This window comes from Tripterygium wilfordii, chromosome 11, assembly GCF_013401445.1.
Source record: "Tripterygium wilfordii isolate XIE 37 chromosome 11, ASM1340144v1, whole genome shotgun sequence".
NCBI classification, from domain to species: Eukaryota; Viridiplantae; Streptophyta; class Magnoliopsida; order Celastrales; family Celastraceae; genus Tripterygium; species Tripterygium wilfordii.
In genome coordinates this window covers 8,814,601-8,882,223 of record NC_052242.1, presented here as the reverse complement: position 1 = coordinate 8,882,223, position 67,623 = coordinate 8,814,601, and the positions used below count along the sequence as shown (strand labels likewise).

The window sequence follows — 67,623 nt, the reverse complement described above, 5'->3', positions numbered from 1 at the left end:
TTTATTGGCTCTTTCCTGCAAAATACTCAAAGTCTGTGGTTAGAGTATAGAGATAGCTGTTGTTTTAATAACCTGATATTTGAAATAACAGGTTGGCTAATAAATTGAAAATGAAGCATTTTTCCCATAGCCAAAGTATGGATGCCTTCATGAGTGACTTGGAAAGGTTTGATTAGATCAAGAAACGGTGTTCCTAAGATAATATTTTTTGTGATATTCTTGATACCAAGAAAATCAGTGGTAAAACCAATACCAGAATTTTGAATGGTGACTTCAGATAATTTGTATTTTATTTGTAAATCATCATCATTGGCAGTTTTCATGCCTTCCATTGTTTTTTCCCAATAATTTTGAGGAACTAAATCTGCACGAATACAGTTTAATTCTGCTCCGGAATCAACCAGAGCAATTGCATCAATAAAATAAGAATTTTTGATTTTGAGTTTAATTTTAATAAACCATTTTTGACTAATAAAAAGATGAGATAATGAGCCAAGAAATTGTTTTTTCTCTTCCTCATAGGAACTACCAACAATAATTCCTTCAGTCTCAATTTGATTTGTTTTTTCAATTTCTTCTAACTCACTAGGAGTTTCTGACTGAACCAGACTTTTGTGTTTGTCAATAATTTGAATCAATTCATTGATTTGCCAGATCCTTAATTTGTTTATTTTTAAGAATCTTGATTTCATTTTTGATTTTGAAAATTTCAAATTGTAACTCTGAAACACTACCACCACTTTTTATGGGTTTTTTGTCATGTTTAGACAAGATGTCTTTTAAATTATATGTGGCGACAGATGTTTTTATATCGTTGTTTGGCTTATCTAGATTTTGTTTTAATTTTTCTAAATAGGCTAATTGAATCTCAGGGTCCTCAATGTGGTTGACCACATCAAGAAAGAAACCCTGATCTCGAGAAAGCATGTTGCATTCAGGAGAAGAGGAACTTAAATCGTCTATTTGAAGTTCACTATCAGGATCACTACCAACTGACGATATTTCATCATCAGTGTTTAAGAGTAGTAATTCTAATTTTGCTAAGATTGGAGCATCGAGTTCGAGCTCATGAATCCTTTTGTTTAAGTGACAGTATGGTGCCTTGTGTCCTGGTTTGTTACATTTAAAACAAACTACAGACTTTGTATCTAAATTTGGCTTTTCTGTCCTAGATGTTTTATTTTTCTGAAAACTCGGTTTGTTGTAATAATCAGGTTGCTTAAATCTAGAAGACCTAGATTGATAATTTGACCTATAAGTATCATGTTTTTCTTTTTTAATTTTATTTTTTGCACAATTTTCTTCGAAACCGAATTGTTTGCAAAAGGATCCCAATTCATTCTGATATTTGTTTTGTTCAAATTTTAATTGTTTTTGTAATTTGATATCAGAACATAATTGTAATCCTACCTTTTGTATTTGACTAACTAAATCACCATATGTCAATTGATCATACGGTATTTGATCAGCATGATTGGATTTTATTTTGTCTCTAACCTTATCGCCTAAAAGAATAGGAAGTCCTGCTAAGAACTTCTCTTTCCAGAATGGTTGATTGTTGTCAGGACGCATCATGACACGGGTTAGGAAAGTATCTTTGTATTGTCTAAAATCATGGAGTATTTTGCATCTTAGGTTTGCTAAGAGTTCAGAAGACCTATCTCTAATGCTAGAGGGATCTCCTAAGAAATGTTTTGAGATGGAGAAAATTAAGGTTGCAACCGCATCCAGTATATCTTCACCGAATTCACTTTTGATAATAGTACCGTCAGAAGCAGTTTTGACAGCACTAAGGATTTCATTTTGTTGAGAAGAGATTAGATGGTAATCCCACCAACCTTTTAATTGACCAGTGAATCTAGCGACTAACAAATTAGCAATCGCTTGATCAGTGGTATCCATTTTGGTTTTGTAAACATTGCTTACCATGGTCATTTGTTGTAAGAGATTAAGGATATTCTAATCAGGCATGCCATCTATGTTCCATTCATAGATTGTATCGGCATTGTATTTCATCTGATTAGTTTGTTTTTCTTCCAAGAGAAGATCTGGGGTTGTGATTTTTGAATAATAAAGTTTTTGTGGCGACTGCCACGTTATTTTGTTTATCTCGAGATCTGAGCTGTCAATGTGACAATCAGTTTGTTCGAGATTATGCAGCGCTGGTTTGGAAGATGTTTCCGGGGTATCCGGGATTTGGAGGGAAGGGAAGTGAGATATCTCATTCCGCAACCGATTCAATTTGCTATCTAAGGCCTCTATGAAATCATTATTTTTTTCTGTTTTTAAAGTTTTGACAAATTTTTGAGGGATTTCATAGGGTTTAAAGACTGGTTTATCTAAAGTAGGATGAAGAATTGGTTTTTGGACATAGTCTTCGATCCTATTCAATTATTGTCCTATTATGGATAAATGTTGATTTGTGAAATTGTTTTGTTCAACTAAGTTTTTGAATTCCTTATCGGTCTTTGCTATCTTAAAAGGGGTAGCAACGATAGGGGTATTTTTGTATTCTAACTTGAGTTGGGTTAAAGGTGGATGTTCAGACTTAACGATAGTATCGCAAGTCAAGTCATGCCATGTTTGGGTCCTTTCGGTAATATTAACCGAAGGTAAGGATAAAAGGGTATTTTTGTCATCTGGATCACTATCAGTGTCGAGAAGTAGGGAATCCCACCACTCTGTATTTAAAGAAGGATCATCTTCTTCTAAGGGAAGATTTTCTTCGTGTTGTGAGGGAGGATTTGGGGTGTTTGTTAATTCATCTTGTAAAGGAGAAATTGGATTTGTTAAAGGAGTAATGTCATTACTCTCGTGGGTGTCAATATTTTCTGTAGTACTTTCTGAGGGTAAGTTTGGGGTATTACTACTTTTCCCTAGGTTTGAAGTGGTTAGAGTAATTTCATTACTTTTTTGGTTTTGGGTTTTTTCGATGATTTTAACCGAAGGGTCAACCGAAGTGGTTGTGTTTGTTGGAGTAATACTATTACTCACAGGGATTTGGTTTTGTGCGGTGTGTTTTTCCGAAGGTAAGGTTTGGGGATAATCATTACCTCTGTCTGGGAAAGTTATTTCAAATCAGTCAAAAAATAATAATTGAATTGTATCTCTTTTTTTACCTTTGTAATTGGCAAGAAACCAATCACGTTTTAAAGTATTTTCTTTTGAGTAAAACTCTTTTTGGATGTATTTGTTGTCTATGACGAACTCAGTAGAGATGTCTAAGACATTCAACTCAGGAATGGCAGAGTCATCTACCATTTGGGAATAAGTTGGTGACATTGGGAGAGAATCCTTTTGTTCTGATTGAGAACTGGACTCTGTTGTTTGGACTTCGTAGAAGGGTTTTGGTATTGTACTAGAGGTATCCACACCTCTGATATCAGAATGATATGAGGTACTCGGTGGAGGTCTAGTATTGGATTTGACACTTGTCGTGGAAAAAGATTTTCTACTTTGTTGACTAAGAGGTGGTTTAAAGGAACTTGAAGAAGATCCTATGTGAAGATTTTGAAGATCGATTGAATGACGTCGAGAGCCGAAAGTGATTTCGACCTTTCCGTCTGAGGATTCAGTACTGTACTCAATGTTTGTATTTTGTATTTTTGTAGGAAGTACAGCATCCTGTAGTTCCCATGTTTTGGGTAATGTAACCTCATTCCATTTGATGGACTTTGGTATTGTCATATTGGATCTACCAATATCGGTTTGGATTAAGAGAGTCTCACCTCTCGGGGATTGTCGCAACGCTTTTGAACCAAAAGCAGAGGACATTGCTTTGTAATGAATTCGATAAATAAGAGAAAGTGGGAGTGAACCACTTGCCATCTTATAATTGTGAGTTTTGATGTTTAATGTTAAAGTATCTAATAAGTTTTGATCACTTAAGGAGACGGTGAAATTTGGGTAACAATCAAAGTAGATTGGACCACTACAGAGACTTGGCTCTACCGTTGCTAAGAGGGAATCATTAAAGTCTAATAGTCTACAATCACGTAGACATAATAAGATTGAAGTATCTAAACCTTCACGGGTTAAAGGTTTGACACCTATTTGGACTAAGCCAATATGGAGATAATTGTATTTAGATTTATGTTTTAATATTGATTTTGATGTGAACAATTTAATTGTTTCGTGGCTTTTAAAGAGAGGCACATCTCTTTCTTCTGTTTTGATTGTATAATCTATCCTATTTAAAATTGATAACTTAGATTCTTTTTTATATATTTTATTAATTTCTACTCGGGGAATATCTCAAGTATCAATTGATCTATCTAAGTTTTCAAGATTAATCTCCTTAGTGTTGACGATACCATCGCCAGCAACTGAGCTGGAGGTAGACATTGATCTAAATAGTGAGCTCATGTCTGAACTCGGGTACGGTGACCTACGAATTGCTTCCTATAGGGTTTGATACATGGCTACCATGGTGGGAAGAGGCCACTCGGGACTTACTGGCCTGTCCGTCGACCCTTACTGCCTGTCCTCACCCACAAACGCCAGCATGACCGGCCCTATATTTCACAATTACCGGCCAGACACCAACCCAGACCGTAAGCGACACAGACTCACTTGTTTAGATAACATACTTGCCTCTGGCTCCGATACCAAGACGACAGCGACCGAAGGCAAGCGGAGAGGAGACTAAGGGAGAAGACTTAAGACAGGCAATTGAGGCCTGTGATATATCTTAAAGTAGACATACAACAAAAAGTATAAAAGAAAACTAAAATTGAATCAATAATTTAAACAGTTTATCGACAGATTATTTAAACAAATAATTAAACAAATAATTTAATTAAAATGCATTCAAATAAAATGCATAAAATTAATAAAATAAATTGGATAAATAAAAATTGGATAAAACCATCCATTGGTGGTTAAATTATCCGGTGGAGGTGGCAGCAGTTTGATATTGGAAGCATAAATAATTTAAAGATTGAGGCGGTAGAACCAGCCAAGCAATTGGTAATTTAAAGCAATAAATTGCATAAATAAATTTGATAAGAGAAGGCGGTTAAACCAGCCAACTTGTTTGTATTAATAATCAGATATCAATTGATATCTGTATGATTGATAAACAGATATCTGTATGAATATCTATGTATTGAAAACATAAATTAACTTACAGATGTTTTGGGATATCTATGATATCTGTCTGTAAGGATCTATTTGAAGCATATAACTCATGCAAACATATATGTATGCAAGCATATATGAAGCTTATTGGAAAACTAACCTACTGCGGAGAGACTCCGAGAGACTATCAACTTGAGAGTTTTAAGAGAGAGTTTTTGAGGTTCCGGTTTTCTTCCTCCGTTTTTCCTCCCCCTAACTAAGATGTCTTCTCCTTATATAGATGGAGAGATCATCACAATTGAATTGAAAAGTGAAAAACTATTTCAAGACGACAGCGACCGAAGGCAAGCGGAGAGGAGACTAAGGGAGAAGACTAAGACAGGCAATTGAGGCCTGTGATATGTCTTGAAGTAGACATACAACAAAAAGTATATAAAAGAAAACTAAAAATTGAATCAATTTAAACAGTTTGATGACAGATTATTTAAACAAACTAATAATTTAATTAAAATGCATTCAAATAAAATGCATAGAATTAATAAAATAAATTGAATAAATAAAAATTGGATAAAACCATCCATTTGTGGTTAAACCATCCGGTGGAGGTGGCAGCAGTTTGATATTGGAAGCATAAATAGTTTAAATATTGAGGCGGTAGAACCAGCCAAGCAATAGATAATTTAAAACAATAAATTGCATAAATAAATTTGATGAATAAAGAAGGCGGTTAAACCAGCCAACTATTTGTATTGATAATCAGATATCAAATGATATCTGTATGTTTGATAAACAGATATCTGTATGGATATCTGTGTATTGAGGTACAGAATGTAACTTACAGACGTTTTGGGATATCTATGATATCTGTCTGTAAGGATCTATTTGAAGCATATAACTCATGCAAACATATATGTATGCAAGCATATATGAAGCTTATTTGAAAACTAAGCTACTGCGGAGAGACTCCGAGAGACTATCAACTTGAGAGTTTAAGAGAGAGTTTTTGAGGTTCCGGTTTTTTCTCCTCCGTTTTTCCTCCCTCTTCTAACTAAGATGTCTTCCCCTTATATAGATGGAGAGAGCATCACAATTGAATTGAAAAGTGAAAAACTATTTGGAATCTACTTTTGGCATGCTTTTACTTTTGCGCTGAATTCCTGTAGCTTTCACTTTGTACTGTTGCTTTTACTTTGTCCTGTAGCGCTGCCGAGTTCCTGTAGTTTTGACGACTGGAGTGACCTTATTGGATTCGTCGTCCTTTGATTGTGATAGGAACATGCAGACTCTGCAGGTGGATTTGTGCCCATTTGCTGAGAACTTGGTCTGGAGGTTTTACCCAGTGGGGTTTTCGGATTTTTGAGCAAAATCTCCAGCTTTTAACGGATTTGATAATTTCTTTACCACCGACCGTTTGAGGTGGAATAGCCAAATCTTTAACCCAGATTTGAAGAGGCACCATATGGGATTTTTGGACTTTTTAGTAAAGTCTCCAACTATCAACGGATTTGATTGTTCTTTACCACCGACCGTTTTCAGTGGAATAGCCCAACCATAACTGGGTTTGATCAGGTTTTAATCTTCTAACAGATCGTCAGAGGTAAAACTTTGAGAAGATTTTTTAGAAGATCTAAAAGAGGACTGACTGGTTTTGGTTTTTAATTCAGAAAGAGTTTTTTGGAGAAATTCGGTTAATTCACTTTCTGAATTTGCCGAAACCAGTTTTGAACTAATAAATGATTTGATCCCCTGGAAATTCTGATGTTCCTTCACAGGGGTTTTGAGGCCAGTTGTATTTGATGAGAGCCATTCTTTGACATTGTCAGGATGGGCTCTCCAGGGATTAAATTTGTCCCACCATTTGCATTTGAAAACACGAATAAGAAATTTTTGGGAACTGGGTTCAGTATGAAAATCATAATCCCAGTTAGAGATCCATGAGATCCCGAAATTTGAGAAAAAATATAATAATGGTGGTAAGGACGTGTCCTTAGGTTTATGTTTAGTCCGAAAGAGGTCATATCCTTCGAGGACTGTTTTAGGAAGTATTTGTGGAACAGGTCCATGGTACCACCACCATTCTACGAACCAATAAGGAAAATCGTAATTTTGCCCTGTTCTAAAATAGAAAAACCAGGAATGTTTTTGTTCTTTATTTTGAAAAAGAAAAGCATTAATCCATGCTTCTTGATAATCCCAATAATTGTATCCTAAAGGATCAAAATGTTGAGAAAATTTTTTATGTTTGCTTAAATCCTGTCCCCAAGAAGAGGGAGTGATTACTTGAAGGATTTGGACAGTAGAATGAGTGATCATCGTTTGGTCACTATTGTGATATTTTTTAATAGAAATGGAGTCAGAGTCTACCAAGATAAACTCATAAAATTTTTGGGTTTTTCTCAAATCTTGTGGCATGAAATGCCAATTTGGGGGGAAAGTTTTTGAAACCACTTGGTGAGGGTGGTTACAGTGGTATTCTTTTTCCATAAGAATAACTTTTTGAGAGGTAGGTTTTTCAAAATATTGGGATTTTGGTGCAGAGGCAGAAGCCCTATTTTTTGTCAAAGCAGTTTCTGCCGCAGAAACGAGATCTACGGAAGAACCTTTTGAAAATGTTTTTGTATCAGAAATTGTTAAACAAGTTATGGGTATAACTAGTGATTGGATAGTCAGTTGTTTTTGGGCCAGAATGCCTAAAGCCGTTTCTGGTGTTTTTTGTAAAGAGGAAATCCATGAAAGGAGTTCCGGGTTTTCTAAAATTTGTTTTGGGATTTCTTGGGTAGAAGAAGATACTACCTGTTTACCTTTCGCGGCTGTTTTTCATCTTCTTCCTCGGCCATGTCAGCCCATGATTTTTTTGGCAGAATTGTGGCATCCATAGCATATGAAGCTTTGGATTGGATTTGTTCTTGTAGCCTTGTCTGAGGGGTGGAGGTCCTTCCTCGACCACGGCCTCTATCCGAGCGGCCGCTCATGGTATCTGTAACAGAGCTGAGAGTGTTGAGGCTATAACGTTGTATAGCCTGTCTCTTTAATAGATGAATTTGAGAAATAACGGTTTGGTTGATAAACGGAAAATGAATTAATTTTCCCATTACTTTTGTGTGAATACCATCATAATCAACATTAAAAGGTTTGATGAGATCAAAAAATGGTGTTCCTAAAATAACATTTCCTAAAATAACATTTTTAGTAATATTTTTTATTCCAAGGAAATTAGTGGTAAAACTAATTCCAGAGTTTTGGATGGTGACTTCAGATAATTTATATTTTATTTTTAAATTGTCACCATTGGCAGATCTCATACCCTCAATTGTTTTTTCCCAATAGTTTTGAGGGACTAAATCTGCACGAATACAATTTAATTCTGCGCCAGAATCAACCAGAGCAATTGTATCAAAGGAATAAAAGTTTTTGATTTTAATGTTAATTTTGACAAACCATTTTTGACTATTAATTATCCTGGATAAAGAACCAAGAAATGGTTTTTCTTCTTGGAAGGAACTATTTGTTATAATCCCTTCATTCTCAATTTGTTTTGTTCTTTCAATTTCTTCTAACTCACTAGGAGTGTCGGAGTGAAGCAAATTTTTCCCTTTGTCCAAAATCTGTACTAATTCATTAATTTGCCAATGATCCTTAATTTGTTTATTTTTAAGAATCTCCATTTCATTTTTGATTTGGAAGATCTCAAATTGTAACTCTGAAATACTACCACCACATTTTATGGGTTTTTTGTCATGTTTAGACAAGATGTCTTTTAAATTATATGTGGCTACTGGTGTTTTTATATCTTTGTTTGGCTTATCTAGATTTTGTTTTAATTTTTCTAAATAGGCTAATTGAATCTCAGGGTCCTCAATGTGGTTGACCACATCAAGAAAGAAACCCTGATCTCGAGAAAGCATGTTGCATTCAGGAGAAGAGGAACTTAAATTGTCTATTTGAAGTTCACTATCAGGATCACTACTAACTGACGAAGTTTCAGCATCAGTGTTTAAAAGTAGTAATTCTAATTTGGCTAAGATTGGAGCATCGAGATCGAGCTCATGAATTCTTTTGTTTAAATGACAGTATAGTGCCTTGTGTCCTGGTTTGTTACATTTAAAACAAACTACAGACTTTGTATCTAAATTTGGCTTTTTTGTCTTAGATGTTTGATTTTTTCGAAAACGTGATTTATTGTAATAATTAGGTCGCTTAAATCTAGAAGACCTAGATTGATAATTTGACCTATAAGTATCATGTTTTTCTTTAATTTTATTTTTTGGACAATTTTCTTCGAAACCGAATTGTTTGCAAAAGGATCCTAATTCATTCTGATATTTATTTTGTTCAAATTTTAATTGTTTTTGTAATTTGATATCAGAACATAATTGTAATCCTACCTTTTGTATTTGACTAATTAAATCACCATATGTCAATTGATCATACGGTATTTGATCATTGTGATTAGATTTTATTTTGTCTCTAACCTTATCGCCTAAAAGAATAGGAAGTCCTGCTAAGAACTTCTCTTTCCAGAAGGGTTGATTGTTGTCAGGACGCATCATGACACGGGTTAGGAAAGTATCTTTGTATTGTCTAAAATCATGGAGTTTTTTGCATCTTAAGTTTGCTAAGAGCTCAGAAGACCTATCTCTAATGCTAGAGGGATCTCCTAAGAAATGTTTTGAGATTGAGAAGATTAAGGTTGCAACCGCATCCTGTATATCTTCACCGAATTCACTTTTGATAATAGTACCGTCAGAAGCAGTTTTGACAGCACTAAGGATTTCATTTTGTTGAGAAGAGGTTAGATGGTAATCCCACCAACCTTTTAATTGACTAGTGAATCCAGCAATTAACAAATTAGCAATCGCTTGATCAGTGGTATCCATTTTGGTTTTGTAAGCATTACTTATCATGGTCATTTGTTGTAAGAGATTGAGGATATTGTAATCAGACATGCCATCTATGTTCCATTCATAGATTGTATCGGCATTGTATTTCATCTGATTGGTTTGTTTTTCTTCTAAGAGAAGATCTGGGGCTGTGGTTTTTGAATAATAAAGTTTTTGTGGCGACTGCCACGTCATTTTGTTTATCTCGAGGTCTGAACTGTCAACGTGACAATCAGTTTGTTCGAGATTGTGTAGCGCCGGTTTGGAAGATGGTTCCGGGGTATCCGGGATTTGGAGAGAAGGGAAGTGAGATATCTCATTCCGCAACCGATTTAATTTGTTATCTAAGGCCTCTATGAAATCATTATTTTTTTCTGTTTTTAAAGTTTTGACTAATTTTTGAGGGATTTCATAGGGTTTAAAGACTGGTTTATCCAAAGTAGGATGAAGAATTGGTTTTTGGACATAATCTTCGATCCTATTCAATTGTTGTCCTATTGTGGATAAATGTTGATTTGTAAAATTGTTTTGTTCAACTAAGTTTTTGAATTCCTTATCGGTTTTTGCTAACTTAAAAGGGGTAGCAACGATAGGGGTATTCTTGTATTCTAACTTGAGTTGGGTTAATGGCGGATGTTCAGACTCAACGATAGTATCGCAAGTCATGTCATGCCATGTTTGGGTCCTTTCGGTAATATTAACCGAAGGTAAGGATAAAAGGGTATTTTTGTCATTCGGATCACTATCAGTGTCGAGAAGTAGGGAATCCCACCACTCTGTGTTTAAAGAAGGATCATCTTCCTCTAAGGGAAGATTTTCGTCGCGTTTTGAGGGAGGATTCGGAGTGTTTGTTAATTCATCCTGTAAAGGAGAAATTGGATTTGTTAAAGGAGTAATATCATTACTCTCATGGGTGTCAATATTTTCTGTAGTATTGACTGAGGGTAAGTTTGGGGTATTACTACTTTTCCCTAGATTTGAAGTGGTTAGAGTAATTTCATTACTCTTTTGGTTTTGGGATCTTTCGTTGATTTTAACCGAGGGAATAATTGGGTCAACCGAAGTGGTTGTGTTTATTGGAGTAATACTATTACTCACAGGGATTTGGTTTTGTGCGGTGTGTTTTTCCGAAGGTAAGGTTTGGGGATAATCATTACCTCTGTCTGGGAAAGCTATTTCAAACCAGTCAAAAAATAATAATTGAAACCTCATGTCTGTCATGAAGGTATAATATTGGTTTTGAATTGTATCTCTTTTTTTACCTTTGTAATTGGCAAGAAACCAATCACGTTTTAAAGTATTTTTTGTTGAGTAAAAATCTTTTTGAACAAATTTTTTGTCTATGACAAACTCAGTAGAGCTGTCTAAGACATTCAACTCAGGAATGGCAGAGTCATCTACCATTTGGGAATAAGTTGGTGACATTGGGGGAGAATCCTTTTGTACTGATTGAGAACTGGACTCTATTGTTTGGACTTCGTAGAAGGGTTTTGGTATTGTATAATCTGTCCTATTTAAAATTGATAACTTAGATTCTTTTTTATATATTTTGTTAATTTCTACTCGGGGAATATCCCAAGTATCAATTGATCTATCTAAGTTTTCAAGATTAATCTCCTCAGTGTTGACGATACCATCGCCAGCAACTGAGCTGGAGGTAGACATAGATCTAAAGAGGGAACTCATATTCACCCTCGGGTACAGTACCTACAAATTGTAGTCTATCCCGTTTGAAACATTACCGGGAGTGGTGGGCACATTTGGGCACAATGGTCTTACTTCGTCTTGACCGACCTTACTGCCATTCACTCCCACCTCCACACCAACACACCGGTATGAACGGCGGTATAGACTCAATCACGGCCAGTACTAACCCAGACCGATTGAATAGTCATTCACTAATTAGACACTACACTTGCCTCTGGCTCCGATACCAAGACGACAGCGACCGTAGGCAAGCGGAGAGGAGACTAAGGGAGAAGACTAAGACAGGCAATTGAGGCCTGTGATATGTCTTAAAGTAGACATACAACAAAAAGTATATAAAAGAAAACTAAAATTGAATCAATAATTTAAACAGTTTATTGACAGACAAATAATCTAAGTTATTTATGATTTCAATTGATAACTTAGCACAAGGATTCATATGGAATTGTTGTTTTTTAGTAAGCATATTGCATTCAGGAGAATATGATTTTTGTGGTATTTGACTTATGATTTGGTTTACCTTAAGATCTGAGATGTTAAGGTGACAACCAGCTTTTTCAAGATTGTGCAGAACAGGTGTTAAAAGTGTTTCCGTGGTATCCGGAATCTGTAAGGAAGGGAATTTTTCAATTTCCTTTTCCTCAACTGGTTTGATTTTGCTGTGGAAGGCCTCTATGAAATCATTGTTTTCTGGTTTTAAAATTTTGACTAATTTTAGAGGGATTTCATAGGGTTTAAAAACTGATTTTTCTAACTTGTTTTGGTTTAAAGGAGGATGTTCAGACTCAACGATAGTATTGCAAGTCATGTCATGCCATGTTTGGGTTCTTTCGGTAATGTTAACCGAAGGTAAGGGGTGATTTTTGCTATCTAGAACACTACTGGTTATTGTTTCAGTGTCTAGAAGCAGTGAATCCCACCACTCCATGGTTAAAGAGGGATCATCATCTTTTAAAGGAGGATTTTGAGTGTTTTTTGACTCATCCTGTAAAGGAGAGATTGGAATGATTGGATTATTTTCGGTAGTTATTACCTTGGGTAAGTTTTCTTCTTCTTGTAGAAGAGGATTTGGAGTAACGTGTATATTTGGAGATTGTTCTGAAATTTTCGGAATTTGTTTGGAAGATATTGGAGTAATATTATTACTCTCTGGGCTTTGGGATTTTCCAGTGGTTTTCTCAAAGGATAAGGTTTGGGGATAATCATTACCTCTAACTGGGAAAGTTATTTCAAACCAGTCAAAGAATAATATTTGAAACCTCATGTCTGTCATGAAGGTATAATATTGATTTTGGATTGTATCTCGTTTTTGACCTTTGTAATTGGAAAGAAACCAATCACGTTTTAAAGTGTTTTCTTTTGAGTAAAACTCTTTTTGGACGAATTTTTTGTCTATGACGAACTCAATAGAGATGTCTAAGACATTCAACTCAGGAATGGCAGAGTCATCTACCATTTGGGAATAAGTTGGTGACATTGGGGGAGAATCCTTTTGTTCTGATTGAGAACAGGACTCTGTTGTTTGGACTTCGTAGAAGGGTTTTGGTATTGTACTAGAGGTATCCACACCTCTGATATCAGAATGATATGAGGTACTCGGTGGAGGTCTAGTATTGGATTTGACACTTGTTGTGGAAAAAGATTTTCTACTTTGTTGACTAAGAGGTGGTTTAAAGGAACTTGAAGAAGATCCTATGTGAAGATTTTGAAGATCGATTGAATGACGTCGAGAGCCGAAAGTGATTTCGACCTTTCCGTCTGAGGATTGAGTAATGTACTCAATGTTTGTATTTTGTATTTTTATAGGAAGTACAACATCCTGTAGTTCCCATGTTTTGGGTAATGTAACCTCATTCCATTTGATGGACTTTGGTATTGTCATATTGGATCTACCAATATCGGTTTGGATTAAGAGAGTCTCACCTCTCGGGGATTGTCGCAACACTTTTGAACCAAAAGCAGAGGACATTCCTTTGTAATGAATTCGATAAATAAGAGAAAGTGGGAGTGAACCACTTGCCATCTTATAATTGTGAGTTTTGATGTTTAATGTTAAAGTATCTAATAAGTTTTGATCACTTAAGGAGACGGTGAAATTTGGGTAACAATCAAAGTAGATTGGACCACTACAGAGACTTGTCTCTACCGTTCCTAAGAGGGAATCATTAAAGTCTAATAGTCTACAATCACGTAGACATAAAAAGATTGCAGTATCTAAACCTTCACGGGTTAAAGGTTTGACACCTATTTGGACTAAGCCAATATGGAGATAATTGTATTTAGATTTATGTTTTAATATTGATTTTGATGTGAACAATTTAATTATTTCGTGGCTTTTAAAGAGAGGCACATCTCTTTCTTCTGTTTTGATTGTATAATCTGTCCTATTTAAAATTGATAACTTAGATTCTTTTTTATATATTTTGTTAATTTCTACTCGGGGAATATCCCAAGTATCAATTGATCTATCTAAGTGTTCAAGATTAATCTCCTCAGTGTTGACGATACCATCGCCAGCAACTGAGCTGGAGGTAGACATTGATCTAAAGAGTGAGCTCATGTCTGAACTCGGGTACGGTGACCTACGAATTGCTTCCTATAGGGTTTGATACATGCCTACCATGGTGGGAAGAGGCCACTCGGGACTTACTGGCCTGTCCGTCGGCCCTTACTGCCTGTCCTCACCCACAAACGCCTGCATGACCGGCCCTATATTTCACAATTACCGGCCAGACACCAACCCAGACCGTAAGCGACACAGACTCACTTGTTTAGATAACGTACTTGCCTCTGGCTCCGATACCAAGACGACAGCGACCGAAGGCAAGCGGAGAGGAGACTAAGGGAGAAGACTTAAGACAGGCAATTGAGGCCTGTGATATGTCTTAAAGTAGACATACAACAAAAAGTATAAAAGAAAACTAAAATTGAATCAATAATTTAAACAGTTTATCGATAGATTATTTAAACAAATAATTAAACAAATAATTTAATTAAAATGCATTCAAATAAAATGCATAAAATTAATAAAATAAATTGGATAAAACCATCCATTGGTGGTTAAACCATCCGGTGGAGGTGGCAGCAGTTTGATATTGGAAGCATAAATAATTTAAAGATTGAGGCGGTAGAACCAGCCAAGCAATTGGTAATTTAAAGCAATAAATTGCATAGGTAAATTTGATGAATAAAGAAGGCGGTTAAACCAGCCAACTATTTGTATTGATAATCAGATATCAAATGATATCTGTATGTTTGATAAACAAATATCTGTATGGATATCTGTGTATTGAGGTACAGAAAGTAACTTACAGACTTTTGGGATATCTATGATATTTGTATGTAAGGATCTATTTGAAGCATATAACTCATGCAAACATATATGTATGCAAGCATATATGAAGCTTATTTGAAAACTAACCTACTGCGGAGAGACTCCGAGAGACTATCAACTTGAGAGTTTAAGAGAGAGTTTTTGAGGTTCCGGTTTTCTTCCTCCGTTTTTTTCCTCCCTTTTTTCCTCCCCCTTAACTAAGATGTCTTCTCCTTATATAGATGGAGAGAGCATCACAATTGAATTGAAAAGTGAAAAACTATTTGGACTATTGTGGTCTACTTTAACTTTTGCGCCGAATCCCTGTAGCTTTCACTTTTTGTCACTGTTGATTTTGCTTTGTCCTGTATCGCTGCCCGATTCCTGTAGTTTTGACGACTGGAGTGACTTCAAAAAATTTGTCGTCTTTTGTTTTTGACAGGAACATGCAGACCCTGCAGGTGCTTTGTGCCAGTATGCTGTGCGACTGGTCTTTGAGATTTTTACCCAATGGGATTTTTGGATTTTTGAGCAAAATCTCCAGCTTTAAACGGATTTGATAATTTCTTTACCACCAACCGTTTGAGGTGGAATAGCCAAGTCATTAATTCCCAGACTTGAAATGGGTTTGGGTGGGTTTTAATCCTCATTTCCCCAAAATTGGGGTTCATCTACTATTTCATTTTCTTCTTCCCATTGATCCCAATTAAAATAATCATAATAATCACTGTCATTAGCCTCAGCTTCTAACAGTTCTTCTTCTTCAATTAAATTTAAAAGATGATCATTAATATGATCAGATATTAAATCAAATAATATTTGATCCCGAATTTGGGAAAAAAGTGCTCTTTCGAGAATATCTTTGCGGAGTTCATAAGGAAGATAAAACATTTGAAGGGCCCGTAGGACTTCTTTTTTGACATTGTCAGCATTTAGAATTGGGTATGCCCAAGCATCTTCCCAACCATCACTATAAGATAAGATAACATTGATTTCATGTGATTCTAATTCAAGATAAATTTTGTCACCAAGGTTTAAACTGAATTGGTGGTCAAAAATTGGGGTGCCAAATCTGTTAAGAATATAATGCAAATTTGGATTTGCCATAAAACCTTTTGATAGGACAAAACAAGGTTTACCTGTCTTGGAGAAATTCCCTTGTTAGGAAATCAGGTAGATTGTTTTCTTTTCCTGCAATGTATTCAATGTCAAAATCAAACACACTAAGAAGAGCTTGCCATCTGGCAAAAATTTGTTTTGAAGCAATATTTTGAACATCTTTTTGGAGAACATTTTTTGCAGATTGACAATCAACTCTAATAAGAAATTTTTGGTTGAGTAAATCACTTTGGAATTTTGACACACAAAAAACAATTGATAATATCTCCTTTTTGATAGTAGAATAATTTTGTTGAGTAGGATTCCATTTTTTGGAAGTAAATTGTATTACTTCCTCCCTTTCATTTTTGATTTGCTTGAGGATACCTCCATATCCTAACTCAGAAGCATCTGTTTCAACAATTTTTGGAGTGTCCGGGTTTGCTATACTGAGACATGGCAATGTTGGGAGATGTGTTTTAATTCTTTTTATGACAGCAGTATGGACATTTGTCCAAGGTGGTGGATTTTGCTTTAATCTGTCATATAAAGGTTTACATAATTTTTGTAAATTTGGATAAAAATCAGCCACGTAATTTAGACTCCCAAGAAAACGCTGTAATTGGGTTTTGTCTAAGATTTTGTCGGGAAATTTATTAGCAAACTGGATGGATCTTTCTATTGGTATAATAGTGCCATTATATATATTATGGCCAAGAAATCGAATATGAGTTTGAAACAATTTAATTTTTGCTTTAGAAACAACTAAACCACTATCTTTGACCATATTTAAAAATTTTGATAAATGGGAAAAATGTTGTTTGATGCTTTTGGAGAAGATTAACACATCATCAATATAAACAATCATGAATTGAGAATGGGGATTAAAAATATCATTCATAATTTTTTGGAATTCAGAGGGTGCATTCTTTAAACCAAAAGGCATTACATTCCATTCGTATTGTCGAATGGAACCGTAAAGGCCGTTTTGTATCTATCTTTTTCCGGGATCTGTATCTGCCAGAAGCCTGATTTCATATCAAATTTTGAAAATATTTTTGCTTCATATAATTTGGATAATAAATCTTTTTTGTTTGGAATTGGATATCTAATCCATTGTAGAGCTTTATTTAAGGGTTTATAATTAATAACTAACCGGGGAACTCCTCTTTCTATCTCAGCATTTTTGTTGACATAAAAAGCAGCACAACTCCATGGAGACTGGCTGGGACGAATTAATTTTTTATCTAGAAGTTCTTGTATTTCTTTTTTACAATGTTCTTCTAGATCTTTGTTCATTTGAATACTCCTAGCTTTTGTAGGAATATGAATGTCTTTAAATTCTTTTTCATATGGTAATTGTACTTCATGTTTTCTCCTTTTCCAGAAAGCATTGGGGAGATCGGAACAAACCTCTGTTTCAAAGAGTGTTTGGAGAGACATGATTTTTGTTTGGGTATCTGGTGTTGATAATTGTTTTTCTAGCAAAGTAATGTCAATATTATCTGTAAGGTATTTTATTTGTTTGGGTATCTGGTGACACAGATTATTTAAACAAATAATTAAACAAATAATTTAATTAAAATGCATTCAAATAAAATGCATAGAATTAATAAAATAAATTGAATAAATAAAAATTGGATAAAACCATCCATTGGTGGTTAAACCATCCGGTGGAGGTGGCAGCAGTTTGATATTGGAAGCATAAATAATTTAAAGATTGAGGCGATAGAACCAGCCAAGCAATTGGTAATTTAAAGCAATAAATTGCATAGGTAAATTTGATGAATAAAGAGGCGGTTAAACCAGCCAACTATTTGTATTGATAATCAGATATCAAATGATATCTGTATGTTTGATAAACAGATATCTGTATGGATATCTGTGTATTGAGGTACAGAAAGTAACTTACAGACGTTTTGGGATATCTATGATATCTGTCTGTAAGGATCTATTTGAAGCATATAACTCATGCAAACATAAATGTATGCAAGCATATCTGAAGCTTATTTGAAAACTAACCTACTGCGGAGAGACTCCGAGAGACTATCAACTTGAGAGTTTAAGAGAGAGTTTTTGAGGTTCCGGTTTTCTTCCTCCGTTTTTCCTCCTCCCCCTCTAAACTAAGATGTCTGCTCCTTATATAGATGGAGAGAGCATCACAATTGAATTGAAAAGTGAAAAACTCTTTGGAATCTACTTTTGGCATGCTTTTACTTTTGCGACGAATTCCTGTAGCTTTCACTTTGTACCGTTGCTTTTATTTTGTCCTGTAGCACTGCCGAGTTCCTGTAATTTTGACGACTGGAGAGATTTTATTGGATTCGTCGTCCTTCGTTTGGGATAGGAACATGCAGACTCTGCAGGTGGATTTGTGCCTAGCTTGCTGAGAACCTGGTCTGGAGTTTTTACCCAGTGGGACTTTTAGATTTCTGAGCAAAATCTCCAGCTTTTAACGGATTTGATAATTTCTTTACCACCGACCGTTTGAGGTGGAATAGCCAAATCTTTAACCCAGATTTGAGGAGGCACCGCATGGGATTTTTGGACTTTTTAGTAAAGCCTCCAACTATCAACGGATTTGTTTGTTCTTTACCACCGACCGTTTCCAGTGGAATAGCCAAGTCATTGGTTCCCAGACTTGAAATGGTTTTGGGAGGATTAAGTGTTTTAATCCTCAGTCCCCATGATTTACAATTTATAACCATTCATCCCATAAAAGGTAATCATCAATAAGGTCAGTTATTAAATCAAATAACATTTGGTCCCTTATTTGGGAAAAGAGTGCTCTTTCGAGTATATCTTTTCGTAAATCATAGGGAAGATAAAATTTTTGAAGAGCCCGTAGGACTTCCATTTTGAAATTGTCAGCATTTAAAATTGGATAACCCCATGGATCTTCCCAACCATCAGCGTAGGAAAAGATAACATTTATTTGATTTGTTTGAAGTTCAAACCGAACTTTGTTATGTTTGGATTGAAGGGCAAAAGACCAGTTTGTAAACCCTTTTAAAAGATAATGTATTTGAGTAGCCATGAAAACTTATTTAAAGGGAAAATAAGCTTTACCTGCGTGAATTCTCTGGAGGCAGATTTATTGGCTCTTTCCTGCAAAATACTCAAAGTCTGTGGTTAGAGTATAGAGATAGCCTGCTGTTTTAATAACCTGATATTTGGAATAACAGGTTGGCTAATAAATTGAAAGTGAAACATTTTTCCCATAGCCAAAGTATGGATGCCTTCATGAGTGACTTGGAAAGGTTTGATTAGATCAAGAAACGGTGTTCCTAAGATAATATTTTTTGTGATATTCTTGATACCAAGAAAATCAGTGGTAAAACCAATACCAGAATTTTGAATGGTGACTTCAGATAATTTGTATTTTATTTGTAAATCATCACCATTGGCAGTTTTCATGCCTTCCATTGTTTTTTCCCAATAATTTTGAGGAACTAAATCTGCACGAATACAGTTTAATTCTGCTCCGGAATCAACCAGAGCAATTGCATCAATAAAATAAGAATTTTTGATTTTGAGTTTAATTTTAATAAACCATTCTTGACTAATAAAAAGATGAGATAATGAGCCAAGAAATGGTTTTTTCTCTTCCTCATAGGAACTACCAACAATAATTCCTTCAGTCTCAATTTGATTTGTTTTTTCAATTTCTTCTAACTCACTAGGAGTTTCTGACTGAACCAGACTTTTGTGTTTGTCAATAATTTGAATCAATTCATTGATTTGCCAGCGATCCTTAATTTGTTTATTTTTAAGAATCTTGATTTCATTTTTGATTTCGAAAATTTCAAATTGTAACTTGAAACACTACCACCACTTTTTATGGGTTTTTTGTCATGTTTAGACAAGATGTCTTTTAAATTATATGTGGCGACAGGTGTTTTTATATCTTTGTTTGGCTTATCTAGATTTTGTTTTAATTTTTCTAAATAGGCTAATTGAATCTCAGGGTCCTCAATGTGGTTGACCACATCAAGAAAGAAACCCTGATCTCGAGAAAGCATGTTGCATTCAGGAGAAGAGGAACTTAAATCGTCTATTTGAAGTTCACTATCAGGATCACTACCAACTGACGATGTTTCATCATCAGTGTTTAAGAGTAGTAATTCTAATTTTGCTAAGATTGGAGCATCGAGTTCGAGCTCATGAATCCTTTTGTTTAAGTGACAGTATGGTGCCTTGTGTCCTGGTTTGTTACATTTAAAACAAACTACAGACTTTGTATCTAAATTTGGCTTTTCTGTCCTAGATGTTTTATTTTTCTGAAAACTCGGTTTGTTGTAATAATCAGGTTGCTTAAATCTAGAAGACCTAGATTGATAATTTGACCTATAAGTGTCATGTTTTTCTTTTTTAATTTTATTTTTTGGACAATTTTCTTCGAAACCGAATTGTTTGCAAAAGGATCCCAATTCATTCTGATATTTGTTTTGTTCAAATTTTAATTGTTTTTGTAATTTGATATCAGAACATAATTGTAATCCTACCTTTTGTATTTGACTAACTAAATCACCATATGTCAATTGATCATACGGTATTTGATCATTGTGATTGGATTTTATTTTGTCTCTAACCTTATCGCCTAAAAGAATAGGAAGTCCTGCTAAGAACTTCTCTTTCCAGAAGGGTTGATTGTTGTCAGGACGCATCATGACACGGGTTAGGAAAGTATCTTTGTATTGTCTAAAATCATGGAGTTTTTTGCATCTTAGGTTTGCTAAGAGTTCAGAAGACCTATCTCTAATGCTAGAGGGATCTCCTAAGAAATGTTTTGAGATGGAGAAAATTAAGGTTGCAACCGCATCCTGTATATCTTCACCGAATTCACTTTTGATAATAGTACCGTCAGAAGCAGTTTTGACAGCACTAAGGATTTCATTTTGTTGAGAAGAGGTTAGATGGTAATCCCACCAACCTTTTAATTGACCAGTGAATCCAGCGACAAACAAATTAGCAATCGCTTGATCAGTGGTATCCATTTTGGTTTTGTAAGCATTGCTTACCATGGTCATTTGTTGTAAGAGATTAAGGATATTGTAATCAGACATGCCATCTATGTTCCATTCATAGATTGTATCGGCATTGTATTTCATCTGATTAGTTTGTTTTTCTTCCAAGAGAAGATCTGGGGCTGTGGTTTTTGAATAATAAAGTTTTTGTGGCGACTGCCCCGTCATTTTGTTTATCTCGAGATCTGAGCTGTCAATGTGACAATCAGTTTGTTCGAGATTGTGCAGCGCTGGTTTGGAAGATGTTTTCGGGGTATCCGGGATTTGTAAGGAAGGGAATTTTTCAATTTCCTTTTCCTCAACTGGTTTGATTTTGCTGTGGAAGGCCTCTATGAAATCATTGTTTTCTGGTTTTAAAATTTTGACTAATTTTAGAGGGATTTCATAGGGTTTAAAAATTGATTTTTCTAACTTGTTTTGGTTTAAAGGAGGATGTTCAGACTCAACGATAGTATTGCAAGTCATGTCATGCCATGTTTGGGTTCTTTCGGTAATGTTAACCTCATTCCATTTGATGGACTTTGGTATTGTCATAGTGAACCACTTGCCATCTTATAATTGTGAGTTTTGATGTTTAATGTTAAAGTATCTAATAAGTTTTGATCACTTAAGGAGACGGTGAAATTTGGGTAAAAATCAAAGTAGATTGGACCACTACAGAGACTTGTCTCTACCGTTCCTAAGAGGGAATCATTAAAGTCTAATAGTCTACAATCACGTAGACATAATAAGATTGAAGTATCTAAACCTTCACGGGTTAAAGGTTTGACACTTATTTGGACTAAGCCAATATGGAGATAATTATATTTAGATTTATGTTTTAATATTGATTTTGATGTGAACAATTTAATTGTTTCGTGGCTTTTAAAGAGAGGCACATCTCTTTCTTCTGTTTTGATTGTATAATCTGTCCTATTTAAAATTGATAACTTAGATTCTTTTTTATATATTTTGTTAATTTCTACTCGGGGAATATCCCAAGTATCAATTGATCTATCTAAGTTTTCAAGATTAATCTCCTCAGTGTTGACGATACCATCGCCAGCAACTGAGCTAGAGGTAGACATAGATCTAAAGAGGGAACTCATATTCACCCTCGGGTACAGTACCTACAAATTGTAGTCTATACCGTTTGAAACATTACCGAGAGTGGTGGGCACATTTGGGCACAATGGTCTTACTTCGTCTTCACCGACCTTACTGCCATTCACTCCCACCTCCACACCAAGACACCGGTACGAACGGCGGTATAGACTCAATCACGGCCAGTACTAACCCAGACCGAGTGAATAGTCATTCACTAATTAGACACTACACTTGCCTCTGGCTCCGATACCAAGACGACAGCGACCGTAGGCAAGCGGAGAGGAGACTAAGGGAGAAGACTGAAGACAGGCAATTGAGGCCTGTGATATGTCTCAAAGTAGACATACAACAAAAAGTATAACAAAGAAAACTAAAATTGAATCAATAATTTAAACAGTTTATTGACATTGGGGGATAAGTTGGTGACTTATCACTTAGAATAATCATAATTGTGAATATAAACAATGATGATTACGAGATCAGAAGATATATAAATATGACTGAATGATCTAGGGTGCTACATACAAAATATACTATGAAAATTTGTCCAAGTATTTGAATAACTATATATTCCTAACAGATGTATAGCAATGAGCTTTCAAAGTATGATGGTCGTACGGATTATTTGCAAGTATGAACCTTACAATGAAAGTAGAGACGTTTTGAGCCCATCATGGGCGAGTGGGAGATGTTGGTCTATTATATCTTATTAGAGGGCACCCAAGATGGGTCTAAACCCTTCTAATAAAGTCACAACTGCACATGACAGTTGTAGGGAACTCCCAAGGGGAGTTACAACTTCCAAAGGGGAGTTACAACCCCATAAGGATGCACTTTGTGTGCATACCAACACAAGTAATGAAAATAGATTTTATCTCTTGCAAAAGGCTTTCTCTCACACAAGAAAAATTACACTTAATTTGTGGGTACCATGGTACACTCCATGTGAATGCGATGTATCTTTGATTAGCATGCATTTGATCTTAGAAAGTTATCAAGTTTGGATTTTGTTCATATTTGATGCTTAGATCATCTTACAAAAGGATTTAAGTACAATAAAGATGGTGAAATTGGAACCCTAGTACCTCTACCAATTTGATTTCTCACATCATGGGGATAAAGTATTTGTACATTCTGATTGTGTCCAACCTCGCCCACTGAGTAATCCCTTGTGCATGAAAATTGTTTATTTTTTATTTATCATATTAAGTAATACTCATAGTTCATTAATTTAAATTAATTTGATTAATGCTAACCTATTTGGATTACAAAAATGATATGTGTCCCTAATTCTCCCATCCCTAAACTTCCCTAATCTATGTGGCATGCCAACTTAACCTATTTCTCTCTCATAGGAGTTTCTTTTCTTATTAATCTCTTTTTCTTCTCTCACATGTCTCTCTCCTCTCTCTCGCACTTATCTTTCTCTCTCTTGTTCTTATCTTTCTCTCTCTTTCTTCTCACAACAAGGGTGACGTTTCATGGACGCTTCCAATTCCAAATGACAGATCGTTTGCCATTGATGCTTCTACAAGCTCAATCGCCCAACTCACCAACCATGGCTTCCTCTCTCAGTAGTGCCGTCGCCACTCGCATCCTTCCCGTCGCTTCCAGAGCACGATTTTCTCTCTCCTCCTCCTCTGTCGCTTCTCACTCTTCACTCTCTATTTCCTCACCATCATGTCCTCTCTCCTTTGCCAAATGCTTTCGTTTCTCTCCTTTCATCTCCCATTTAAGTCTCAATAGTCAGGTGTTCTTTGGTTTATTAATTATCAATATGTGTAGTTTGGTTTTGTGTTTATTGTTCTTGAACAATAGTGCATAGACGTGTATGTAAAATAAGGATTGCTATTGATTGAGTTGGTCTCTGAGTTATAGAGATTGAACAGATTGTCGAACGTAATTCTACATGAATCAGTCACAATTACACCTGTACATAAAAGACCACTCCTATCATCACATCAAATAGATACATTTTCTTATTACGCAATGTAACTAATTATATTGACAGTGTAATAAGCCATTGCAAGGTTTGTTTGCGTTGTTCAAAATGGGGAAAGTGTTGTGATCTATTTTGGAAAATGATGATTGGTCACGCTGTTAGTAACTAGACATGTAATAACATAATATCCTATTGGGATGTTTTGGCTCAAATAGATACGGTTCTTTATTACGCTGTCCTAATGGACAGTGTAACTAATTATTTTGACAGTGTAATAAGTCAATGTAAGGTTTGTTTGCGTTGTCCAAAATAAAGAAAGTGCCTTAGTGCGAGATCTCTTCTGGAAAATGATGATTAGTCACGTTATTTGCAACTAGACAATGTAATAAGGCAATATCCTATTTAGATGCTTCGACTCAAATGGATACAGTTTCTTATCACGTTGTCCTATTGGACAGTGTAATTAATTATATTGACAGTGTAATTAATTAAATTCAATGAGCAATAAGAAGTCAAAGTATAAAATCCTATGAAAATTCCATCTACAATAATTTCAATTCATTTTCTATGACAACTAAAACACAAACAAATTGACTCAGTGCCTTTTTTACACTGTCCAATCTGGGCAGTGTACTAAATACTATGCCCCTTCAAAATAATGTAATAAGGCATTGTACACTTCAATCATTAAAATAAGCCCAGATCGACAATATGAATGGGTGAAACAACAAGAAACAGTAAGCGATCTTGTAGATCTTCGATGTTGAAGATGAATATGTTGAACAAGAAACATCAAGTGTCTTTTCTTCTTCTTGTAGGTCTCCAGATCTCCCTAGACAGCATCATTGGAGGCTCAAATTTGCTGGTAGACGCCATTAACGGTAAGGGATGGAGAAAAATAGATGGAAAGCCGAATCGAAAGGAAGAGCTTGAGAAGGAGGTTGTCGATGGAAACCCGAGTCACAATGTTGATGCCATGGATCTTGAGTAGAAGGTCGTTGATGCCATGGATCTTGAGGAGGAGGGGGAGAGGTGGAGAGAGAAGAGAGAAGAGGGGATGAGTGGAGGATGGGGAGAGAGACAAGAGAGAGACACGAAGAGAGAGAAATTATTTAAAAAATTTTCTTTTGCTTTTATTATATTTTTCTTTTACAGGTAAGCTATTCAATTTTTTTTTAAATGGCTTTGTCAACATGTCTAGGTGGCATGCCACCTAGTTATGTAAGTTTAGGGATGTATATTTTAGGGATGTATAGTATTACCGGATTAAATTCAAACTTAGTAGTTGTCATGTCTTGAAATAAATACACTTAGAGCAATATTAACCTCACGGGTCTCATACCTGAACACGGGGTATTGCAAATTGCATCGGGGTTTTCCGTGCATTGTGTGTGCTCCTTGTATTATGCATGCATTACCCTCATGGAAAACGATAGCGTTCTCACTAAAAATAAGAAGCTAGAGTTCTTACTTATTAATCAACTTCTAAAATTATCGAGAATCCTTCTAGGTCAATTATCCAAAAAAGGGAGCTAGTTCTTAGGTCACCAAGTAGTACCAACAATCAGACAGCCAGGCCTTTAAGTTCATTAATTTTGACATTAATCATATTACTATTCTTAATGATATTAATAATAATTATTGTAAGGTGTTTCTATACATAATGATCCATAATCTAGGTGGCATGCCAACTCAACATGCCACTTAGATTAAAAAAGAATAAATAAAAAAGGTAATACACAAAACCCTACCAAGATTTCTACCTCTCTCTCATCTCTCATGTCATTATCTCTTTCATTATCTCTCTCTCACTTCGTCTCTCCCCTCATTTTCTCTTCCCTCTGTCTCTCCCCCACCCCTCTTTCTCTCTTATCTTCTCTCCGTCTCTCCCCATGAGCGGCGTTGGTGATATGCAAATTTGGAGTGGGTTGACTCGCAGTAGCGTGGGTGGTTTACAGGTGGGATTGGTGTTGGAGGCGCCATAGAATTGGACCAATGATGGAGACCGGTCGGGTGGTGATAGCCACGTCGGAGGGAGATGGATCTGAAGACTTTGATGAAGTATGGGGGTTATAACAACGTTGGTGGTGAAGGAAGAGGAAATGGAGTAAGGTTTCATCGTTTTGTAATTGTCACAAAAATCTTTGGTTGTCTTTTTTATTGTTAATGGAAAACAATATTATTTGATTTGGAAAGAATTTGGTTCATTGTTATTGCGCTTGTATTCGTAGATGACTTTGGTGAAGAATTTATGTTTTTTTGGTGCTATACAATCTGGTATTCTTTATCTTCTTAAAAATTTCGGTGGAATTTATAGATGTTGGACAACAAATGCAAAGTTCACTCACCACTGACTTTTTACATTGAGAGTGTAATTAATTACATTCACAGCGTAATAAGCCATTGCCAAGCTTACGAAGCCACCAATGTAACAACCTGCCCCCTCAATACTAGTAACACTTTGTCCGCTTTGGGCCCAACTGGCCTTCACAACTTTGTCTTGCCAGGAGGTCACCCATCCCAATATTTCTCTCACAAAAGCACGTTTAACTGCGTAGTTTTTATGGGATCTGGTGCCACCACTCCAAGAAAAACCGATTGTTACTAGTTTGAGAGTTTGACCTGTTATATTATGCACTTCACCTCAAGCATGGTCCGATGTGGGATAGTGGACATGCCTCCTGTGCCATAGGCTGTACCCCCCTTAGGAGTCGTACACTTGTGCTGACGCACAGAGCCCACATTCCACCCCTCTTAAGAGGCTCACGTCCCCGTGAGCGCACTCACGTAGGACTATGAGTACCACACCGACCCAACCTATTGGCTTCCATACCAACTATAATAGCCCCGTCCCTTAAAACCAGTAACACTTTCTCTGCTTTGGGCCCAACTAGCCCTCACGGCTTTGTCTTCCCAAGAGGTCACCCATCTCAATATTTCTGTCGTAGAAGCACGCTTAACTACGGAGTTTTTATGGGATTTGGTGTCGTCACTCCAAGAAAAACCAGTTGTTACTAATTTGAGAGTTTGACCTATTATATTCTGCACTTACCCTCAAGCATGGTCCAATGTGGGATAGTGGACATGCCTCTTGTGCCACAGGTTGTGTCACACCTTGACCCTCAGAGTATGAGGCAAATGAGAAAATGACACAACAACACCACACACAAGAATAAATCAAGCAGAAAATCAGACAACATCTCCCCATAAATTGGAGAATGCCTCCCTGCAAATGTAAAGAAATTCAAGATAGCATATATCCAACATAATCCTCAGGGCCTATAACCACCTTCTTACTACTCGACATGGAAGTCTCAATAATCTGGAGCACACTCCTGGTCATCTGACATCAATCCAGAGACACAATTTCATAATACATAAATATATATCCAAATCAAATAAAAAAACATCCAAAGTCCAAAAATAAGTTAATCATCAACCCAGGCCACCACGATCACACCCCGTCCTGCTGATCTGGAGGACCTACATCAGAAGCAGAGGACCTACTTCAGAAGCAGACACACCTAAAAGGATAAGAAAGGAGGGTATAAGCCGAATACCCAGTAGGGATAAAAAATAGAGTATAAATAAGGGCTAAAGTTTCAAGAAAGTAAATGCAACAATATGTCAATGATAAAATATGCACTCGAACCATCCAACCGAACCTCCAAACTCACCTCCAATGATCAACCAACAACAGCTCATCATTCTCAAGTATTTACAAGCACCATAATATCTAGAACATCGATAAATACTTGAGAATGTCAAATATTAGGCACAAAAGTCCCGATCACACAAAACACCACCTTGGCCCAAGATCATATATACATATATCCGGCACAAGAGTCCTGATCACACGGAGCACTCTCTTGGCCCAAATATCATAGTAACCCCAAATCCACCAACACCTTACGTGAAACACCCGAGTCCATACCCGATGATCCACCATGCCACTAATAATGCACAAAAGGAATTCAATGTTCACATACATCAACATTTCATGAAGAGCATTTCAAACATGTCAATCAAGCTTGACATTTCCAAGGTTTAAGGTACAATGAATAAACAATTATAGAGATAGCAAAAAATAGGAATAAAATAGGGGTTCGGCCCTCTTTGAAACAAACAAAGAGTAGCACAAATGAACTTACTAAACCAAAGAATTATATGATATCCACAAAGAGGAAATTCAAGGTACTTTTATGGAATTTGAAGAATCCAACAAAGATGGGAAAAATCCCTACCTCAAATAGAATTGTAAGCCCTTACCACAAAAGCAATTTATACTCCATGCAAATTCACTAACCTATTCAATGAAATAAACTCCATCAATATTTCAATGTTCACCAATCACTCAAGTCTTACATTCCATACTCTAAACTCCAACCCATTTCTTAGAAATCCACATTCTATCTTAAATTCAAAGGTTAAACAATTAAAAATCTATCACAATAGTATTTTCCTCCCAACCCAATCTTAATTAGAACAATTTGAGTCAAGAAACCTTACCTTGAAACTTGTTAGTTTTCACCAACTCAAGAATTTGAAGCCCCCTCTTGAATCGGTTCAAGAACCACACTTAAATCTAAATCCACAAAACCCATTACACCCACAAACCCTAGGTTCAAAAATTACCTTAATCCTTCTCTTTTCTTTAAGCAAGTGAAGTGTGGGTGTAATTTCAACTTTTGAAAAACCCTTGGCTGGCCAGAAAACTCGCCGGAATGTCATCGGAAGTGGCTGCCGGAGGTGGTAGAGAGGTGCACAAAAGGGGTCAAGTCCCTTTTGTTTTTGATATGTTCGGGTGAAGGTCGCATACCTTCACTCATTTAAATATATTTTTTTTCATTATTTTTTTTGTTCTATTACTTACTTGACCTTAACTTTAATTCAAATATTATTTAAGCCCTTATGAAATTCTAATTTCATCCCACAACTTTTATTCATTTCATAACTAAGTCTCATTCATTCATTTTATTTTTATTATTCTATATTTTCTTTATTTTTATTTTTGAGACGGGGTATAACAGGTTGTACCTCCCTCAGGAGCCTTACACACATGCCGACACACAAAGCCTACACCCAAAGCAAAGTTTAATCACAAGTGTGACTACGCATTCTCCCATCTTAGATTTACTTTCACTTTTGAAGCCTCGTCTCTTCCTCACACCCCCTCAATCTCCCATGGAATCTCACTAGAGAACTATGTTATATCATATAGGAGGGGTATCTGGGTCTGCCTTTGTTTTCGTTAATTTTCTTCTTCTGTATTGATAGGTGGGGGCATCCACTTTGAGCTAGTGTAGGATAAGCGAGCTTTTCTCGGGTTCTTAGCTCAGACTCCGCACACGAATCACCTGCAATGGAATGCTTTCGATATTGGCCATGAGAGAGGGAGAGATAGGAGAGAGAGAATGTGGCATGAAAGAGATGAGAGGGAGAGAGAGAGACAAGAGAGAGAGAGAGAGAGAGTATCTAAGTCACAAAAGAGAGATAAGAGTGATTTTAGGGTTTTGCTTTTTTGAATTTTGAATTTGTCCAGTTAGACTAGTTTAGGTGGAATGCCACCTAGTTATGGACAATTATGGATGTCTATATTATGGACATGCATTAGTTCCCTCTTTAAAAAAACACAATTGTTCTCTGGGAGAAGACAAAGAGAGCTATACCCCTCTAAACTCTCTGCCCCAGTCTCTGCCTCTCTCAATATTTTCTCACACTTACACATTAACATGGTATCAGAGCAGTGGTGAGTCTAACATTTTTGGCCACCTTAGCTGCCGACATCTCCACCACCTCTAACAACATTTTTTTTTGCAAGCACGGAAGAAAATTACTAACTGCGACTAACCAGAGGTTAGATAGAATAACCAAGGGCACGATCACACTCCCAAGGAGTAGTCGTATCTTTTTACACCAGCCTCATTGCCATCCTCCACCACACACGCGACTACTTACCATCTGCCGTCGACGTGTGAAGCCCACAAGCTTTCCGAAGAAGTAGAATATGCTTCTGATGCTTTCAAAACACTCGTAACATCTCTATCTTTCATTCTTAGCATGTTTTACTTGATTATGTTTTTGGTTTGAAATAAAGTTGGATACCAATTATTCTCTTTGGACTTAGATTGTAGGTCGTGAGCATCTATCCAGACGCCTTGAGCATATGTCCGGACGCTTTGAGCATCTGACTAGCTATCCGGGCACTTGGTGATGATGTCTAGACACTTTTGATTTGAGTTGAGTTTTTGCACTGCAGCTTCAAAATTATTTGACTTTTTTACCCTCAAGTTAACTGTCCGGACATCCAATGAAGGTGTTTGGATAGATATTTATTTTTTTGCATTTCTTCAGCACCAAAAAGTCTCCAACTTAGTCGATTTAATCTTGTTTTTCACAAAAATAATGAGAAACACCCATAAGTGTAAAACTAATTAAAATAATAAGTGCTTGAACATCCTAATTAGAGGATATTGTGACCTCAATTTAGAGGTCTAATCACCGACCCCAAACTTTTGGAATAAAAATTATGATGATGAACACATCTCAAAATACTATGCAACCCGTGTCAAAATCTTATTATTATATGTGTCAAGTTGGATATATTTTTATGGAAGTACTACACATCCATAATATAAACATGCATAAACTTACATAAACATGTGGAATGTCAAGTAGACTTTCTAACATGTCAATTTTAAAAATTCAAAGAAACATAAATTTTAAAATTCAAATTTCAGAGAATCAAAAATAGACCTAGCCTTCTTGTCTCTTGAGATTTCAAATTTCATTCTCTCTCCTTTCCCTCCCCCCTCTCTCTCTCTCCTCTTTTCCCTCCATGCCACTCCCCACTCCACAACTTAACTTTGTCGTCCGGCTACAAAATCAGACTCCGTCACTCCCAAATGAACCGTTGCACCATGTAGATCAAACCCCAAATGCCCTCGACCATCATCGGGCACTAGATATGCTAAAAAAATTCTGGCAAATTTGCCAAAGAAGCTTCTCTCCAATTCCCTTATTTGGATTATGGTTACAAGTTTTAAGGCCATCGCCAAAGAAGTTTCTCTCCAATTTCATGATTTGTGGGTATTGGGTTATTATCATTGCTGACGTGGGTTAGGGATTTTTTTTTGGTAATTTGGGTTTGGGGCTTGTTGGTGCTAATACGAGGGTCGTCAATGGCTATACTGTGGGTATATTATGAGTTTTGGGCTTGTTTCTTCTATGGTTTAGAGGATTGGTGTTAGTTTAGGTCATGGGTATGCACAGAGTTAAATATATTGTCAGTGTGCAATGTAAATAGGGTTTTGGTCTAAAATCATTTTGATACATGATCATTTTGATTTACAATGTAATAAGATTTGCAAAGCAAATTTGTTTGAAGGCATTCGTTCTGGCGTTTTTTGTTATGTAACATTGTAGTACGTTATTATCCTGTTAGGACTAATAATGTAATTATAATTTTGGTGAAATAATAGTAATCCTTTATCAAGCTTCTTTGTAATTGGGTTTTATTTACAAATTGCAAATGAGTTTGTCAAGTTTTTTTAAAGGCAATATAATAAGACACTAATGATTAAACTTGTTATTGCTTAGTTATTTAGCTCTCCTGTGGCTTATTAGAACTTGTTATTCCTTACTTATTTAGCTCGCTAGTGGCTTATTAGACTTGTACATTTGATAGTATATTTAGCTCAGTGGGTTATTAGGCTGTGTAATTATATTGAATAATGTAATTAAATTGTGTGTGGGACAATGTAATTAAGTTCTGTAACTCATTTGCCGAACAACTTATGACCTGAATATCTTGTTGTTAATGTAATGTAAACCAATTTAAATTTGGCATGTGCTTATTAAACTTGTTATCAAACATATAACAGTGGTTTGTTAAACTTGAATGGTTCTTCTTATTACACTGTTAATATAATTAATTACGTGAATGTAATAAGTCATTATAGCCAAACGAGATTGCAATAAAACTTAGTAGTAGCTAATGACATTGTCAATATAATAAGCCACTTGGTAGTGGGAGTAAGTTTATGAATGAAAAAATTATGGACATATATCATTTTAAATATTTTTATCAAAAAAATGAATTTGATTTTATTAGGAAAAATGAACTAATTGTCTTTCCATACAACTTCCATATGAGAAGATTTAGGAAGAAAGAAGTCTATATTCATTCAATTAATTAAGAAGGAAGAAACCAATATGATTCAAACAACCACAACTAGCAATATGCGTTGTATCGCTTCACCACCAGTCCATATCTATTTGTTGACGTTGTTGACTGACATAACACCACGTATGTACGTATTGTGACTTTTTGGAGTTGCATTACCCTTTGCATCGCATAAAGACCACCAAACCTTTTCTCTTTTCGTCTCTTTCTTTTCGTCTGTTATCAAGTTGCGTTGTGAGGTTTCCCACTTTCCATTTGTTTTTGATATCATATTCATTCACAATTCACTGTATATTCGAAAAGAGGAGCGAAACGAGGAGTGGCCCACAGTTGCGATTCTTCATTTCCTTGTACTTTTACCTCTTACTCTATTTCACAATTCTTGACAAGTCTGGCGCAGCCTTCCTGGTCTTGATTTTTCTCTGTTTGGGACTAACAAATTCAAAAAAGACACAATTGCATGTTATGAACGCTTGAGTGATTGGTGGGTAAGGTTGGGTTTTTTGAATTGAGGATTTTCGTCTGAAGTTTCTGAGAATTTGAAGGGTATGTGTCTGTTTACCTATGTCTTTAGGGTTGGTGGAGTACGTTCACTTTTGGATGAGAATTTGAGAGGATAGAGGCTCCAGAGTTGCATGTGACCTTGCAATCTTATCCTTATAATATATTTTGCTGAGTAATCATTCCCTCATAACTGTATTTATGCAGAAAAGGAGGAGCTAAATAGAGTTATTTTCAAGGAGGCAAAGAGCTTCAACTGGTCAGCTGCTGTTTCTTTTTTTTAATTCTAGACCCAAGTTTGTCCTCCCAAGGTTACCCAGTTTTTTATTTTTATTTTTATTTTTAATATTGTCATTACACTCTTCTTTGTTAATTGGGTTTGGATGCGAAAATCATCCCTTCTGTTTTGATTGAAACAACATTTCTTGAGAACAGAGTGACCAGGAAAAGTATCATTCATCCCCAAAACTCTTAAAAAACATGTAACTACTTGTACTAATTATTTGCTGATCACCTCTTAAAAACTAGTCTAGCAATAAAGATTGATTTTCACATCAATTTCTGTTTTTAATTTCTCATGAAAACTGGTGCTTGATAGAATATGCATCACTCATGTGTTTCCCCTCTTTGTTTTATATTAATATTATATCTTCTGTCGGAATAGTTTCAGCTAAAAATGGTGACTAGAGCGGTGGACCTTCGATCGGATACTGTCACAAAACCAACTGATACAATGCGGGCTGCTATGGCAACTGCTGAAGTTGATGACGATGTGTTGTGTTATGACCCGACTGCCTTTTGCTTAGAAATGGAGATGGCAAGGATTACAGGAAAAGAAGCTGGTCTGTTTGTTCCATCAGGTACTATGGGCAACCTCATAAGTGTACTTGTTCATTGTGAAATCAGGGGAAGTGAAGTTATTCTTGGAGACAATTCTCATATCCACATTTATGAGAACGGAGGGATCTCCACCATTGGAGGTGTGCATCCCAAGACTGTGAAGAACAATAAAGATGGAACCATGGATATTGATTTGATTGAAGCTGCAATTAGGGATCCAAGAGGAGAAATTGTTTTCCCAACTACAAGACTTATCTGCTTGGAAAATACACATGCAAAGTAGGTATACCATTTCCATGAAATTGTTTTAGATGGTGGTAGGGTAGCATATTATTTTATGCTTAGATGACTAGATTCCTACTTTGTTTTGAAGAAGTTGGATGACGTTCTTATGCTTATTTTCTTGGTGGAATTTTGGTGGATTTGTAGTTGTGTTTTATTCTAATGTTGCTCGTATCTCTTAATACTTTTCTTAATGGCCGTTCCTTGCATGTGGGGCAGAAAAGTAAGATTAACGAAAATTATTCAATTTGAAAAATATTTCCACTGTCATTTACCTTTTCCCCAATCCATCTCTATTTTTCAGCAGGACCAACTTGTCAAAGCTTTGTCCTTTCCAACTTTGGCTAAGCTACTAGAATGCAGTCAATACACATGGAACTCTCTGTTACTACATTCAAAGATGTATTACAGTGCTCCCATTAACCATTCTGTGTGTTGGCACCTGCAAGTCGTGAATCCTATATATATGTCTCCATAATGATATGGAAAGGGATTGTCAAGTGGAAAAAGAACTTAGCCTTGACTGGATCACATAACGTTAGCAGGGTGGTCAATTTTGGTGCACTTTACATGATACTGAATCTTCTACATTGTTTGAGCCTTTGTGCAATGGCTAACTTATAAAGAATGGACATATAATAACAGGCTACAGTGAAATGGAAAATGAAATTGCTTTCAAATATACATATTCGCTTTGCTTAAATCTCTTACTTTGTTTTATGGAAGTTTAAATGTTTCATTGTTGATATTTAACTAAATTTCTAGTGTGAGTTTTCGTCACTCTTTCCAACATAGCTGTTACTCTATTCTTTTTGCAGTCTTTTTTAATTCATTAGAATTCTTTCTGCAGTCTATAACATCTGATAAACAACTTTTTATTTTTTGCAGCTCTGGTGGTAGATGCTTGTCTGAGGAATACATAGATAGAGTTGGGGAGTTGGCTAAGAGCCATGGTTTGAAGCTTCACATAGATGGAGCTCGCATTTTCAATGCATCAGTTGTGAGTAAAATTTTCAGCATGTTCACTTATATAACATTGCTGCTCTATGACTTGTTTTGCTATCATCCTTATGAAAGTTGTTACAAGGAGAATGATATTGTTTAATTTTAAATCTTAATGAGGCTTATGAACGTCTGATTAGGCATCTAATTTGACAAATACTGTCTGCAGGCACTGGGAGTTCCTGTCCATAGACTTGTACAAGCTGCTGATTCTGTTTCGGTATAATCACTTAATACCTGTGCTATTAGTTGTTTTTCACTTTTTCTTCATCTGAAATACCATAATTCTATTTGTTTTCCTTTCTTTACATAAATCATTTTCATCTCCTAATGCTGATTTATCCTTGGAAAGCAGAACTTGTAAGACAACAGACCTAACTAATAAAGGGGTTTCTTTCAGTGTGTTTCTATGTTTCTTTTATATTCATGCATCAGTTGTTTTGAATCATGGCTTATTCAACTCTTCTAAATTATATCAACAATATACATGAGTTACGATATTATCTAGTGTTCTTCATGTATCGCCTCAACTGGCATCAGGTCTGCCTCTCAAAAGGTCTGGGTGCTCCAGTTGGATCTGTGATTGTTGGCTCAAAAACATTTATTGCCAAGGTAGTAATCTTAATTTTCAAGTTGGAGAAATACTCTCTCTTCTGATCTCGCGGAAATGGTGCCAAACTTTGTTGCTTCTGCTTCTACAGGCTAGAAGGCTTAGGAAAACCCTAGGAGGTGGTATGAGACAGATCGGGATCATCTGCGCGGCTGCGCTGGTCGCTTTACAGGAGAATGTGGGAAAACTTGAAGCTGATCACAAGAATGCTAAGATATTAGCAGGTAATTAACACAACTGAGACTGGTTCAAATATATGAGCTATTTTGGATGGAAACCTACTGCTTGGGCTTTTCTTATAAGCATAACTTTCCATTTTTTGTACATTTTTTCACATTGTATCAGATGGGCTGAATCACATCAAAGGACTAAGAGCTCTTCCAGCGGAGACCAACATTGTGAGTATCTTCTTTTTTTTCTGAAGCTTAAACTATTTGCTGATTCACTGTATAATATTGGAAATCTGCTTCAATTTGCAATATCAAGTACATGTGAAATTAAAAAAAAAAAAAAGAAGATTTAAATAGTTAAGTTTTGATCAAATGACAAAGTTCTGGTAGGTTTTGATTTTGTTTCATATTGAAGTTCTTAGTTTAGCTGTTATTTACCTGTGTGCTGTTAGTTTGTATTTTTTATTTTGTTTTTGCATTTTTTTCCTTTCCTTTTGGGGTTTGAGGGGTTGGGAGTTTGTTACTGGTAGTTTATTTCAAAGACAAAAGTATGTTTTATTTTCTTGGTCTTGCTTTATTATCTCAAAATCTAATCCAGTGGTTGCTGTTACCTATTTGTCTAAACAGGAGTACTCTATTTACCTTTTTCTTGTAATATTTAATATGACCAGATATTTTTTGACATACTGGAGGATTCAAAGCTTACAGCAGAAAAACTTTGCGAGAATTTAAAAGAACATGGTGTGCTTTTGATGCAAGAGGGGCCATCCAGGTCAGTGTAAAATTTTGAATCTCTCTAAAATCTATTATTTTTGCACTGTACTCTGTATAGTGCTATTTTCCATATCTATTGAATATGAACTTCTAGTTCATCAGCAGAGTTCCCGCTGTAACGCCTGATACTCGTTAGTGTTTTAACAAGTATGTGATGTTAACTTTTTGGCTAAAGTTCTGTTGATGAAGTTATGCTTTATTAACAAGATCAATGATTGATTAACCTTACTTCGACTCTGTTAACTTTGTTAAATATATAATCCAATTCCTCATAAGATGATTCTACATTGGCGATATAAAAGCATAACTTACTATATTTATTTTTACTAAAGAATGACAACATTGCTAAAAGAACAGTGAGTCTTCGGAGTGTTAGAGAGATCTAGCAGCTTAAAAACTAAATACTTATTGTTGGTTTCAGAATTAGAGCCGTCCTTCACCACCAAATCTCAGAAGATGATGTGCAGTACACTTTGTCGCGCTTTCAGGTGATAGATATTGCTATGATTTGCCTCTCCATGCATTTTGTATTTTTCCGTTTTGACAACTCTATAACACTTGGTGTTTGTCTGAATATTTCAGCAAGCCTTATCTGGAGCAGAAAATGAAAATTGCAAGTAGTGGACAATAGTGATTCGCTCCGCTCTTTCCTAAGATGCTTTTCCATAGTTTTCTCTAAAAACGTCGGGATGTATTGATCATTCGACTATCTTGGTATCTTTTAATAATTTCAGCAACCATGCGTTTGCTGAAAATGTGATCAATGGCACTAATGCTGCTTTGAAGTAAATTTCCCCTAAATACGAATATGTTTCAAAATCTTTAGGCCAATATTGTTTATATGTAATGGACATTGTTCACCCCCGTGATGACCAACATGCTAAGAAAACTTAAGATGTGGTGCTGAGTCCTTGCTTTGATGCACACTTTACAAACTGCAGCCACATATCAAGAGAAGTCTTCCCCACTGTTCACAAATGGCTGACAGACAATATAGGAAACCCTGAAATAAAAAGATAGAAAAGCAAGAACTTGAGATTATATAGATTCTGTCGGTATCAGTTGTAATATTGGGTGACTGATTCTCTTTTTAAACCATTTGGAACCTCTTCTCCGAGACAAAAATTTGCTAAAAATAATTAATTACAATATTGCTTCTACAGTGAAATTCTAAAATCCAAAGATCATCTGGGCATCCTTTTTCCCTTAGCTTTAGCATCTGAAATCCTAAAATTCCTCCCAATATTGCTTCTTTTTTTTTTTTCCCTACTGGTATTGTAAATTGGAATTTGGATATGGGTAGCCTGTTATAGGTTTGGCCCGGCCAATTGTAATTTATTTATTGATTTAGTTTTGATCTTTATAAATAACAAGCTCTTTAATATGATATTGATCGGTGTCTGCTCGTAATCATGAGACTGCTAATAAGAGAGAATAAAAATTGCTAATAAAAAATCTTTTAATTATCTTGAAGTATCGAAATCCTCAAAATAATCACAAAAAGTAAACGAGGTAATCATAACGGCCCCGCTAGTTGTACATAAAAGTCTTATACATAAGTGTACCTAACACAAGTGGCATGCCACATGTGTTGTTGACTGTATCTTAAAGCTTTTGGCTTTTCAAAGTGTAATTGAAATTCGAAATTGAAACTGATGTAATTGAGCGGCATTTAACCAAAAGAAAAAAGCAAAAACCCTAAAAGCAGACGTGATGTTCGAGAAAGCAGTGGAGAGATGAAGATCAATTCTCACAAATGGAAGTGAGCGGAAAGTCGACAAGATTTGGGCAAAAGAAGATTTACAGGTAAATCCAACAATTTTGACGAGATTTAAAGTAAATTATTTGAACATTTATATTATTCTGTCATTGTTCTTGAACTATGTCGTCGGTGTTCATGAACAATTTCGACAAAGTTCTCACAATTTGCGGGTAATTTTCCAACAGTGTTCTTGAATGTGATATACCAACGCGATTATACAAATTATTTGGAGGTTGATGCCTTGATATTTGTTATATTTACATATTTGATGGGTATTGTGACACTTTCTTGGGTAAAAAATTTGTTTGGGTATGGATATTGTACTTATAATTACATATGGCTTAGTCTGAAAAACATATAACAATACTGAGATCTAAAAGGGTTCGATGAAGTGTTTTTTGGTTTACCATGTATTAATATAGTTATTACACGTTATTACATAGTAGTCATATGTTATTATTTGATAATGACATGGTATAAATTGGGTTTTAGTTGGTGCTGAGTATTTAGTGTTTATCATTGTCATCCTTTATCCATAATCACACATTTTGATATTTATATTACATGTTCATGGTCTTCAGAATGACAAAGATTAGAGCAGTTAAGAAAAGAAAGATTGACAAGAATAGCGATATGGTTGCCTCTTCTTCAAAAGAGAAGGTGGTTCCATCCACGATGAAAGAGAAGAATATTCAAGCCAATCAGTATAGGTCAAACATCCTAGGGATTATATCCCTAGTAAAGAGCCTTAATTTTAAGAGAATACATCGAAGGAGTCGTAAAAAGACTCCATTTTGGTGGATGTACAAAAGGTTTATGAAAGAAGATGAAATTGAAGTGAAGACTAGGAAACAAGATAAAGTGATAAGTGACATAATTTCTACATTTGACGAGAGCAAAGGATGTTTTGTGATGGGCAAGAAGAAGGTTCATTTAAGTGATAATGACATAACTCTGATTTTTGGAGTTGTCTCAGGACCAAAGACAATGAAAATTGGCAGGAACAAGAAGCCAATAAACAATTCATTTGTTGACAGAAGGTTTGCAGAAATAAAACACATGAAGGCAAGTAATATAAAGAATGCATTGACAGAAGCATTATATGGGGGAGGAGATAATGATGCTGATGATGTTGCGCGGTTGATGATGTTATACACATGTATAAAGTTGTTCTTCTCAACGAGATCTGATAGTATCCCATGGGCATTCATCAAATATGTTGTTGACTTGGAAAATGTAAAAAGGTACAATTGGTCGAAGGCAATATCTGATAATTTGATGGAATCCATCAGAAAATACAGTAGAAGTCCTCACAAAGTTACCGGATGCGTGACTGTGATGTCGGTAAGCAAATTAATATGTACTTAGTTGTTGGAAATATGTAAACTTGAATTGACAGAGTGTTATTATCTTATTATGCAGTATTGGTTTTGTGAGCACACAAATGTATTTACCCCAGTTCATTCAACCATGTTTCCAAGGTTGTTGAAATGGGACTTAAAAGGGTGGTCAAAAGATTTTAAGGCAAAACACATAAAGAATTTAACTGCTGATCAGGTATGTCATAAATACACATTTAATATAGATTATAACATGTTATGTGTGTGTTATGATTCTTCTCTGTTAAATAAGATTGATATTTTAGTGTTTGATGATTGTCAAGTAAAAAAGCATATATTTATTTTTATTACACATTATTATAACCTAAATAAACATTTTAATGTTTCTCAGGTTATTGATGGTATGTTAATTATGTCCGAAAAAGAAAAAACAGCACTAGAGAATGAACGTGCACTTTCTGATTCTGACACAGATGATGATAGTACAAGCTTGAGTTCGTCCTCCAGTTCATCTAGCAGTGAATCATCAGAAAATGATTTAAATGACAATGACAGTGTCAAAGAGCATGGAGGTGAAGGATCAGTTGACACAAGCGGAAAGCTAAATGAAGCCATGTTAAGAATTAGCGTACTTGAAAAGGAGATTTATGATGCAAAGAAAGAGACCGAAGATTTGAAGCAAGAAAATTATGAAAAAGGCAAACAAATAGATGGTCTGCTTGCAGAGGTTGAATCATTACGGAGCTCTTTATTTAATGATAACATAGATGAGGGTAAACTTGTTGAAAATGACGAGGGCGTTCAAAGGGAAAATGAACCTAATGAGCAGACGACTAAGATCGAATCTATGTGTTTACTGGTAGATAAAGATCCAAATGCAATGGGTTTAGTGGTAGACGAACATGTTAATGTCAATGTAGTTGGTGGCAATGTTGGTTTGGCGGATGGTGGATATGATAATAAAGTTGAAGACAAGCAACATAAATGTGATACAAGCAATGTCATCAAAACTCCCTCGTCAATGGTCCGGGGTATAAAAGGGAAGACGCGTACCCAAATAGAAGACTCGGAGTTTGAGTATGCACATTATGAAAGGAGAAATCAAAAAAAAAAGGCTAAGATTGGTGAGGTAATAGAAATTTGCAATGTGGATCTGCAAAAGTCACCTCAAGCTATAATTAGGAATAAACGGTTGTAAAAGAATTCAAGAACATACAGGTTTATTCCCCCAGAAGACAAGAAGACACTGAGGGAAATTGATGACATTGGCGAAGATAAGTGAGTTTTTCACTGACTTATCTACTGGTTCCTATAACACTCTATATATGTCTTATTACACTGCTTTTTTCATTAATAACAACATTATATAATTGTATATTTATATATGTTATTACACATTATTTGCATTTATTTACATGCTGTTAATTGCAAAAACTTATTCTAACAATAATATAACACTTATAGTACAATGGTGTGGTCCGGATCAAACTTCATCTTGTGGGTTGAAATATGCAACTTGGTCAACAATGGGATGGTGTCGAACAATGTAAGTTAATTTGTACGTACTATAATATATTATTTTAGTTATTAACAATTAATTAATTGTAATTGTTGCATTACATGTTTGCAGATGATTGATGCATATTCTGAGTACCTAATGAGGACATGGAAAACACCTCCATATGGGAATACTTCAGTTGACAATTGGGAGCAAACATTTGTTGTGACAGGATTGGGCATGACGTTGCTCAGAAATAATAGGAAGGATCTGATACAAAAACATCTGATTGATAAATTGCTCAAGTATTCTCGTGCCCATAGAATTATAATATTCCCACTTCATTCCGCTGGGACACACAAGAGTGCCAACCACTGGACCACACTTGTGCTTGACAAGGAAGACGGCTGGAAACATTACAACTCGATTCTTCCGGGGAATAAGGACTACAAAGATCCATATCTGAAAGACGCAATTATGATGGTGATTCACACATATTTATTTAGTGTTTTTATATAATCGATTGAGACATTTATTGGTATTTTGTATGCAGAGAGATTTCTGCAATTCAGTTTTCAATGCGTCAAGCCAGTTTGAGGATGATAACATTGTGACAATGTGGGAGACTCCGCAGCAAGCAGCTGACTCGTGAGTATTCTAACTAACTTGTCCATCAATTTTATCAACAAATTAAGAACAAATCCTGATATTCTTATCGCAATGCAGGGTTGACTGTGGCATCATTAGCATGTACATTGTGTACTGTTATTTCACCCACACTGGAGTTGAAAAGAAACTAACTAAAGAAGATATTTATAAGTTCCGGGCAAAGCTGGTGCATAGCTTTCTCAATGATGGTAATTACTCGTGGAATGTTAAACATTACCATGACATACAGAATATGGCTAAAGGAACCTTCTGAGGGGTGTGACTGACAAGTTAGCAAGGAAGTTAATATTTTGTTGATAAGTGTATGACATATGCTGGGCATACCTGATCGATACATTGTTTATGTGTAATTCTGATTAAGTAATTAGTAGAAGAACTTGAATTATATGTTTTTATTGTTAAAGTATGTGCATTTATTTATTAATAACACAGTTACTTTTACCTTTAATATGTGCATGTTAAAGTTCAACAAAAACACCAACATATGTAATTATGACACCTTGATGCTGACTAAAACTTAAAGAAATAATAAAAATTACATGAACCAAACAAAACCAATATTCATCACGGACTGAGTTCAATTACACATTATTAAATATAAAAACATACTTTAATACGTAGGATACCCATGCAAACCTACAAATACACATTATCAATGAATAAAAACACAAGGTATCTTCGTTGCAACTATTATATAGATAAACAACAACTGATATCAAAGTGCAACGCTATTATCATCCTCCTCCTGCGTAGTTGATATGCCTGCTGATGTACTGCCACTCCCATTTCGTTTGTTTTTGTAAATCTTCTTCTTCATAACACTACGAGGACGCCCCTTAGATCTCTTAACAACTGGATCATTTGAATTGCATGAACCCCTAATCAAAGCAGGGTTTGAATTACTTGACATGTTTCTCGACGATGTAGCTATCCATTCCATGACAATATCATATTGCGCTTCGTGGTCAGCCGCCAAATCTGCCAATGTAGTGAACGCTTTACACATATCATCATAACGACGTTGTTCAGGGGGCAATGACCAACCATCACAGCTCACTTTGACACGAGAATGAGTTCTTCGAACATCTTTCCTCCACCTGGTAAATATGTAAGGTTCTGGCAATAGTTCAATGTCATTACAAACAAGAACATTGATAGCATGTCTGCATATAATACCCCTAAACTCGAACCTCAAACAAGAGCAATTAACATATTTACCGTCATACGTCACAGTAAATAGAACTTTTTTCCTACCTCCTTCACCATATACAACATCCTCGTATATAATATATTGTGAATTTGCCTCATCCGCAATGACCTGGTTAATTCCACAATACATCATTCCTGTCAATTCAGATTGGAATTCAACAAACTTTGCTGCTGTGTAAATACCTTGGATTTGCTTTTCCATATTGTAAAATGTAGCACACGGGATTTGCTTGTTTAATGAATCAAAGTCTGCTTGACACTCCTTCTCAACTTTTTTCCTCTAAGCATTCTCATATTGTTCCACAAACTGCTTTAGCGTAGTCTTTGAGTTAACGTACCCATCAAAAAATGCGTTCATACTCTCACTTCGCTGTGTTGTAGACATCCCAGCCCAAAAGTATTTTCGTACAAAAATAGGCACCCACATCTCCCTATCTAAATACAAAGAAGATAGCCATGCATTTCCTTCCAGATTATATCTTCCAACCAATGTACGCCACGCATCTGATCACAATAGCATATAGTTAGCCACACTTCACACTGTAATTGTTGTAATTACATATAGGTTGAATAACATAACATGACATATTAAGTGTGATATCAATAAAATGAAATGCATTATTATGATATAATTAAACAGTCTGTTAATATTATTACACATGAACTAATTAATATTACACATGTACTTGACTATGTTTAACAATGTGAATAAAAACTTTATATACATTTATAAGTGCATCAGAAAAAATGTTATTCACCTTCGAAATTCTCAATACTGTGTGTATCATAAACAGCGGCGTGTAATAAACGAGATATACCCTCATATTCACGATGTGAACCAAATTTTTTAGGCAATTTCTTCATAATATGCCATAGACATAGTCTGTGGCGAGTTGTTGGAAATACGAACTGTATCGCATTCTTCATTGCCCTATCTTGATCAGTGATAATACCTGAAGGAGGAACACCACCCATACAAGCAAGCCAAGTTCTAAAAAGCCATACAAAAGTTTCTGTATCCTCGCCAGATATCAGTCCACATCCTAATAATATAGAGTGAACATGGTGATTAACCCCAACGAAAGGAGCAAACGGCATATCATATTTGTTTGTTAGGTATGTCGTGTCGAAAGTAACTACATCACCAAACTCATGGTATGCAGCCCTACTGCGTTGATCCGCCCAAAACAAATTTCTCAGTCTACCATCCTCATCCCAATCAATTAGTGAAAAAAACCCATGGTTGTTAGCTTGCATCTTAGTGAAATACATCTGAACCGCATTTGCATCACCCTCACCAAGACGCATACACCTCAAATGAGCAAGATGATTGCGAGTGTCCCGTTCCAAAAATTTCAAATTGTCATGACCACCAGCTCCAATTACAAAAGAATTGTGACTCTTGTTTGGCCTAATCCCTGCAATGTCATTTATCTCTAACTGTCTCTTCACGTGTGGATTAATCTCTCTATTGCAAGTAAAGAACCTAGAATGTGTAGGGCTCAGATTATGATTGTGCACATCATTTAATTGTGTAATCTCCCATTTCTCACATGCAGATAACCGAGCAACAAGTCTGGCCTTACAATCATTCTTGGAATTAGCCCGATGATTGACAAGATTTTTCGAATGGCTAATGTACTTATCAGACCGCCCACAGGAAAATACAAGATATCGATAGACGCCATTTGCATCCCTGGTTAATGATCTCCTCTTAATAGAGAATCCCTTAACTTGTCCATATGCCTTGTAATACTCAAACATTTCATCTGCAGATTGAAACAACATCCCAATAATCGGCACATTCGATCCAACACCATCTATTCTAGTATCAGTCGATCCCACATTGACCACAAAATCCGCATCATCCATATTCACACTAGACAGAAACAGTAATTGTATAATTAATAATCGTAAACATTAAACCAAGTAATACTTATTATATTCTGGCTACATGTGACATAAGTAATATGTAATAGGTAACCATTAGCGTGTTATAATATATCTGACATGTGTAATAAGATACCAATTGCATACTATCCCTGGTTGTGATGCTTGAAATATCAGAAGGAAAAAATAGATGTAATTAACTGACATGAAAGTGTAATAAGTCACGAATCAGAAATATATTTCACCTATGACTATAAAGATTAAATCAAAACTGCCAAAGATTTTCACCACCAATATATAACAATGAACCATTCAGATTACAAAGATACCCACTATTTTAAAACTTTCATACCCACAGAACAAATAAAAATCGGGCATATGCAGGTATTCCGAGCTGATTCACTAATAAAAGACCGAGAAATAAAAACACACCTCTTAGATTAAGTGACTACTTGATCTCCTTTACTATGCCGAAAATATGGACACCAGATCTGGATCTCGTCAATATAAGCAGAAGTTGTTTGATAGAAAGAGAGCACTTGCAGCGGAACCGAAGAAAAAAGCAAGAAAATATCGAGACTGATGTTGGAGAGAGAAGATTTAGCTGAAATTATTAAAATAATGTAATGAAGATAAGCGGGAAAATAACGTGGGCCACAAAATAACACTACTTCTCACATCTGATGTGGCATGATGAGTTGTCTATCCACATCAGTTATGTATATTTATGTACAAGACTTTTATGTACATATATCTTTTTCCTAATCCTAATTCAAACTAGATTTAACTTCGCAAATAAAAAAAAAAGGTAATTACAATAGATTATGACAAATAAAGGGAAGTCGCTAACCGTAGTCATGTATCATCATGCATCATGCACATGCTTAATCTATACCATTGAAGATGATTGTAAGTTAACAATAGTCACAGTTGCTGTTAAACCTCACAGTGCATAACATAAGGAAGATCATCATAAAGGTACTAAAAAGTTCATGCACTAATGTCGCTTTCATCAAGGTTGTCAAAATTGAGATCTTATATAAGATCGATAGAAGACCAATAATATCGAATGGTAAGATCTTAGAAAATTTTAAAAATAAATGTAAAACAATACAATAATTCATTTCTATATAAATAATTAACATAATATAATATTCTATACGTAATAAAAATTAAAATATGATTACTATTTACTTATAGACATATTAATATGGCACAAAAGTGTAAATTTTTTTGGATATCAAAATAATTATGAAAAGCAAGATACAAAATCTAAACCACAATAATTATGTTGCAAGTTGAAACTTCTATTCTATACTTTCAATTATGGATAAAAACAATGAAAAAAATTATTGATATCCCAAAAATTAATATTCAAAAAGAACAGGCGAACAATACATCACAAAATATCAACATACTAAAATATAGTGCATCGACAACATATATACAAACCATAAAATACCTATAAAGAAAAATGCATCTAGTTATAAACTCATATTAACAAAAAAAAAATAATCATAAACTATTGTTAATCTTTGCTGCAGTATCTATTATATAGTTTATCAAAAGTCCAAGATAGATGAAAGATAAAAAAAAATAATTTGCATCCACACCAATGACATCTTTTGCATCAAGATCAAGATTGTCGCCGTTTCCACTTTCCAACATTATACTTTTCATTATTTCCATACGTGTCTTTATCAACATAGTCATTAAAATCAATATTATCAAAACAACAGTCACTAAAATCCAAATTTATCGAGCCATTGAATGCTCTCTACCACCACTATCCTTAACACTACTTCTAGCAATTTCATTGTCTTCTCCTCTATCTCTCAAAATCATCACCACCCAAATTGAAAAGTATAAAAAAAAACATTTGTTGTAAAATTAGTAAGTTCGGATCGGTACAATCTTACGATCTAGGTTACGATTTTGACAATTATGACTTTCACATAATAGTTTTGTGTGGAGCATGAGCCTGCATTCATAGCAAAATAGAGTACCATAAAAGTGTTTTGGCTATCTTCTACTTTTTTACATGCAACGAAAATCCAGAGTATTGAAAAGACGAGTTTTGAGAAACTTGTGAGGATAATCTTTTCTTTGCATAAAGAAATGAGAGGGAATGTGCTCCACCTTCTCATAAGAGTTGATGTCTCTCAACAGTTATCATCAATGAGGAGACAAATTCCAGCCATGTGGCGTCATTGAAGACCTCATGTTCTCCTATCAATTATGAGCCCAACCTTTTGACCTGGAGAAGATGGAGGCTCATAGTGCTTGCATGTCCAATATGCTGGTGGTTCCCCGGAGGTTCAAGTGCAGATGTGGGGATGTTCCATGATGTGATATATTTGCAAGTGCACAAATCAAACAAGTAATAAAGTGATGAGAGAGTATCGTTCCACTAGGGATGTGTTGGCAATCAAAATCAATGTCAAATTAAACAACAACTATGCAAATTGGGTAAAAAGGATTTGTGATTGGTTTTGTTTTTTAACTAATCGAAATCAAATAGCAACACAATTCAACACAATTGTAAACCAAGGAAGGGGAATACTACGGTAATTAATTTCACCGTCTTTTATCCAATTCAACTCACTTAGTCTCTTAATCCCTAATTACTATCTCTCAATTGACAATCGGTTTCCCTAACCTCTCCAATGCTTCATGTCTAGTCACACAGGAAATGCCTCTATCTCTAATTCCTGTTATGTCTAACAATCGGATTTAAAAGATAAAAATCTAAGATTTATGGATTAACCAGTTAACGATTGCATAGGTCATGCCTCTATATTTCTATGGTTCATGCAACCTATGTTGTCTATGCTAGAGGCAAATCCTAAAAATCTCCTTTCGGTTTCAATCTAGACAACGAATCATTTAGATGGTAATCAAACATCCAAAAACATTAAGCACACCCATAAACAATCAATAAGAGAGAGTTATCAAGTAATAAGGAAACCAAATTTATTGAATCATAAAGGTTTGACTACATTAAGACCCTAGCAAGAGAATCTAACCACTCATGGCAAGTAAATACATCATCAAATCAAATATCGCAGTCATTAAATACAAGATAGAGAAGAAAGAAGAAAAAATCCCTGAAATCCCCTTTATCTTGCTCCAATGTATGCTATCAAGAGAGAGAAAGCTCCAACCCTAGACTCCAAGTGTGAGAGTCCTCACCCAAAACCCCAAAAAGGATTCTTTTATACCCCCTAAACCCCTAGACAATTTCTAATACAAGTTGGTATCATTTTGAGTCGGCCCCACATGAGTTTAGGGTGTCTTCGGGGATTTGGAAAATCTGAAATAGCGAATCTGGGGCAGGTTCGATGGATTGAAAATCTTCTCAGGAAAGTTCTGAAATAAGACTGGCCGATCGATCGAAATTCTTCTCTGCCATTTTCTTCAAGTTCTTCAATCTTTGATCCAATTTGATTCATTTTCGTCCAATATGCTCCTATGCACCTGTAATGTGCAAATATACATTTCTTAGGCAACATCAATCCCATAATGACTCTGAACGATACAAGATTGCGTGTAAAAGGATGTGTAATTATATGTATATAATTAGAACATCAAACACCCTCACACTTAACCTTTGCTCGTCCTCTAGCAAATCAGGAATGACGAAAGAATTTTCTTTGAAGCTCAAATGAAAAAGAAAACAACTAACACTAAAGCAAAAATTAAAAAAAAAAAAACTCATCTATGCCACTTTCGTAGGGCTCACGATGGCACTTAGCATGTGCCACAAGCCTTTAAACCCTTAGGTGTCCCTAGTAGGAGGAGTTGTGTCTCCTGAAGATTTACCAGAATGATACCTACAAACATTAAACAACTTCAATGTCCAAATTCATGTCATCAACAAGAGTATAGAATGAATTCACAATTGCAACCCTATCCATACTAACAAACCAAGCATTAGGGCATTCAAGCCAATAAAAGCATTCCTTCAAGAATCTTATTTCATCCACTTTACTTATAATTTTAAGAATTGATACATATAATGGATTTCACTTGATATTTGGCTTCAAAGTGACATAAATAAAGGCCATGTAGTCTTCCAAGAACAATAAGAATCAAAAAGCAAATACATTGAGCATTTATTCGAACTTCATTCTTATTCACATTCTTTTTCCTTCTCTTTTCCTTTTCTCTTTCTTTTCAAGGTGACTATGCAATGCTTAACCCCTTTAAGCTTTCTAAATGACCCATGTAACGAGCTTTTGACCAATGACTCCTAATCCAGTTGGTTTAGGGCACTAGGCATTAAGATACCCCAAAGGATCTAATTACTCGAGTCAAAAAGGCTACGAGGTTAAACTAGTCATCAAGGTATTCTAACATACATTTCCTACCTTTTTACACGAAACTCATTGCTTGCTAGGCAAGAGGCCCGGTTACTCAGCAGAAAACCAATGAAAGAAACCAGTTATTCATAAGCACAACTTTTTTTTCAGTGCTCAAATAGTGCTACTTAGAATCAAATTGTTCTCAAACAACCACAAATGGCCAAAGTAAAGTCATTTTTCATACCCCACAAACAAGTGTACCATATTCACAAAAGCACAATGGACAAAACAATTTTCAAGAAAGGAAAACTTAATTGGAAAGAATGTCCATAGCAAGATCTATCAATGATTCAAAGATCACAAAATTCATCCAAATACACTCAATAATGACATGACATTTAAATTTTTTACAAGCAACAACTAGAAACCTAGATTCCCACCTCCACACTTAAAATATGCAATGCCCTCAGTGCATGGAATAGGTGAAAATAGAAATAAAAATAAAGAGATAGAGATAGAACAATAAAACCTGGGTTGCCTCCCACAAGCACCTAGTTTAAAGTCTTCAGCCCGACTTCCCAATATGAATTCAATCGGGATCCTTGAAGGTTGTGGTGTAGACTCCCCTAGATGGCTTCTTGGGATTGACATTTGTTGGCTTAGATGCAATGCAAAGAGCACAAACCTTCACCGTCACATCTTCTTTGGGAAAAGCATTTTTCTTCATTTTCTTCTTCTGCTTCTTCTTCTTCTTGATCTTCCTCTTTCTTTTTTTTGGCTCTCCAACTTGAGGTTTTGTACATCAATTTCAGCTTGGGGGCAGCCTTAGGAATTTCATGCCCAACTCTTGAGTCTAGACCTAGAGAAATTTCCACCGGAATATATTGGTTTTCTTTCTCAAAAGTATTGGGGATGACCATGTCAATATGATCCATTTGGAGGCATTGTTGAGAAATCTCTGATTGCTGCCTAGTTCCAAATACTTTAAAAGTGATTTGGTCACCTTCCGCACCTCTCAAAGTAAGCTTCCCGTTTTCTACGTCGATCAATGCTCTTCCGATGCTCAAGAATGGCATTCTCAAGATTATGGGAGTAGTAGGGTGGACTTCCATATCCAAGATGAGAAAGTTAACCGGGAACATGAGCTCACCATCCTTTACTAAAACATCATCCACTATGCCAAGAGGGTACTTGATTGATCTATCCGCCATTTGCAAAGACACCGTGGTTGGACTAATCTCCTTTATCCCAATTTACTTGGCAACCGATAATGACATCAAATTTATGCTAGCTCCAAGATCACACAAGGATCTCTCAATCAATGTGTTTCCAATGGTGCACGGGATTGTGAAATTTCCCAGATCGTCTTGCTTGATTGGGAGCTTTCTATGCACAATGACACTACATTCTTCGGTCAATTGTATCTTTTCATGCTCCTTCAACCTCTACTTCTTGGATAGGATCTCCCTCATGAATTTGGCATAGCTAGGAATTTTCTCTAAGGCCTCGACAAATGGAAGGTTTACTTGAAGCTTTTTGAATACCTTTAAAAACTTGGAGAATTTATCATCATTTTTCTTGGTGCTCTTTAACCTTTGAGGAAATGGAATTCGAGGCACAAAAGCTTTGACTCGAGGTGTAGGAAGAGAACTATCGGGCCAATCCAGCTCAATAGCATACCGTGTCCGCACACTTTGGACATTTTCAGACTTTTCCTTATTGACTGCATCTGGCTGATCGATCGGTTTGGGTTTCGATCGATCGGATTTTGCCTCGGATGACTTTTCATCAAGGGCCTCTGGACAGTTTTCAACTTCCTTCTCTCTTGTTTTCCTGTACTTCTCCTTCTCCTACAAAAATTTCCCCTTTTCAGCATCAAGTTCAACTGCATTTTAACCACAGTTCCACTCCTAAGAGTAATGGCAAAACATTGCTCCTTGCCTTCAGGATTTCCTTCCGGTTGACTAGGCAAATCACCCTTCTCCCTAGATGAGAGGGCATTAGCAAGTTGCCCCATTTACACCTCAAGATTCCTTATAGAAGCTCCTTGATTATGAGAAATAGTGGCTTGATTTTGCAAGGCAAGATTCATCTTTCTCATATAATGGGAAGTTTGAGTTGTAAGAGCTTCAAGACCACCAGCTAGTTTACCAAGAATCTCATCAAGATCCCGCTTCTTCTCTTGGGGTTGAACTTGATGTTGAGGATTTTGCACATTTTGAGTATTGCTCCAAGAGAAGTTGGGATGATTCCTAAATCCCGGATTGTAGAAATTGGAATAAGGATCATTGTAGGGTCGATTAAAGTTGCCTCCACCAATGACATTCACTTACTCACTAGAGTTAGATGAAGAAGCAATAAGACGCTCCCCCATAGGATGGCGTCCACAACAATAATCGCAAGAAATATAGGCAGGTGTCATTTGCAAAGCATGTACCCCTTGAGCTTGATTTAGAGTCAGTGCATCAATTTTCTTAGCCATAATAGCTAATGTAGACATAACTTCATTATCTCTATAGCTTCCTCCTTGCTTTGGATTCTCCCTTACCGATGACCAAGATTTAGTGGTCTTGGCTACTTTTTCAAGTAGTTCCCTAGCCTCATCTTGATTTTTAGTCATAAATGAACCTCCGACAGCTGCATCAATAGTTTCCTTGGTATTCATACTCAGCCATTATAAAAGGCTTGATACACCACCCATTCCGGAAGTCCATGGTTTGGGCAACTTCAATAATGCCTTTAAAGAGTTCTCAAGCCTCATAAAAGGATTCAAGATCTTTTTGAGCAAAGGACATGATATCCGCCCTAATTTGCACCGCTTTGGTCGGAGGAAAGAACTTTGTCAAGAACTGCTTCGTCATCTCATCCCAAATGGTGATAGAATTGGGAGACAAGGACATCAACCACCCTTTATCCTTGTCCCTCAAAGAGAATGGGAATAACCTTAACAAGATAGCATCCTTTGAAGCTTCGTTAATCCAAAAAGTAGTGCACACATGCAAGAAAGAGCGAAGATGAACATTGGGCTCTTCACTAGGAAGACCATAGAAAACCACAGAATTTGATATTATGTTGATGATAGCCAGCTTAATCTCAAAATTTGGTGGCATTGATAGGAGGATATCGGATGCTTGAAAGAGATGTATCCCTAGTAGCCCTAGCACAATCCTCATGAGAGTGAGGATCAAATTGCCACCATTTCTTCCATTAGCACCTCCACCATTACCATTGCCTTCATTCACATTTAAGCCCCCGTCGGGCTCACCAACATTCCTCCTTGCTAAATTGTCTCTCATGCCTTCCACCAGATTATTACTATGCTCCCACCTAAGATTGCGAAGTGTCCTCTCAATTTCCAAATCCAAATTAATAAATTTCGAATTGAGAGTATGTCTCCCCAAGCTCATGCAAGAGAAAAAATTTCTACACGAAAATAAAAACCAATTAGCACAATTGAAAACTTAATTTGACACAAATCAATTGCCTTAATCCCCGGCAACGGTGCAAAAAACTTGATGTGATATATTTACAATCGCACAAGTAATAAAATGATGGAGAGTATCGTTCCACTAGGGATGTGTTGACAATCAAAATCAATGTCAAATTAAACAAAACCTATGTAAATTGGGTAAAAAGGATTTGTGATTGGTTTTGTTTTAACTAATTTAAATCAAATAGCAAAAGAGCAATTAAGAAGGCAATTAAGAAAACACAATTTAACACAATTGTAAACCAAGTGTCGCAACCGGGGTCACGACGCGGACCGGCGATGGAAGAATGAAAAATGTTTAGAGTCGCCACCAATTGATTTAAGTGCAATTGGACACTAAAAAATGTGGTCTACGAACCAGAAAATGGGTAAGGGGGTCTATTGAGTGTGGGGAAGGTGTTAGGCACCCCACAACTCCCTAAAAGGTTACCTAGATTGATCTATGTGCTTTTTCTTGAAAAGTTGTTTGTCCAATATAAATGATATTTTGATTTGAAATGATAACATAATTAAAGCATAGGCAGGAGCTGAATGTCATCAAGTCCTCCTCCTAATTAACTTCAATTTAGTTACCATTATGTTTTCGAGTACAAATGATACCTTAATTTGAAGAGATAACATAATTAAAGCCTCGGCAGGAGCTGAATGTCATCAAGTCCTCCTCCTAATGAACTTTAATCTAGGTATCTAGTAAATTAATTTATCATTGTGTTTAGAAATACAAATGACACTTTAATTTGAAAAGATAACATAATTAAAGCCTAGGCAGGAGCTGAATGTCATCAAGTCCTCCTCCTAATGAACTTTAATTTAGGTATCTAGTAAATTAAATTACGTTTAAATAAGGATAACACAATTAAAGTCTAGGCAGGAGCTGAATGTTATCAAGTCCTCCTCCTAATTGATTTTAATGTAGTATCCATTAATTTGTTTTTGTGAAAAGTTGGTAAAGACGTGGTTGTTGAATTGACGGATTTGCGGAAAATGATCTATGCATACAATTCTAATATACATTCTAAACATGCATCCTAAACTAATAACCCCTAACATGCATACTAATCAATTTAAATATGCATAAATATAAATTACACTACTCTACACTATTTTCATTATTTTTCCACTATCCTATTACATGGCTTACATTTACAAGGATATACATGCCAAATAAAAATAAGACAAAAAATATATACAAATAATAAAATATAAAGGTAAAAATACAAATATAAATATGGCCTATGGAGCCCATTAATTGCTCAAACCCGGTCCAATCTCCAAATGAACTCTCCGACCCCAAACAAAGTCAAGTCCGGCCCAAGTAGAGTCAAGCCCGATCCAAACCCAACAAATCAAACACAAAAATAATGGGGTCAAATGGGTACTCAAATGCCATAGAAATTCAAATTAAATTAAGCATACATACCCATATACATTATAAACATATAGACGCACATATACAAACATACAAACGGGTATATATACAAACACATATACCATATATATATACACACATACACACTGTATATATATATACGCACACACACCACATATACATGTACACGTACACGAACACCATATATATATATATATATATATATATATATATATAAACACATAACGAACGTGTACATATATACGTATGCCTACACAAAATGCAGGTGCACGAATACAGGAGACAAATCAAATATTCAGAATATGCAGAAACCACATACAGGAGGAATGATCTCAAATATAGGCAAAATCTCATTCACTCATCAACATATAACAAGCACATGGAATGGGAACAGAAGCCAAGAACCCGAAGAAACCCAGAAAATGAATCCGAACATGTAGAAGTAGAAATAGAGAAACAAAGCAGAAATAAAAATCAACTTCAAGATGGATTTATTAGAAGCGTTACCCTTGAAGAACCAAGACTCTTTTCTCCTATTGCTTCTCTGCTTTCCCTCCTCCTTCTTTCTTCTTTTCTTTTCTTATTTTCTCCGGCGGCTATCTTCTCCCTTTTTCTTCTTCTTTTCTCTCTTTTTCCCTTTTTCTCTCTTGTGCCGCCGATCCCCCCTATTGTTGGCCCCCTTTTTCTTTTTTTGTTATGCGGCTCCCACTCCCTTTTAACTTATCTTTATTTCAAAAAATCCCAAAATGCCCCCAAAAACCCTATTTTCCTCTCCTTCTCTAAAACCCTCAAGACTTACACTTTTGTCTTTTCCTTATTTTTGTGAAACCCTAATAAAGGAACCACCTTTTCCTCTTAAGGATTTTCTTTATTATTTATTTAATTTTCCTATTTTTTAGATATTTTCTAGGGTTTAGTTATATTGGGTTTGGGTTGGAATTTTTATGGGCTTATGGTCCAAGAAATAGGCTTTAGGATTTTTTGCATGCTTGTGGGTCCAAGAAACAGGCTTTGAATTTTTTTGTGAGCTTACGGGCTCCAGAACGGGCTTTTGAATTATTATTATTATTATTGTATTTTTTAATTTTTTAATTTTTTCTATTTTGTTTTGGGCCGGACGAAAACCGGGTACTACAGCTGCCCCCCTTTGTATGTCTTTTATGAAATAAAAGACAAACAAAGGTGTAGTCAACCGAGTTTCGTACGGGAACTGAAATGCGTGGGATCACTGTGGCCATTCCCGGCTTGGCCAACTGTTTGTGCAAGAAAATAAAGGGCACGGGATCACAAGGCCATTCCCGGCTTGGCCAAATGTTGGTGCAGAAAAATAAAGGGCACGGGATCACAAGGTCATTCCCGGCTTGGCCAAATGTTGGTGCAGAAAAATAAAGGGCACGGGATCACAAGGCCATTCCCGGCTTGGCCAAATGTTTGTGCAGAAAAATAAAGGGCACGGGATCACAAGGCCATTCCCGGCTTGGCCAAAAATGTTTGTGCAGAAAAATAAAGGGCACGGGATCACAAGGCCATTCCCGGCTTGGCCAAAAATGTTTGTTTGAATTTATGCAAGAAAATATCCATGAGTGTATGAATGCATGAAGAAAATTGTATTTTCTTTTATTTTTCTCATTTTGAAAATTTGATTTTGGTTAATAGTCGTAAGCACCATCACCCCTATCATCCTACAATCATCCATCATGAGAAGACTGCATCTTTTGATTCCACCCTATCTTCAATCTGCCATGTTACACTTATTCTTGTATCTTTCATTCTCTTTTTGTCTGGTCTTTCCATCGATTTACTGCTTCCATCTTATTTCCATCAAATCCGACATACCTTTAACGCCAAACAAAAGCTTTTCGGCTCCAGAATCTCTTGGGCCCCACTATGTCTTTTAACGTCATGTAATTTCTTTTAGCTCTCTTAGAATTAAGAACACCACAATCTCTTTGGCTCCACCATGCTTTTTAGCGTCATTTAATTTCTTTTAGCTCCTTTACAGTCAAGAATACCAAAATCTCTCAAGTTCCTGCTAAGAACAATGTCCTAATACACTTGTCATGATCCTTTTATTACTTCACTTAACTTCCAAATAAATTCAATAGTATGGCAATGCTTGTACTACATGAGATTTCTGAAGGCAAGATATACAAGCAATAAAAATCGTGAAGAACACAAACAATGAATGAGGAATTCAGAAATGAATTGAATGACTTCAGAGAGTTTTATTTAGAATAGATAAATAACAGGAGAGACTGATCAAGTATATATATGATTCAAGAGGGTTAGAAATAAAGGAAATAACAGAAATCCTTACAGGATATAAAATGAGATAACTTTGATTCCGCACAAAACTGCCCCAGTTTTGTGTGCCCCCATTTTGCAATTATTGAATCTGACCACTTCTATATCAATCTTCTCCTTCGCAGACTCATCATGCATACCCCTGAACATAACCAATTCACCTGTATACAGCCTCGCTATCTGTCATTCATTGTATTTCCTTCTATTCATCTCAAATCCTCGAAAGGCCTCTGCCTCATTCCCCTTAGTTGCTTTCACCACACCTTTCTGATCTCAATATTATTTGAAGCTCCCATGAAGGGTTTTCACTATAGTAGAGACTTTTCTTTTTTCCCTAATTTTTGCCTGAAGCGCCCACGAGGGGTTTTCACTCCAGCGGGATTTTTATGGCTCTAATTTTTGCCTAGACCGCCCTTTCGGGTTTTCAATTTAGCGAGCTTTTTAACTCTAATTTTTGCCTAGATCGCCCTTTCGGGTTTTCAATCTAGCGAGTTTTTTTTTTTTTTTTTGCTATGGGTAATACTTTTTGATGGCGTCTGCATTCACCGGATTAGGCAATTCTTCTCCATCCATTCTTGTCAAAATTAATGCCCCTCTTTCAAAAGCTTTTTTCACCACATATGGTCCCTCATAATTCGGTGTCCACTTCCCTCGGTGATCCTTTTGAGGTGGCAAGATCATCTTCAACACTAAATCTCCTTCCCTGAAACTGCGAGGTCGAACTTTCTTATTATGTGCTTTCATCAATCTTCTTTGATACAATTGCCCTTTACAAATTGCTCTTAGTCTTCGTTCTTCAATCAAATTCAACTACTCATAACGCATTCGAGTCCATTCTGATTCTTCCAATCCTGCCTCCAGAACTACTCGAAGGATGGAATCTCCACTTCGATAGGCAAAACCGCTTCCATGCCATACACCAAGGAGAAAGGCGTCTCCCCGGTAGATGTCCGTATTGAGGTCCGATAACCATATAGAGCAAAAGGGATCTTCTCATGCCAATCTTTGTAATTCTCTGTCATCTTCCCAATGATCTTCTTGATATTCTTATTTGCCGCTTCGACAGCCCCATTCATCTTTGGACGGTATGGAGTTGAATTATGGTGACTAATTTTGAACTGGTCACAAAAATCCTTCACCATTTTGCTATTGAAATTCGTGCCATTATCAGTGATAATTCTTTCTGGGACTCCATATCGACAAACAATCTCTTTTCTCAAGAACCGAACAACCACGCTACTTGTCACATTAGAATACGAAGCAGCCTCCACCCATTTGGTAAAATAATCGATAGCAACCAGAATAAATCGATGCCCATTAGAAGCCTTCGGCTCAATTGGACCGATGACATCTAATCCCCACATTGAGAAAGGCCATGGTGATGTCAACACATGCAATGGATTAACTGGAACATGTGTTCTGTCTGCATAAATCTGACACTTGTGGCATCTGTTTGCATAACTTATACAGTCCCTCTCCATGGTTAACCAATAATACCCTGCACGAATAATCTTCCGTGCCATTGCATATCCACTGGAATGAGTCCCACATATTCCTTCATGAATTTCCTCCATTATTTGTTTAGCCTCAGCAACATCAATACAACGCAAGAAAACTATCCCATCATTCCTTTTATAAAGAACATTTCCACTCAAGAAGAAAGATCCCGCCAATCTCCTGATGGTGCGCTTATCATTCTCTGATGCCCCTGATGGATATTCTTTCTTTTCAATGTACTGTTGGATATCATGATACCACGGTTTACCATCAGGCTCTCCCTCCAAATTTGAACAGTAACCTCGAACTTCTCGTTTCTCAATTTTAATTAGCTGCACTTCCCCTTTTGGGTCTACATCAAACATTGCCGCCAAAGTTGCCAAAGCATCTGCTATTTGATTTTCTTCCCTGGGGATATGATCAAACTCAACCCAATCAAAAAACTTGACTAACTTTTTGATACGTTGGTAATATGGAATGAGCTTGTCATCTTTGATTTCCCACTCATCATTCAATTGCCTAATCACCAACTGTGAGTCACCATAGACCTGTAGCCTTCTAATCCCCATATCGATAGCAGCTTGAATTCCCATCGTACATGCTTCATACTCAGCCACATTGTTAGTACATTCGAAATACAACTTAGTTGTAAACGGTATAACATTCTCTTCAGGTGATATTATCACTGCACCAATTCCACATCCCATGATATTAGAAGCCCCATCGAACAACATAGTCCATTTTGCCAAATCCTTCTGATTCCCTTCTTCTATCGACACAGTCATGACATCAATATCTGGAAACTTCAAATCCATAGACTGAGTATCATCAAGTGCTCCATCTGCCAAATAATCTGCTATTGCACTCCCTTTGATTGCCTTTTGTGTGACATACAAAATATCATATTCTGATAACAACATCTGCCATTTAGCTATCCTCCCTGAAAGAGAAGGTTTCTCAAAAATGTATTTGATAGGATCCATCCTGGAAATCAACCACGTCGTATGATAAAGCATATATTGTCTAAGCCGATGTGCAGCCCAAACCAAAGAGCAACACGTTTTCTCCAACATCGAATAATTTGCTTCACAACTAGTAAACTTCTTGCTTAAATAATAAATGGCATGCTCTATCCTTCCCGATGAATCATGTTGTCCAAGCACACATCCCATCGAACTATCTGAGACAGTCAAATAGAGGATAAGCGGTCTGCCAGCCACAGGAGGCATCAACACTGGAGGACTTTTCAAGTATTGCTTGATCTTTTCGAATGCTATCTAACAATCTTCGTTCCACTCAGTAGAGTTACTCTTACGTAACAATTTAAAGATAGGTTCATAAGTAGCCGTCAACTGTGAAATGAATCTGGCAATGTAATTCAACCTTCCCAAGAAACCCCTAACTTCCTTTTCTGTCCGAGGGGGTGGCATCTCCAAGATCGCCTTCACTTTATCAGGATCTACCTCAATTCCTTTCCTGCTTACAATAAAACCTAACAACTTCCCCGAGGTTGCCCCAAATGTGCACTTAGCTGGATTCAATTTCAATTGATGCCTCCTTAATCGATCAAACAACTTCTGGAGATTCACAATATGATCTTCACCTTCTTTAGATTTTGCTATCATATCATCGACATATACTTCAACTTCTCTATGCATCATGTCATGAAACAAAGTGACCATGGCTCGTTGATAAGTAGCACCGGCATTCTTCAGACCAAACGGCATGACTTTATAGCAAAAGGTTCCCTAGAGGGTAATAAAATTCGTTTTCTCACGATCCTCTGGTGCCATCTTGATCTGATTGTAACCCAAAAATCCATCCATGAAAGAGAAAGTTGAATGTCTAGCTGTATTATCCACTAAAACATCAATATGGGGAAGTGGAAAATTATCCTTCGGGCTTGTACGATTGAGATCTTTATAATCGACACACATCCGCACTTTTCCATCCTTCTTGGGAACAGGTACAATATTTGCCATCCATTCAGGGTATCTAGCCACTGCTAAAAGACCAGCATCGAACTGCTTCTTCACTTCATCTCTTATCTTCAAAAGCATATCTGCTTTCAATCTCCTTAGCTTTTGTTTCACTGGGGTACATTCTGGAATCAATGGCAACTTGTGAACAACAATACTTGTATCAAGACCGGGCATGTCCTGATAAGACCATGCAAAGACATCCTGGTAACTATGCAACAAATCTATCAATTTCTTCTTATTCTCTCCTTCGAAGGCAGCTCCTACCTTAACCTCCTTTTTCTCCGTTTCAGTTCCCAAATTAACAACTTCAGTTATCTCTTGGTGCGGCTTTATTAGTTTCTCTTCCTGATTGACTTGTCTTAACATTTCAGGTAAAATCTCAATTTCTTCCTCTATTTCATAGTCAGATTCAACATTGCTAATGGGTGCATCAAAATCTGGTTCATTAAGTTCGTCATCTTCGTTATCATCATTTTCAATCCTGTGAAAGAAATGAATAAAAATGGTTTTGAGAATGGAGAACAAAAACTCAAATGGGAATGAAGAAACATGAATATGGATAACTGTCAAAAGACTTTCATTTCATGGAAAAGGGAATATGTACAAAGATAGAACATGCAATCGCCATACTATAAAATTTATTGAAAGCAAAGTAAAGCATGCTCATTACAAAAGAACCAAACGAAGGCCGTGAGCTGGGCCCACGATGGTAGTGCACTCGGGATTACTCTTGCAAGTTCTTGAGAGATACTGGGAGCTCCAGACTGGTCCAGTTGCCTAATTTGAAATTTGAAGGACGCGAGATGACAAAGCAAGGTCTAGCAGCCGAACTCTGTTCCTCTTCCACCACGGCAACTTGGAACTCCTCAAACTGATCACGTATATTTGTCAAAATTGCCCCAGTTACATCAGTCGAGTTTTCAACTGGCAGTTTTCCAAAAACTGCCCCAGTATCAGCCAAACTTATCTTGTTCTGCATCCCTCCATACACAAAACTGTCATAAAGCCAAGGAATCGATTTCTTTTCAACTTCCAGCTCCTTTCCTTCCAGACGAGCAAACCTCTTCGCCTGCTTTTCTGCTTGTGCACGGTTCCTGTCAACCCTAGTTGGCTTATAACCCAAGCCCCAATATTCTGGATGTTTCACCATTTCTACTGGCTTCTTAATTTCTTGTCGATTCTTACCAAGTCCTTCTCCCGGGCGAAACCCCTTTTTCAACATAAATTTTGCTACATTCTTCGTAACCTTGGATACTTGTGGCTTTAAGGGAGAAAGTCCTTCCTTCACATAGCTAGCACTAGCAATTTCAAAATATTGGAATGAACTCTCAATCCCTTCTGTCGGAGCATCAATAGGAGAATTATTAGACAAACTAGCAACCTCCATTCTGACTGGCCCTTTATTATATAAACCCTTCCATCATGAACAAACTTGAGCATCTGATGCAATGATGAGGGAACGGCTCCTGCAGTGTGAATCCAAGGTCGTCCCAACAGGTAACTGTAGGTTGGTGAGATATCCATTACCACAAATGATACATTGAAAGTTACGCTTGCAACCTGTAAAGGTATTTCAATTTCTCCCATAATCTCTCTACGTGTTCCGTCGAATGCCCTTACTACCATCGGCACTGGTCTTAAATAAGATCTGTCAATCGGCAGCTTTTCAAAAGTCTCCTTTGGTAAAATATTGAGCGATGACCCATTATCCACCAAAATACTTGCTAATTCCTTTCCACGACACATGGCTGAAATATGCAAAGCTTTGTTGTGCCCCATCCCTTCAGGCGGAATATCATCCTCAGTAAAGGACAACAAATGGGACACCAACACATTTCCCACAATGCCATTAAAAGAGTCTGTAGGAATCTTGTCTGATACATACGCCTGATTTAACATTCTCATCAAGACTTGTCGATGCGGTTCAGAACTCATTATCAACTCCAAGATCGAAATCTTTGCAGGGGTTTTCTTCAATTGATCCACTATCATGTACTCACTCTGTCGAATAATTTTTAGGAACTCCTGGACTTCCACATCAGTTACAACTTTCTTTTTCTCCTCTGGGCGTACAAAAAGACTTTCTTCTGGAATAGAACCTGATCCTTCAACTTCAGGTATTGCTTTCCCTTTTCTTTTACGTTCAGCTTCAAGATCCACTACCGGATTCCCTTCTGGCTCATTTCTCATGTAACATCTCCCACTTCGGGTAACTCCACTAACACCAGAAATATTATCTACCATTTCTCCTTGCTTTCCTCTAACTTCAACCTCATAATTCCATGGCACAGCCTTGTCATTCTTGTACAAAGGATCTATCTTTGGTTTGAGTGGCCCAACTGGTGGCGCATCGTCCACATAATACTGCAAGACAAATTACGGAGCGTGATTCGGCCTAGGCCCTTGATAATATCCTCCTATGACACTGACTTCATTTGATTGGCCTTTCACTTCAAACTTTATTATCTTCAAATCCATCAACTCTTGTACCTTCTCCTGAAAGCCACAACAATTCTCAATAGCATGTCCCCTTTGTCCTCTATGGAACTCACAAGTCTTCATGTCATCAAAAAGTCCACGTTGAACGAGCGTATCCACTGCCACTTCCTCAACTAATCTTTCTTTCCTCAACACCCTAAACAACAGGCCCAACGGTAGTGCAATCTCTGATACCCATCTTTTTGTAGCACAAAATTCTTCAATGGCATTCACCCCCTCCTTCTCATGATTAGGCAATGGATTGTTGTTGACATTTGGTTTATTGATTGCACTAAGATCCAGCCATTTCGCTTCAATCATCCCCTGGACTATCCTTGCGAATTGTAAACAACCTTCAGTTGAGTGCCCGGGTGTACCTCCATGATATAAGCATGTGGCATTAGGATCATACCAATGGGGATATGGAGGTTGGTGGACCCGTCCCGGAACAGGAGCCACTGCTCCTTGCGCTTGAAGTTTCGTGAAGCATTCAGCATAGGTTATGGGCAAAGGATCGAAATGCTCAACGGGCCTTCTGGGTCTTTGGTTTTGGAAATTTGGACGAGGGTTTTGGTAAGTGTTTGGGTTTTGAAAATTTTGGTAAGTGTTTGGGTTTTGGAAGTTTTGGTAAGTGTTTGGGTTTTGCGAGTATTGATTGGGTGATGGTGCATTGAATCGGGGTGGATAAGGATTTTGGGTGTGGGTATGATTATAGTAGGCTCCTGGGCTTGACATCCTTGGGGCATTGCTTCTAGGGCGATAATCTGAAGTAGGCACACCATAAACAGTTGGATTTGAATCAAAATTCATAGAATGCACTTCAGCCTTCTTGCCTTTACTTGCTTTAGCTGGGTCTGATTTATCAAGGGTGGGATAATGCAGAGTACTCCTCTTCATACACCATTCAACTCGTTCGCCTGCTTGTATCATATCAGCCAAGTTATTATGGCCGCCTCCCGCCAGATTGGAAGTATAAGGCTCCTGGAGAGCATCAATGAAAGCGTTCAACAAATCCTTTTCTGAAAGGGGTGAAATTATCTGGGCTGCCAAATCCCGCCATCGATGGGCAAATTCCCTAAAGCTTTCCCCACTCTTCATTGTTGTGTTTTGCAAATCGTATATGGTAGGGATCTTCTCTTCATTATGCTTATACTGCTTCATAAACATTTCAGCCAAATCCTCCCACGAGGCTACTGACGAAGGATTAAGGGTATTGAACCACCTTTGAGCTGCCCCAGTCAGACTATCTTGGAAATAATGCATCAACACTTTTTCATCGCTTGCATATGGCTGCATGCGCCGACAATACATCGTTAAATGATCCAAAGGGACTCCAGTGCCATCAAACAAACTGAATTTTGGTAGTACAAAGTCATGTGGAACATTCAAATTCTTCACAAGACACAAATTAGCTGGGTTTAACATTCCCGAAGCATTGAAACCCTCCATAGCTCTTAGTCGCTTTTCTAACTTCTTAATCGCATCCATCGAGTTACTATCTTCATTCCGAACTCCCTCAGTTACTACCCCGCCAATAAAAGTTCCCGCGGTATCAGCACCGACTGGGAAGGGATTCTCATGCCCATGAGGATCAACTTGATGAATGTATGTTGGGTTCTGAGTCGTTGCCTGTTGAGAAACATACTGATGCTGGTGCAAACCAAGCAAAGATTGGTTACGCACAGGAGTGAACCCGGGTGGGTAAACTGGTACTTCTTGGTGCAAATGATTCTCAGGAACCTCTGGTGTTTCAGAATTTTCAGCTACTCCCTTTCCTTTCATTAGCAACGCCATATTCTTCATCAATAAGGCCATCTGCTCTTTCAATTCAGCTATATCCTGATTCTGACTATGCTCACCCGTTTCCTGCTCCATATTCTCAATAATTCTTGATTGTAGGCGAGTCTGATAGGGGTGTCGATGGTGCTTCTTGGACGCTATGATTATTTATGATTTTCTGTGCATTTTGAAAACAATGACATTAGTCCTCATTTATTTTATTTTAAGAACATGCATGCATGTGGTTATTATTTGTGCAAATCCTAAGTACTCCTTACAATTAACGAGATGATTTAAAAAAAAATTGATCTATTACATGTGCAATAGTTATGTATATGAAAGGTATATATGTACATGTATGGATGATTAACGAGTATGCAAGCATATATGGACATGTATGGATAATTAACAAGCATGCACATGGGTACAACCTAGGCTAACATATACATGACAAGTGTATGAACATATGTGGTCTAATAAATGTGTATATACAAGTGTAATCTAATTGATGCATCAAGTACATATGAATATGTAAATAAGGGATAAAGATACATGGTATATAAATGTACAAGAATATAACATAATATAAGCATGTGAAATAAATAGTTAGGGATAGGAATGCCCCCTTTGTTCCTAAAATGGGTAATACCGCCTAAAAATGTCTGGAGGTTTAGAACCATGGCTACGGTTTATCTTTGGTGCACAGGGTGGTTTAACTAACTAATCGCGAGGTCTCTGGATCAGGTGGTTTTTGCTCCATTGGATCACAAAAGCCCATCCCTTAATGTCATAAGAGGACGTCAATCCAGGAAGGTGTCTTCCTCCACCCATACAGGGAAGTGAATCCCATGAAAGTGGTAGGTCAACCTTCATTAATCACTAAGTAACCTGGGTATAGGGTTATGTGTGTGCAGTGATAAGTGGATGTGTGTGCGGGGGCATACAAACCAATATCCCTAACATTTAAATCTCACAAGGCCCATATCTGATGATGAAATCTACAACATTGAACAAATCCATCAAATTCTTCAAATTTAATATACAAATACAAATAGAAACTAACATAAAAAACTATACAAGAAAAGCACAAAAATCAATCACACAGGCTCAACCCCTTTGGTATAAAAACCAATGTCCCCAGCAGAGTCGCCAGTTGTCACAACCGGGGTCACGACGCGGACCGGCGATGGAAGAATGAAAAATGTTTAGAGTCGCCACTAATTGATTTAAGTGCAATTGGACACTAAAAAATGTGGTCTACGAACCAGAAAATGGGTAAGGGGGTCTATTGAGTGTGGGGAAGGTGTTCGGCACCCCACAACTCCCTAAAAGGTTACCTAGATTGATCTATGTGCTTTTTCTTGAAAAGTTGTTTGTCCAATATAAATGATATTTTGATTTGAAAAGATAACATAATTAAAGCATAGGCAGGAGCTGAATGTCATCAAGTCCTCCTCCTAATTAACTTCAATTTAGTTACCATTATGTTTTCGAGTACAAATGATACCTTAATTTGAAGAGATAACATAATTAAAGCCTAGGCAGGAGCTGAATGTCATCAAGTCCTCCTCCTAATGAACTTTAATCTAGGTATCTAGTAAATTAATTTATCATTGTGTTTAGAAATACAAATGACACTTTAATTTGAAAAGATAACATAATTAAAGCCTAGGCAGGAGCTGAATGTCATCAAGTCCTCCTCCTAATGAACTTTAATTTAGGTATCTAGTAAATTAAATTACGTTTAAATAAGGATAACACAATTAAAGTCTAGGCAGGAGCTGAATGTTATCAAGTCCTCCTCCTAATTGATTTTAATGTAGTATCCATTAATTTGGTTTTGTGAAAAGTTGGTAAAGACGTGGTTGTTGAATTGACGGATTTGCGGAAAATGATCTATGCATACAATTCTAATATACATTCTAAACATGCATCCTAAACTAATAACCCCTAACATGCATACTAATCAATTTAAATATGCATAAATATAAATTACACTACTCTACACTATTTTCATTATTTTTCCACTATCCTATTACATGGCTTACATTTACAAGGATATACATGGCAAATAAAAATAAGACAAAAAATATATACAAATAATAAAATATAAAGGTAAAAATACAAATATAAATATGGCCTATGGAGCCCATTAATTGCTCAAACCCGGTCCAATCTCCAAATGAACTCTCCGACCCCAAACAAAGTCAAGTCCGGCCCAAGTAGAGTCAAGCCCGATCCAAACCCAACAAATCAAACACAAAAATAATGGGGTCAAATGGGTACTCAAATGCTATAGAAATTCAAATTAAATTAAGCATACATACCCATATACATTATAAACATATAGACGCACATATACAAACATACAAACGGGTATATATACAAACACATATACCATATATATATATACACATACACACTGTATATATATATACGCACACACACCATATAATACACACACCACATATACATGTACACGTACACCATATATATATATATATATAAACACATAACGAACGTGTACATATATACGTATGCCTACACAAAATGCAGGTGCACGAATACAGGAGACAAATCAAATATTCAGAATATGCAGAAACCACATACAGGAGGAATGATCTCAAATATAGGCAAAATCTCATTCACTCATCAACATATAACAAGCACACGGAATGGGAACAGAAGCCAAGAACCCGAAGAAACCCAGAAAATGAATCCGAACATGTAGAAGTAGAAATAGAGAAACAAAGCAGAAATAAAAATCAACTTCAAGATGGATTTATTAGAAGCGTTACCCTTGAAGAACCAAGACTCTTTTCTCCTATTGCTTCTCTGCTTTCCCTCCTCCTTCTTTCTTCTTTTCTTTTCTTATTTTCTCCGGCGGCTATCTTCTCCCTTTTTCTTCTTCTTTTCTCTCTTTTTCCCTTTTTCTCTCTTGTGCCGCCGATCCCCCCTATTGTTGGCCCCCTTTTTCTTTTTTTGTTATGCGGCTCCCACTCCCTTTTAACTTATCTTTATTTCAAAAAATCCCAAAATGCCCCCAAAAACCCTATTTTCCTCTCCTTCTCTAAAACCCTCAAGACTTACACTTTTGTCTTTTCCTTATTTTTGTGAAACCCTAATAAAGGAACCACCTTTCCCTCTTAAGGATTTTCTTTATTATTTATTTAATTTCCTATTTTTTAGATATTTTCTAGGGTTTAGTTATATTGGGTTTGGGTTGGAATTTTTATAGGCTTATGGTCCAAGAAATAGGCTTTAGGATTTTTTGCATGCTTGTGGGTCCAAGAAACAGGCTTTGAATTTTTTGTGAGCTTACGGGCTCCAGAACGGGCTTTTGAATTATTATTATTATTATTGTATTTTTTAATTTTTTAATTTTTTCTATTTTTTTTTGGGCCGGACGAAAACCGGGTACTACACCAAGGAAGGAGAACACTAGGGTACTTAATTTCACCGCACCTTAACCAATTCAACTCACTTGGTCCCTTAATCCCTAATTACTATCTCTCAATTGACAATACCTCATTAG

The 67,623-nt window shown here is 36.4% G+C and overlaps 3 protein-coding genes across 11 annotated transcripts; 1 reads left to right on the top strand and 2 right to left on the bottom strand.

Moving 5' to 3' along the window:
• Positions 1–32,568: 32,568 nt before the first annotated feature.
• LOC120008542 (probable low-specificity L-threonine aldolase 1) lies at positions 32,569–37,392 on the top strand. 9 transcript variants are annotated; one of them, XM_038858909.1, is made up of 11 exons: positions 32,569–32,667; positions 33,026–33,077; positions 33,483–33,937; positions 34,829–34,940; positions 35,112–35,162; positions 35,483–35,554; positions 35,644–35,776; positions 35,898–35,950; positions 36,394–36,494; positions 36,918–36,984; positions 37,079–37,392. In XM_038858909.1, the coding sequence occupies exons 3-11, from the start codon at positions 33,495–33,497 to the stop codon at positions 37,115–37,117; spliced, it is 1,071 nt and encodes a 356-aa protein (XP_038714837.1). In that variant the 5' UTR covers positions 32,569–32,667; positions 33,026–33,077; positions 33,483–33,494; the 3' UTR covers positions 37,118–37,392. The 9 variants fall into 9 exon arrangements, with proteins under 9 accessions (XP_038714837.1, XP_038714843.1, XP_038714841.1 ...); XM_038858915.1 differs by having other exon boundaries at positions 32,610–32,667; positions 33,489–33,937; XM_038858913.1 differs by having other exon boundaries at positions 32,651–32,667; positions 33,026–33,129.
• Positions 37,393–42,480: 5,088 nt separating this feature from the next.
• Positions 42,481–43,176, bottom strand: LOC120008747 (protein FAR-RED ELONGATED HYPOCOTYL 3-like). The gene has a single exon (XM_038859122.1). The coding sequence runs from the start codon at positions 43,174–43,176 to the stop codon at positions 42,481–42,483; it is 696 nt and encodes a 231-aa protein (XP_038715050.1).
• Positions 43,177–43,254: 78 nt separating this feature from the next.
• Positions 43,255–44,846, bottom strand: LOC120008746 (protein FAR1-RELATED SEQUENCE 5-like). The gene is made up of 2 exons (XM_038859121.1): positions 43,733–44,846; positions 43,255–43,478 (listed from the first exon to the last, which is right to left on the bottom strand). The coding sequence occupies exons 1-2, from the start codon at positions 44,844–44,846 to the stop codon at positions 43,255–43,257; spliced, it is 1,338 nt and encodes a 445-aa protein (XP_038715049.1).
• Between the last annotated feature and the right edge of the window lie 22,777 nt (positions 44,847–67,623).

Coding starts and splice junctions, on each gene's coding strand:
- LOC120008747 (XM_038859122.1), bottom strand. CDS start 43,176: ATGGAAAAGCAAATCCAAGGTATTTACACAGCAGCAAAGTTTGTTGAA.
- LOC120008746 (XM_038859121.1), bottom strand. CDS start 44,846: ATGGATGATGCGGATTTTGTGGTCAATGTGGGATCGACTGATACTAGA. Junction 43,479..43,732: donor CAGTATTGAGAATTTCGAAG/GTGAATAACATT, acceptor TATTGTGATCAG/ATGCGTGGCGTACATTGGTT.
- LOC120008542 (XM_038858909.1), top strand. CDS start 33,495: ATGGTGACTAGAGCGGTGGACCTTCGATCGGATACTGTCACAAAACCA. Junction 35,163..35,482: donor AAGCTGCTGATTCTGTTTCG/GTATAATCACTT, acceptor AACTGGCATCAG/GTCTGCCTCTCAAAAGGTCT. Junction 36,495..36,917: donor ATGCAAGAGGGGCCATCCAG/GTCAGTGTAAAA, acceptor TGTTGGTTTCAG/AATTAGAGCCGTCCTTCACC.